The 71323-nt window shown below is 47.6% G+C and overlaps 1 protein-coding gene across 2 annotated transcripts; it reads right to left on the reverse strand.

Moving 5' to 3' along the window:
* Window positions 1-2706: 2706 nt before the first annotated feature.
* TBC1D21 (TBC1 domain family member 21) lies at window positions 2707-15571 on the reverse strand. 2 transcript variants are annotated; one of them, XM_003413817.4, is made up of 11 exons: window positions 15512-15571; window positions 9368-9475; window positions 9129-9232; window positions 8570-8664; window positions 7946-8056; window positions 7730-7830; window positions 6027-6123; window positions 5585-5685; window positions 4632-4748; window positions 3087-3170; window positions 2707-2739 (listed from the first exon to the last, which is right to left on the reverse strand). In XM_003413817.4, the coding sequence occupies exons 1-11, from the start codon at window positions 15569-15571 to the stop codon at window positions 2707-2709; spliced, it is 1011 nt and encodes a 336-aa protein (XP_003413865.1). The 2 variants fall into 2 exon arrangements, with proteins under 2 accessions (XP_003413865.1, XP_010592039.1); XM_010593737.3 differs by lacking the exon at window positions 9368-9475.
* Window positions 15572-71323: the final 55752 nt, after the last annotated feature.

Below are 71323 nucleotides of genomic sequence, written 5' to 3' on the forward strand. Positions count from 1 at the left end.
ACTAAGGACTCAATAAAGTGTGTTGAATTAACAAATTATTTAGGCCAACATAGTCCTTACGCTGAAAGGAACTTAGGCTCTAGGATTTCAATATTCTCACAGTTTTGTGTCTGGTTGGACCGTACTAGACTGATGGATAAACAAAGGTGAGGAGGAAGCCATTTTGGCTTCATGCTACGCACAGCACATGGTGGGAGGACTCTAATCTGCACTCTGCTGGGCTGGGAGCTGGGCAGATGAGCTGAGAGAAGTTTGGCTCTTCTACAGTCTTTACTTTCACCTCACCTGATATTTATCTGAACCTGCATCAATTTAGTGTAAAGATTTAATCTAGTTTACCTTTAAGACCTAACAGAGGATTTCAAACTTTCTCCTCAGTTCGCCAAATGTCCTTGGAGGTACCCTAGGGAATGATATGAGGTTCAAGGAGGAATCTGAGGGGGTTACAGAGGGGAGGGCTTTGGGCATTCCACCCAAATCTCAACCATGGAAACCCTGGGATTGTGTAACAATAGGATTCCACTAACTTTCAGAAACAAGTTTGAAAATCATTGGTCTAGAAGGTGAGTTTTTGGATTTTTTTAGTTTTGAAATAGATTTTTGGCATGGTGTATATGTCCCAACCAAAAATCACGGGTCAACTAACACCACCAGGCCAAAAGAACCATTAGAAAATTTGTATCTGATGTTTTTATTTACTCTTCTCTTCCCAAGGCCACTGTTAGCTCATGACAGTGTCTTTTAATCCGGTTCTTCTGTAAAATACAGACACAGTTTCATTCTTGGAGAGCTGTAGCCTACGCAGGAACCTTACTTAAATAACTGTCTTGGGAACATAAAGCTAAGCAGGACCCAGCTCTTCAGCAATCTCCACTCAGCAGAGATATGGCACCCACAGAGACTCAGAGCCAGCCATGGATGGAGATTGTCACCCAAGGATGTAGACCAGGCCCTAATTGGGGACATGGTGCCTTTTGGGTGATGGTCACTGAATGTGAAAGATGAGAGTAGAAAGGAGGGGTAGTTGGCGAAAGAGAGGGCAGATGGTTAGGCCTCATCCCCAAGGACCAGGATCCACAGCAAAACCAAAGGATCCCTCCTGAAAAACAAATGTAGCAACCTGGCAAAGCTATGTATGTGTGTGTGCACGCATATATAGTGGGTGTGTTGTGTTGCTGAGCTGCTGCGGGGGTGCCTGGTCAGCCCAGCCCCTTTGTAGTTTCAGCCCCTACTGGTCAATCTTTGTGTCTGCTCTCAGGACATCTCTCACAGCAACCAGCCAGGGCCTGGGGCAGGCTGCGCAGGGGCCTTGGGGCTGTGGCATAGCTAGCGGGGAGCAGGTGGGATGTGACTGCCCCCAGGGAAAGACTGAGCTGTCTGCACGAGGAAAGAGATTGTATTCTCTGGAGAGATTGGGCAAGGCTGAAAAAGAGAATTTAGCTTGAGGAGACATTTGCCCCCTGAGAAATGAAGGGGCAATTGTGAAGGAGGCTTTGAAACCAGGAGGGTATTGCTGCTGGTCGGAGGTTTGGGCTTTGTCCTTCCACAGACAGCTGGGGAAGCTCTGGAAAGACAACTTAATTGTGTGATTGGCATGTGGAGATGAGAGCAATGGAGGGGTAAAGCCCTGGGTCAGGCCCTTGTCTTGGGATCTGAGTCCCAGGCATTGACTACGGGGTTTTTATGCAAATAAAGTGTGCCTTCTATGTTTGCCAACCATGCCCTCCCCCGGTGAGGTATTTTTGTAAGTGCCACTATGCCAATTTTTTTTTTTTTTTTACATGTTGCGTGTAATCCTTATTAGATATGCTCAAATTTCTCTTCCACAGGAGCCTGGAAGGCTCTTAAAGTTGGCTATATCCTTAACCATTTGCTTCCCGAGGTGGAACCACTGCAGACTAGAAAACCCCTCGTGACACAAAAGTTACTGTTAGAGGTTGAATTGTGTCCCCACCCACCCCCCCAAAAAAGATAAATCTAAGTCCTTACGCCTGTACCTGTGAATGTGACCTTGTACCTGTGAATGTGACCTTTATGGAAATAAGGTCTTCCTTTGATGATGTTATCAGTGAAGTTACCGTGGTCACACCGGAGTAGGGTGGGTTCTAGACCTTCTGAATGGCGTCTTATCAAAGGGGAGAACAGACATGGACAGACACACACATGGGGGAAGACAGAGGCCGGTGAAGATGCACCTAAAAGCTGAGGATACCAAGAAACGCCCAGGGCTACCAGAAGCTGGAAGAGACAAGGAAGGATCTTTTCCTAGAGCGGACAGAGCACAGTCCAGCGATGCTAGAATTCAGCCTTCCAGCCTCCAGAACTATGAGACACCCTTCTGTTCCTAAAAGCTGCCTCTTCCTGGTACTTTGTTATGGCAGACCTGGGAAACTAAGACACTGCTGACCACACATTCCCTTCCCAGCCTGCACTCTATCTCTAGCCCTCCCCATCACTCTTCTCCTCCAGCAAGCCTCTCTTCTTCTTATACAATCCTGTCTTTGCCCACACATTCTCTCCCGAGGCTCCCCACAGTCCAAGGAGACATCTGACCACAAACTTCACTCCAAGAGACTGTTTCTACTGTGACTGTATTACCTACTCCATCACCCTAGCACCCCATTGGCCTTGATCCTGACCTCATGGCTGAAGAGCCACCTTCATGCTGTCCACTGGGGTGTCCTTCTGTTGTGGATGTTAGTGTCCTCAGAGAAAGAAATCCTTTAATGGCTGAGGAACCTGGAGAAGGAGAGAGTCCCTGCAGGTGTGAGGAGTATGGACAGTGGTTTGCTGTTCTCATTCCTCAGTGACATTCTCCTGAGGCCCTGGGTACCCAGCACTGTGCCCAGTTCCCCTGGAGGGCCACAAGGAACGGGGAGGAGGGCCCTGTCCTCAGAAAGCAGTCTGCTCAGGGAGATAGGTTACTTGCAGCATGGAGAAGACCATGTAGAGCAACATTTGGTGGGTTTGATGGCAGAGAGTGTGGCACAAATTGTGTCTCTGAAGCTGAAAATGCCTGGACTTAGCTGGGTTTGGGAGACCAGGGAAGGCTTCCTGGAGGAGGACAAATAACTGGGGCAACTTACATCATTTTGCATGAGCTCAGCATACACCATGCAGGCTGCAGAGATCAGCTCATCAGCATCAAGGTCAATGAGATTGTTGCAAGCCTGTCCGGGGAGAAAGGCGTGGGGATGGGGCGGGGAGAGGGTGGAGGTCTCCCTGTGCACTTGGTTACAAACAGCTGCTTGCAACATTAGGAGAAGAAGGCCACTGCTCACAGCATTGACTAGGAGCCACCTAATCTCCCACCGACCAGCCTGGCACAGTGCCTGAAAACTCACCATTAGAATTGTATATTTTGGGGGAGGGGATGGTAAATGTAGTTTTCATACTGGGCTCTAGGGAGTACTGGGGTTCCCCCAAGTGTCTCAGGGACTTTTGAGGGAGACTTGGGGGAAGACATCACTTTTGTGTTTTATAATTGGGGTATTACCTCAGATTTTTACAAAATTGAGGTGAAATTTACGTAACACAAAATTAATCATTTTAAAATGTACATACAGCTCAGTGGCATTTAGTACATTCAAATGTTATGTAACTTCAAAATATTTTCATCGTCCCCAAAGGAGATCCCTTACACATTAAGCAGTGACCCCCATGTCCCCTTCCCCCCAGCCCCTGGGCCCACAAATCTGCTTTCTGTCTCTTTGGATTGGCCTATTACAGAATCACTCAATATGTGACCTTTTGTATCTGGCTTTCACTCAGCATAATGTTTCTGAGGTTCAGCCACAATGTAGGGAGTATTAGCGCTTCACTCCTTTGTGTGGCTGACGAACACTCCATTGTGTAGATAAGCCACAGTTATTTACCCATTCACCAGTTATGGGCATCTGGGATGTTCCACTTTTTGGCTATTATAAAGAATACTGCTATAAATATTCATGTACGCGTTTTTGTTAGGATATTGTTTTTCAGTGTTTTTAGATCTATACCTAGGAGTGGAATTGCTGGATCATAAGACAATTCCATGATTAACTTTTTGAGAAAGTGTCAAACACTTTTTTGAACAAAGACTTCTTCAGCTGAATTTTTAAAATGTTGGAAAGCTCTGAGTCTTTTCCCCACAGGAAGATTCTAGGGCCAAGCGGTTTATGGTGAGGCAGCCGACTCTAACAGCTAAGAACGCTTCAAGGCCTCAGGTTCCTCATATACAGAGCTATGATGAGGATGATGATGATAATCAGGCCCCATCTGTCTCAGGCTTATCAGGAGGCTTAAAAGAGCTAGTCTATTAAAAGCTCTCAGCACAGTGCTGGGCATAGTAAACAAACAAAAAAAAACAAACCCATTGCTGTGGATTCCGACTCATAGCGACCCTACAGGGCAGAGTAGAACTGCCCCATAGAGTTTCCAAGGAATGCCTGGTGGACTTGAACTGCCGACCTTTTGGTTAGCAGCCATACCACTTAACCACTACACCACCAGGGTTTCCAGGGCATAGTGGGTGCTCAATAAATGTTAGCTCTCATCACTCTAGCAGTGATACCCAGCTCTCCCTGAGATGAGATGTGGGTGCTACAGGCTTCCAGGAGCCAGTGGGCCAGCCTTGGCCAGAGGGTGCTCACCAGGAGGATGTCATCCCCATTCATGCTCTCCTGCAGCACCTGCTCCCGCACCATCTGCAGCATGCTGTAGGCCACCAGCACCTGGAAGTTCCTGCAGGGCTTCCCCGTCAGCAGCACCTGTGGGCAGTACAGCTCAGCCTGGGCCTGTGGCCTGAGACTGCAGGGACCTTGGATGATGACGTTCCCACCAACCACGTGCCTTTCCTGGGCCTCACTCATTCAGTCAGGCAAGTGCCGACAGGCACCCCCTGGTTTCTAGGCATTCTGCTAGCTCCCGGGGGATTCAGAGACAATGGCTTCAGGGAGCTTCAGGAAGAGAGGGGGTGATATCGAGAGCAAGAGAAGGAGAGAGCAAGAGAGAGAGAGCAAAAGAGAGAGAGTAAAAAGAGAAAGAGACTGGAAAAGTGTTTATAGCATTTGAGTGGAGTTTTGTCACAGCAAATGGGAACTGAATCCAGAGGCATCACCAGAAGCCTGGAGGGGGTCATGCACTTGGATGTGGAGACCAGCAGGCCAGGCGGGAGGGGCTGATTCACAGGGACGCTGAATGCCAGGATGAGGAACTGGGCTGGATCCTGCAGACAGTGGTGGCCCCCAGGCAGGGCAGTGACGGGTGGTGAGGGTGCTCCTGGGGAGGTCATAGCTCCCGAGATGGTGATCAAAAGACTCAGGTGAGACCTGTCCTTTGAGGCCCTGCCCTATCCAGGAGAGCCGGCCAGCAAGGAGCCAGCACCAGGTGGAGGGGAAGCCTGGAGAAGGAGCATCTGGGACAGGCAGAGCTGACGTGCAGGTCCAGGCTTCCACTGCCCAGGCCGGGTGAGCCCTGCTGCTCTGACTGCCCTACAGAAGGGTGCAGGCCGCTGGCACAATCAAACTGCAAATTACTAAACCCCAACCAAAGCCAGAAATGAAGGGGTGGGGTCTGCCCCACGGCCCCCAACTGAGCCCCTCACCTCCCATAGCCTCCAGACGTCATCGAAGGACTTGAAGGCGCGTTGGAAGCAGAGGCAGAACCAGGGGAAGAGGGACTGCACGGCCCCCGCACCCTTCCCTTCTGTGGGGAGACAAGCTGGGTGTTGGCTGAGGCCGCAGTCAGCGGGAAGCACCAGAGGACACTTATGTACACATATGAGGCCAAACCGCAGAGCATGCGAAACACTTAGGAAACACAAAAACCCATGGCTATTTCTTTTCTAGCTTCCCTTGGAGACTGGGGTAGATTTTCACTTGTCCAGAGTCCAACTCCATATAGATGAATGCTCCTCCCAAGGATAGGAAAGAAGATAATGACCCCTTGCCACCACGATTTCCTACCCCTTCCTGCCATTGCCTGGGTCCTGGACCCCCTCCCATGCCTGCAGGAAGGTGTGGTGGCAGGAGGTAGGGTCCACTCACTTAGATGCTCAGCAAACAAGGGGTCCAGGAAGTTGATCAGGTTGTTGAGCATGTCGAGATTCTTGCCCACCCCGATGCTGATGACACAGCTGTGCTCCTGTAGGAAATGCGGGGGAGAGAAGGCAACCCAGCCTTCCTCGGCTCAAGCGTAGTCCCGGTTAGTCAGCTCCCCAATTCTGGAGGCTCTGGGTGTGTCTGGTTCCTAGTGTGGCCATGTCTCTGCGTGAGTCTGGGCACCTGTGTGTGTCTGTGTGTGGGTGTGTTCATGTGTGCACATGCCTGTGTCTGTCTGTGTGTGTGGTCTGTATATGTGTCTGTGTCTGTGTGCCGTCTGTATACGTCTATGTGTCTGTGGGTGCATATATGCATGCAGTCTATCTGCCTGTGATCTGTATGTGCAAGTGTGTCCATTTGTGTGTGTATGTGTGTGGTGCATCTCAAGTGTGGCTCAACCTAGTGAGCTCAGCTATTCCCCCCACACATGCACATACCATGGGTCAGAGCAAATCAAGACAAGGAAAGAGCAATGAGCACATTACTGCAGGGGTGGAGAGAGGGGCGAGGGAGGGTTCTGGGCAGCCTCTCACAGACCATGAGGAAAGACTTTCCAGGGAGGGTGTTGCAGGGAGCAGCACCTTCAAAACCCCACACCCTGGGCAGTGTGGGGTGAAATCTGGGGAAGACTGGGTCCCCTGGTACAGAGGAAGGGAGAAGTGCAAGGCAAGACCCAAGATGAAGGCCTTGAACATCTGGCCAAGGTTACTGGATTATATTCTGAAGGCTGGGGGAACCTGAGGAATTTGCAGGAGGAGAGCCGGGATTTGGGGAAGAATGCCAGGAAACGGCGCCGTCACTGGTCTGCCAGCTAAGCTGTGGAGCGATTAATTACTTTTCTGAGTGGCCTTTCTAGCCATAATCTTGGTAACTCCCACCTAGGTATTGTGCGATAGGGTAAGTGTGGCCCACCAAGGGGATTGGACAGTTTTGCCTTAAAAGAGAGCAAATTCCAGAGCAAGAGAAAGAGGCCACCACCACCACCAAAGAAGGAGAGACCCGGCAGCAGGAGAATGCATGGTCAGCTTCCCTGCCCAGACAGAGAGAAAGCTAAGTGCCTTTGGGGATAGGCCTCGGGCCAGGGAGTGGCGTGCCTGCGAACACGATTGGGAAGAGGCTGTCCTGAAGAAAGAACTGAATCCTGAGTGTTCGTGAGACTGAATTGTACCTGGTACTTCCCTAATAAACCTCATAATTGTGAGTATGGTCTCTGAGTTTTGTGTGCCCATTGCAGTGAATTACCGAACCCAGCCGACAAGCAGAGAGTGTTGTGTGAGGTACCGTTGGTGTCAGAATTAGTAAAGATAGCAGAGAGAGGAGGCATGTCTGACTTCTGCCTCCTTGGAATCAGCTTTGGGCTGTTGATCTTGGTTCTTCTTCCCCCTTGTGGGGTAGGAGGAGGTCGAACACTGCCCCCAAGCCATTTTTACACAAGCTCTTCAAAGTTTGATGAGTGCTGGGCCCAGGGCATCCCTCCCCCTGCTTCAACCCCAATACCTATCCCCTTAAACATTCCCCACTGGGTTTAGCATTGCCCTCCTGGCTCCTCCATGATAGAGCGCTGTTTCAGGGCTGGGGCTGCTGAGTCTGCTCAACCTCGAGGTGCTGTTTGGAGGATCAGGATCCCTGAGCTCAGGCCCAACCCTCACCGTTTTCTGCAGGAAGAACTGGAAAAGCCAGAAGGTCTCGTGGTCATGCTCCACCATCAGTTGGAAAAGCATCACCATCTCGTGGAAGCCCTGCTGGTACTCTGGGGTGGAGAGGGGGCAGGTGAGGAGGGGCCAGTGTGACGGTGGAGCCTAGGCTTGAGTAGGGCAAGGTCTAGGTCAAGTGAGGGCCAAGGGGGAGTTCAACTTCTGACTCACCTGCCTGGGTGTTGCAGACATAACTCAGGAGAAGGATCTTCTCCAACCTCTTCTTGTCGATGAGGACGTTGCCCAGGGGGTCTTTGTCGTAGAGTCTCTGGATGTCATACACTAGGTTGGGGGCAAGGGACAGGTAAGAGGCATCGGATCACCTCCAGCAGAGGGGCCTGAGATGAGGTTATTTCTCTCACCCCCAAAAGAACAGACCCTAGGACATCCTAGGAAGGGGCTGTGAAAGGTACATCAGCCCCCACTAGGCTCTATCCATAGCCACACTCTGAGTGATCTGGGTTTCTCCCCACCTCCAAATCTTTGGCCAGGATGTACCTCCTGCCAAAAATTCCCACCACTTCATCTCTTCCAATCAAATCGAGCGTAGTTCAAGGCCAAAGGAGGCGAAGAAGGCAAGGCAGCAGGAACAGCATGAGCCCAGGGAAACAGTGTTGGGTATCTGGGGGCAACTAGTGGAGACTGGTGGATGGATTTACCAAGATTCAGCTGGCAAAATTTGAGGCACATACACAGCAGGAACCTGGGAACTATCTGTCCCCAGAAATTGTTGAGAAGGGGCAGCATGGCTTCCAGCCCTACCCTCTGTCCCCCTCCCCACACCACTCTTCTCACCAATGTTATTTCGAGTCTCTATGAAGTTCTGGTGCAGGTTTTCTAGAAGGGGCTGGATCTTTTCGTACATCTCGCATAAAACCTTGTAGTTCTTCCTGTGAGAACAGCACTGAAGCTGAACAAGGTGGCCTTCCCCTTTCGGGCTCATGGGGAAGAGCTCCAGGCAGAGGCAGCTGCCAGGTTCAAGGGGAATACAGGGCAGTGCCCTTGCTCAGGCTCTGCCTCCACCTGTGGTGCTTTTCTGTCTTCTCTGCCTGTGCCACCCCTAGCCATTCTTTCATGCCCATCTGGAATGCAGCAATGTCCGCTGAGGATGTGGGCTCTGCATAGGCCCCCCTTCCTCTGAGGGCTGCTTGGAGGAGGTGCACTGTTTGATTGGGACCTTGGAGGCTGAGTGAGGTATGATAGCCAGATGACGGGAGGCCATTGTGGGTGGAGGGGAAAGAGTGAACCAAAGTTCTCTCAGAACAAGAAGTCCATTTGGGGAAAGAAGACTGAATCCACCAGGCTGGGGCGAATACCCTCTCCCATCCCTGAAAGAGGATCTGGAATGTTCTACCTCCTCGTGCTGTCCACTGTGAGCCGCTCATCCCTGGAACTCTGCCACGAGTAGTAGCCCGTGAGGAACTTCCACGCTTCCGTCCTCACCAAAGGGTGCAGGCCCTAGGTGCATAGGGGGTGGGAAGTCATGGGCCCTCTGATACCTGACCAAAGGGCCCTTCCCAGCGCCACACCTGCCCCCTTGCCTATCCACTCCCCCAGTTCCAGGCACGGTTAAGGGTAACTTGGGAGCCTTACTCTTTCCAGGATATTAACACAAATGAAGTCCCGTGACTTGGCCAAGTGCCCATTCTCGTCAAAGAAGCCATCCCATTCTGTCTTGTCGATGGGCGGCTTTCTCTTCACCTGCAAGGACAACCGTGGCAGCCTTCTGCTAGGAATCTTTGGCTTTTCTTTTAAGTGTGATTTTTAAAAGATAGGCTCTGAGTTTTGCTACTTGAATCACAGTTCACAGCCTCTGGCTCACTTCTGGAACTCTATCCTGAGGAAATTAGGGAAAATATATAGAAAAATGCTGTGTGCACAATAATTTTCATTGCACATTACTTACCAAGACGAAAAATGCAAGCGTTCTAAATGTTCTGCAATAGGGGAACAGTTAAGTAAACTCTGGTTTATACACTCAGTGGAATATTGTGAGGCATACAAAATGAAGCTTATGAGGAATGAATAATAATCTGGAAAAATACAAATGTTAACAAAAAACCCCACAAAACTGTACGATGTCTACCTTCTCTGTGTACTATACTCCATATTTGTATGTATGCTATACATTGTAAGAAGTATGCCATCTATCCTCATATGTACTGTATTAACTGCTATTAAAAAATGTTAGAAAAAAGACAAAAAAACACACCTCTCTAAAAAAAAACTAATCATCTTTGGGTGATAGGATTATAAGTAATTACTTTTACTTTTTCTTGTCTTTTAAAAATCTTCTGTAATAACACCTACTGCTTTGATAATGGGAAAATATTAAATAAACAATAAGTAAACACATTTGTGGACTCCATTTCGCTTTTACTGGAAGAGCAAAACAGTTCATCACAAGGAATCGTTTCTGGTTTAGATGAGCGTTGTGTGTGTGTGCATGTGTGTGTGTGTGTGTGTGTGTGTGTCAGAGTGGTGGGGAAGGGGTGGAGGGAGAGGTGAGTGTCCTACAAGCAAAGTAATTCAAAATGTTCACACAACTAAGAGAGTCTCTATTGGAATGGGGTGAGGGGAGATTCCTTTCTTGGTAGGGTATTCCCTCCTACTTGGATACAGGAATTTCTTGCAATGCCACATTGCAGACATGAAGATGTGTTGATGGAAAGAGCTTGGCAGGTGACCAGACATGTCCAATATGCATTCTTCCAACTTCCCATTCATTCCGTGTATGGCTCAAACTTTAATTTGCATGTGAGTCACCTGAGGATTTTGTTAAAATGCAGATTCCAATTCAGTAGGTTTGGGGGGTGAGGCCCAAGAGGATGCATTTCTAACAAGCTCCCAGGTGATTGCTGATGCTGCTGGTCCAATAGTAGCAAAGTGCTAGAAGACAAGACAGCTCTGTAAACTAAACATTTGAGATAATCTACACTAACTGCGTGTTCATCATATTTTGTCTCCTGGTTGTCTGAACCAATCAGAGCCAGGCTTCTGTCCCTCTTACTACATCATATTCGCCCAGTCTTTGTTCATTCAGAGACTGTAATGCTTTTCATGCAACGTGGCAGGAAGTAGAGGGGAATAGGCAACTTTGGGCTGTGTCCCCGGGATCCTTAATTCTAAGAGGAAATGCATTAACTTTAGGAACACATTTCCGTAGAAATTTTAGTCAATTTGTCAATTTCTATAACAAAAACAGCTATGACTTGGGTTGATATTGGGTAGATCATTTTGGAGAATATTAATATCTTCACACTATTAAATCTTCCAACCCATGAAAGCAGTGTATTTCTCCCTTTATTTCGGTCTTTTAAAAATTCTTGAAGCAATACTTGCAGTTTTCTGTGTACTGGTCATATATTTTATCCGATTTTTTCCAAGGTATTTCAGATTTTTGATGTTATCGTAGATGGTATTTTTTTTTAAATTTCAGTTTCCAATTGTTTCTTACTAGTACATAGAAATACAATGGATTTTTACATGTTGATATTGTACCCTGAAACATTGCTAAACTTATTTATTAGTTCTAGTAGCATTTTTTTGTAGATTTCATGGGATTTCCTACATTGACCAGAGATCAGTAAACTACACCCTATGAGCCAAATCTGGCCCCTCGCCTGGTTTTTTAAATAAAACTTTATTGGAACACAGCTGCACCCATTTATTTATGTATTGTCTATAGCTGCTTTCATGCTACAGTGGCAGAGTTGAGTAGTTGTGACAGAGACCACATGGCATACAAAGCTGAAAATATTTACTTATCTTGCTCTTTATAGAAAAATTGTCAACCCTGACATAGATGATCACGCTGTCTGTGAATGAAGAGAGTTTTATTTCTTCTATTCCAATGTGAATGCCTTTTATTTCTTTTTCTTGCCTAATTGACCTGGCTAGAACCTTCAGTATAATGTTTAATAGAGGAGTGAAAGCAGACATCCTTGCTTTGTTCATTCACTCACTCACCATTCACCATGGTGTTAGGTGTAGGTTTTTCATAGATGCCCTTTTTCAGATTAAGAATGTTTCCTTGTATTCCCAGTCTTCTGAGAGATTTTATCAGGAACGAATGTTGGATTTTGCCAAATGATGTTGTGCATCTATTGAAATGATCTTATGGTTTTTCTTTTTTAGTTTGTTAATATGATAAATTATATTGAATGGTTTTGAGTATTAAATCAGCCTTGCAGTCCCGGCATAAAACCCCACTTAGTGATGACATATCTTTTTATATATCATTGGATTCTACTTGATACATTTTTGCTTAGAATTTTTACATCTATGCTCATGAGAGATATTTGTCTGTAATTTTCTTTTCTTGTAATGTGTTTGATTTTGATATCAGGGTAATGCTGATCTCATAGAATGAGCAGGAGTATACTCCTTGCTTTTTAGTTTTCCAGAAGAGTTTGTGTAGAATTGGTATTATTTCTTCTTTAAATGTTTGGTAGAACTAACCAGTAAAACCATCTGGGCCTGGAGTTTTTAAAAATTTTTTGTGGGAAGGTTTTTAACCACATATTCGATGTCTTGATTAGATATAGGGATCGAGTCAGGAGGAATTATTTTATTTTTTACTTTAAGAATTAGAAATTTATAGGAACAGGATATTTTCCTTCTAACTCACTTTTAAAGATAAAAGCAAATAATACAGGAAACAGCAAGAAATACACAAAAATATAAAGCATAAAAATCCAAATAAATAATTATGAAATAACAAGTATTAAATTCTCTTATTAATTGTAAACACTTAAAAAGCACTGACGATGTGTCGGGCAGTACCCTAAGTGTGTTGCATATTTAAACTCATTAATCCTCACAACTACCTATGAGGTTGTCGCTGTTGTTGTGTGCTGTTGAGTCAAATGCAACACATAGCGACCCTATATGACAGAGCAGAGCTGCCCCTAAGGGTTTCCTGGGCTATAATCTAGGACCTGCAAATCGCCAGGCCTTTTCTCCCTTGGAGCTGCTGGCTGGGTTCAAACTGCTGATCTTTCCATTAGGAGTCATTAAGAGCGGAACGCTTAACCACTTTGCCACCAGGGGTCCTTATGTACGAGGCAGCATGGCTATGACACTGTTAAACAAATCACAGAACTGAGACCTTAGGAGGGTTAATTCGTATATTCAAGGATACATGACATCAGGTATTTATCAAAACCCACAGGACGATACAACACGAAGAGTGAACCCTGATGTAAACTATGAACTTTAGTTAATAATAGTATATTAATACAGGTTGATCAAGGGTAACAAACGTACCACACTAACGCAGGCTGTTAATAATACGGGGAACTTAGTGTGTATGTTGGGCACGGGGGGTGGAAAGACGGAGTGTATGGAAACTCTGGACTTCCTGCAAACCTAAAACTGCTCTAAAAATAACAAAGTCTATTAATTTAAAAAATAAAATAAATGGTGAACAAAGAAATGTTAAAAAGGTAAAAAATGAAAGGGTGGCAATATTAGAATCAAAATACTATGCACAGCACAGCATAATAGAAGATACAGCCTCAACACAATAAGGCAGAGATAATTAGAAACAGCACAGGAAGACATCTGCTGAGTGCTCAGAGAATTTACATTTCTAAACCTCTACCTGTCACAATTGGCCATCTGCCTACTTTGCCATGGCTGAACTGGTTTACAAAAGGTTTCTGCCTCCTCCTTCCATGAAATTCCGTTCCTCTTTTTATCCCCAACTCTTCCCTGTACCACTCCCTCCCCAAACCAAACTACAGGCCACCTTCAAGAATGTACAAGACACTTGCTAGACAGTCAAGGGCCAGCACAAGGAGCCTGTTGACCTGCAGAGAGCCAAAGGGAAAGTGTCCCCATGAGAAGCCGCCTCCTTCTCTTTTTTCAGTGTGTCCATACTCCCTGTCCATGCCAGAAATCAGAGAACCAGTATCTGGAGTCCTTCAAATTGATGGCCTCTCAAATCCATCTTTATCCTCCCATACTCCCCCATTCCTGGCTCCACCAACTCCTTATCCAACCCTCTGGGTGCAACGACCTCGTAATCCATGAGGGGAAAATATGTGGTCCGTGACATGCTGGATACTCTTCAGCTCTGCAACAGAGCTTCTTTTCTAGTCTCTTGGCAAGAATACTGCCAGGTAGAGCAGTTGCAGAAATCTCCTCCCACCTTCAGGGTGTACCTAAGCAGGTTAAAGGTCTCTACCAGCAAACCTGGGGAAACCTTGCCGCTGCTTCTGCTGGAGAAGGGGGCCAGAAGCGAGCCTTAGAAGATCAATCTCCCTAACAGCTTCCTACTGCCAGAGGCCGTGACTATGAGCATACATTTGCCCACCCCATTTCCCCCTCTGCATCGTTGGGTTAAGGATTTTATCCAGACTTTTTAGCAAAGTGGAAAAGGCACCAGAGCATAAGGAAAATTTTCTATGAGGGTTTTTGATGCCAAGTTGCTCTGAATACCCATAAGTTACAGAGCCTCCAATAAATCCTGGGAAGGGTCATTGGCTCTGCTTAAGGTTCTCAACCTCTTTTCCACTCCAGTCCACAGTGGCTCACTGTGTCCTTGATTCTCACCCAAAGGAGAGCGGGGTGGCCCTAGGAGGGCAGGCATATTAAAATTAGGAAGGGAGTGGTTATATGTGCAACTTGTAAGTTAACTGGGTAATTATTACCAACCCAGGTACCATCAATATAGCACAGTGATGAAGAGGCTGGTTCTCAAAGCTAGCTGCATATCAGAGTCACGTGCAGGGCTTGTTAAAACAGAGGTTACTGGGCCCAACCGCCAGGGTTTCTGGTTCAGAATGTCTGGGGAGACCCGAAGAATCTGCCTTTCTTTCAAATTTTCAGAGAATGCGTGTGCTACAGACCTGGCCACCACATTTAGAGAATCACTGGTTTACAAGATGGACTCTGTAGCTCACCTGCCTGCATTCAAATTCTAGCTCTGCCACTTCCTAGCTGTGTGACTTTTCGGAAATTACTGAGTCTCTGTGCCTCAATTTTCTCATCTGTAAAATGAAGATGATAGCAACTTCTATCACGTGGGGTTGAGACAAGAACAAATGACTGTAAATAAAGCATTTAGAACAGTCACTGTACATACGTGCTAGATGAGAGTTTGTTGTTATTCTTCTTCTCTAAGTTCAGAGAAATGAAGAAAGATATAAAGAAAATTAAAGTCAAGGCCTGGTGAAAATTTGCAACAAATCAATAATATGTAAAACTCCGGGAGAGAGGTGCCTGTTTTGCATTTCTGCTTTTTATGTATCACTCTCTTAATCACGATGACTAATGAGACTTGAGAGTGGCTAAGGTCATTATAATTAGTTATTCTAATTTTGAAAAAGATACTGTGTGGAAAATTTTTATGACTAAGGCTGACGTCCAAAGAATCTTAACTGGGCTTGAAACCACCCACTAATAAAAGCATTACTGCCACCTGGCGGCAGCATACCAAAATTGTTGGCAAAAACACCAAAGAAAATTTACCAGCCTCTTGCAAACCTAAAACCGAATAAAGTTAGAATGCCACATCTGGGGAGAACGTAATAACTGGCTTGGAGAGAAGGGTGAAAGGAGACCTAATGTTTCTCCGTCCTGCTGTTGATGCTGATGATGAGGCCAAGGTACCACCAGCCCTGCTCCACCTTCTAGGCCAGCTCGGGGGTCTAGCCCCTCCCACCTTGCCAGGAAAATGGCACCCTTGCAGACCAGTGGTTGGGGAGGGAGAGACCGATGAAGATCACGCACCAGGATGAAGGAGGCCGACCGCCTGGCTGAGAGGCTGTTTTCGGGAGAGAGGGTGGTCATGGCCCCTGCTTGCTGTCTTCAAAGCAGACTCTGAACAGAACTCACTCAGAGCCCTAAATAATGCTTAATCAGCAGGGGAAGGGGATCTTTCTTTTACAGGGATGAGTTGCATTCCCAGGAGGATCTGGGTCCCTCCTGACCTCCCACACCTGGACAGAGCCAGCCTGCTGTGTTGTCACAGGCCCCTGGAACCCTAGTCACAATGACCTTGGAACATCATCAACATGGGAACATGGGAGTACTCATGCACTCCCATCCATCACCCAGAAAAACTTCAGTATGTGCAATGGAGGTTGGGTCCAGAGCACACGGAGACCAGTGCGGGCCCCCCACCCAGGGACAAAGCGGGCTTCGAAGCCTTTCTACTTCTCTCGGGCTTTCCCTCCCCTTAGCCTGTTATCCCACCAGACCCGTACTGGAGAACGCCTTGAACCTGAGCTTTGGGTTCCTTGGGTACCACCTTCAGAGGTCTAGAGTCAGCATGTCTGGGCTGGGGGCCTGGGAAACTGTATTTTGAAGTGCTCCCACAGTGACTCAGATTCTAAGCATTCAAAGGGGAGCTTTCTGAAGGTAGCCAAGCCAAAAAAACTCATTGTCTTTGAGTCAATTCAGACTCATAGTGACTCTAAAGGACAGAGTAGAACTGCCCCTTGGGGTTTCCAAGGAACATCTAGTGGATTTGAACTGTCAACCTTTTGGTTAGCAGCTGTTGCTCTTAACCACTATGCCACCAGGGTTTCTGAGGGTAGAGATCAGTTTTATTTATCTTTGTATCCAGAGTACTCAAGATAGCGCCGAATGACTGAATGAATGTTTTAATTGAAGGAAAAAATGAATGAGCTGGTTCTCTCTTAGATTTCATCTCAGCACCCTCTCTGTATGTGTTACAGAGATTTTCGTACATGCCCCATCTCCCCTTCTACCTTGCGTAGCTTTAGGTCAGGGTCAATGTCTGATTCTTTTCTGTTCTCCCCTCCCAGTGCAAGCCCACTCCCTGGCACTTGGTAGGTGTTCAATATTTGTTGAATGGATGAAGTATTGGTTCCTCTGGGCTCCAGCATCACCAGTTCTCAACCTTAGCCATCGCTTGCGTTCCTACTCAGGTCCTGGCTGTTAGAGCCATGTGGTCCTAAGGTATCCTGAGTCATAGAAACCAAATTGGAATCAGGAGCTCAGAGCTGGAATTTGAACTCTGACCTCAAATGTGGATGTTCCCCCCTTCTGAGCCACAGATCCCTCAGCCATGAAATCAGAATACAGTTAACCTCTGGCTTTCGTGTCCTTATTAACACAATGAATCAGCTTCCATATGGACGTCTCCAGAGGACACAATTCATTGTCTCATTTATTGTTACGTTCTGCTAGCCTGTGGCCCTGCAGGAAGCCTTTTAAATCAAAATGCCTTATTATCTGCCTGCCTCCCACTACCCCTCCCCAACCTAGGAAAGCATTGAAGAGCTTCCTCCCCTTAATCTGTGGCCCCTAGGTCTTCGTGGAGCAACGGGTGGGATGGTTCTGAGCAGGCAGGGCATGGCAATAAGGACTGACCAGCCTCCCACATCCACGTGGCTTCATTGTGAAGTTTTCAAGAAGCTTCCAGAGCAAATGTCCAGAGTTGCAGACATGGTGTGGGCATTACTCACCATTTGGGATTATCTATGCCTCGTTTCCTCCACATTAACGACATAGACAACTGAGAATTAATTGCGATTTTTCCCTAAGAAGATGAGGTCGAAGCAGGGAGTTGGAAAATCTGAGTTCTAAATCCCACTCACCTTCTGAAATGAACATTGAGGACATCAGTCAGCTACTAAGCTTCCTTTCCTTTCTGCCTCCCTCTCTGCACGTTACAGATAATACATAAACCTTCCCCAAATTAGCCAATATCGTTTGGTCCTATTACAAAAGCCCCAGAGTAAACACACGGAGCCTTAATATTCAAACAGAGCTGCCGGGAACTGCAGGAAGTAAGATGGCTTTTGGGTCTGTGCCTTCCTCCTTTTTCCGATTCTTAAAAGGGATTTGCGTGTGTCAATCTCGCTTTTTCCTGGGCTGAATGGTATTCATTTCCCAGCGCTGCTGTAACAAAGTACCATAAACTGAGTGACCTAAAAGGACCAAAATTTATCGCCTCACAGTTCTGGAGGCTAGAAGTCTGAACTGAGGGTGTTGGCAGGCTCACGCTCTCTTGGAAGGCTCTAGGGAAGGGTCCTTCCTGTCTCTCTCAGCTTCTGGTAGCCCCAGGTGTTCCGTGTCTTCTGGATGAATCACTCCAGTTTGCCCCTGTCTTCAGAGGGCCATCTTCCCTCTGTGTCTCTCTGTCTTTGTCTCTTCTCTTTTATAAGGGACACCACTCATAGTGAATCAGGCAGGACCCACCCTCCTCCAGCATGACTTCATGTCATCTTAAGTGATAACATCTCCAAAGATGTCATTTCCAAACCAGGTCACACTCATAGGTACTGGGGATTAGGATTTCAACATATCTTTTGGGGGGTTCAGTTCAATCCATAGCATGGTCCTTACCATGTCCCTTTATTTTCTAGCTGCCCAAGTTCTTTAGATTCTTCTGTATTACTTATCTTTTATGCATTTCCTCCAGCTGATAGAAACCCAGTTTTCTGCTTTATATTTCTATACATTGGGAGTTTTCAGGGCACGAGACTCTCAGGTTTTAAAATGTTACTCTTAGTGTTGGAGTGTGGACAAGGGTTGGAGAAATCTAGAATTTGCATACAAAGAAGTCCCAGGAGGAGAAAACCACCTGAGCCCATCTTTTCTGTAACAAATCTGGCTGTTCATTAGATAACAGGTTTGCAGTGATGACGTGAAAAGGGCAAATTCAGAAGGCGTCTGGACAAGGTCCTCTAATCTTCAGTCAAGCGGTGTTTGTACAGTGAGAGAACCCAAGGGCTTTAGTGCCAAAAAACTCAAAGTTCAAATCCTGACCCTGCCACCCACCAATGACGTGATCTTGGTCCTTCCTCTTACCCTTTCTGAGCCTCAGTTTCCCCATCTGGGCAGTGGAGTATGATAATACCTAATGGAATTGAAGGGTAAATGAAGCACAGTAAGCAAAGGGTCCAGCACAGGGCCTGGAATATGGTAGGCACCCAACACGTGGCAATTATTGTCAACCTCAGCATCATCGTTATTATCATTCACTGCCAGGACTTGCCCGTGAGGCCTGTAGTAACATCAGGGCAAAAGTTCCAAGGTCCCATAATCTCAGGGAACTTCTAGCTCAATTGGCATAAAGTAGTTTATAAAAAATATGTTCTACATTCTACTTTAGTGAGTAGTTTCTGGGGTCTTAAAATCCTGTGATCGACCATCTAAGATTCTCCACTAGTCTCACTTGTTCAGGAGCAAGGAAGAGTGAAGAAAACTAAAGATACAAGGAAAGGTTAGTCCAAAGGACTAATGGACCACACCTACCATGGCCTCCACCAGACTGAGTGTAGTAAAACTAGATGGTGTCCATCTACCACCACTGACTGCTCTAATAGGGATCACAATAGAGGGTCCCAGACAGAGCTGGAGAAAAATGTAGAACAAAATTCTAACTCAAAAAGAAAGACCAGACTTGCTGACCTGACAGAGACTGGAGAAACCCTGAGAATATGGCCCCCAGATACCCTTTCAGCTCAGTAGCGAGGTCACTCCTGAGGTTCACCCTTCAGCCAAAGATTGAACAGTCCCATGGAACAAAACAAGACTAAAGGGGCGCACCAGCCCTGGGGCAGGGACTGGAAGGCAGGAGGGAACAGGAAAGCTGGTAATAGGGAACCAAGGGTTGAGAAGGGAGAGTATTGACATGTTGTGGTGGTGTTAACCGATGTCATAGAACAATGTGTGTACTAACTGTTTGATGAGAAACTAGTTTGTTCTGTAAACCTTCATCTAAAGTACAATTAAAAAAAAAAAGGTCCAAGTTTCCATGAGCCAGTTTCTGCTGCTCTGCATTGCTCCAGGAACCTAAGGGACCATGATGACTAAAAACAGGATGAGACCAGTATTAGAAACCTAGTTCACTGCAATTCCGTTCACACCATGCAACGTGACACAGCTCAATGAAATGCAATACAACCTCATTCCTGTTAGCAGGTACCAGCCCCTTCCGAGGACACCCATATGGTGATTGTCTAAGTCCTGGGCTCTCTAGTTACTGATATAAATCACATATATCTGATTTTATTTTGTTGCAAAGTGCCAAAGATCTTTTATGCTACCAAACCTGTTGCTGTGGGGTTAATTCTGACTCATGGTGACCCCGTGTGTTACAGAGTAGAACTGTGCTCCATAAGGTGTTCTTGACTGTAATCTTTACAGGAGCAGATTGCCAGGCCTTTCTTCTTTGGTGCCACTGGGTGGGTTTAAACCACCAACTTTTTGTTTAGCAGTTGAGCGTAAACTGTTTGTGCCACCCAGGGATCTTTCTTTTATGCTAAACCTGTTTTTTTCTCTTTACCCCTGGATGTGGGGAGCCATGATAAGTTTAGATTTTGGCAGCAGGTTTTCTGCCCTCGCCCCCACACAGCCTGGATTTCTGACAATGCTGGAGACAGCTGTACATCATGTGTCATGACCGCGAGGGGAGCAGAGGAATGGGGCCTGGGCAGGGAGAGCTTTCTTCGGGCCAATGAAGGAGCTAGAACTCCAGGGCAACGGCCAGCCTGGTCACCCTGGGGCCTCCTGAGCTAGAGGGAGTGCTGAGAATTACTGCACCTGGGGCCTTCCAAGATCTTGGGGCCCCCTCTTGCTGAGTCTCAGCACAAAGCTTTCACCTGCTGCACTCCCCCCAGTCAGGTGACAATGCCTATCACCTCACATCAGCTTTCAGGCGTGCCAGAAATAATCCCCAGGAGCAACTCTGAGGACAGGCTGCCATAGTCAGCCAAATAGAGGCACGCAGTCTTGGGCAGCTGAGGGCTGCGTCCTTGAGTGCTCCCTCCACCCAGCCCTCTCAGTCTTGCTTCCCGAGAGGCACCGCTCGTGGTTCTCCCTGCCACCTGCCCCTCAGCCCAATTCCTCAGGCCCCACCAAGCATCTAGCTCTGCCTCTGGCCAAGCCCAGGCTGGGTCCTTCGTGCCGTCTGTATCTCCTGTTCATTCAGCCCCCAGAAGCCTCCCCCACCTTGCCCCCGGACATCCTAACCAGAGCTGCCTTCTACTGGACACTTGCTATATACCTCAGGCAAAGTATTTTCTGTGTGTCAGGGCAGCAAAAGCTCAGAGAAGTGAAGCCACTTGCCTGGGGTCACCCAGCGAGTAAGTGGGGGAACCTTCCTAACCCTACCTAGCTCTGCCACTATCCAGGCCATCTCTGTGTGCCTTGTCCCGGGGGCAGCAGTGGGCATTGTCGTCCTGCTCCTCAGTGGCTCAGGGGACCGTGAGCCTATAGCCCAGTGGGGAGGGGGAAGTTTGCTATAACTCTTTCTCCAGATTTTAAAACAGTGATTCAGTCCAAGAACAGACTGTGTGGCGATGGTTGGAGGGTGGGAAAGTGTTGCAACCTAGATTATAAAGAGGATAGAAGAAGCGAAATGGAGAGGAAAAAGGACAAGAGATTCCGGCAAACCCCAGGGATTGCTAATGGAGAGAAATAAAGTAGCTAATTACATCTCTGAAGGCTATCTGTTCCAAAATGAATTTTTAATGAAAAAATAATGCATTTTCCCTGCAACTTAAATCAGAGTAAGAAGGGACTGAGCAGAGTTTCCCAGCGCAGCCAAGAGCAGCTGTGGATGTCTGGGGGGCCTCAGACCACCTCACCTGAGTTGCCTCCCACAGCAGCCTCAGCCCTAGGGTGCCCACAAAACATTCCTCCCGGGAAAGCCACAGGAAAGGCCATGGAATCTTCGCTCGCCTCCTGGGCTCCTGGATCACCAGGTGTGGACTTAGGTCAGCAAATCAAAGTTCCTCACACCATTGAAGTTTGGGGGAATTTTTTTCCAGTGGGTCCAGGAAGCCTTCATTGGTTGTGGACCCAACTATTTTCTTCTGCCCACCACCCCCTCCCCATTCTCTTCGTCCAGGAGTTAACGGATCTTAAATCCGGCGGTATAAAGCGAGCTTCTTCTGTGAAATGAAGGCTCACCTCTAACAAGCCAAACAGATTTGTTTGGTAAGTATGGGTTTGGGGAAAATGAGCTCTGTTGTCCGTCCTTGTGGTTGTTGTGGTTAGTTGCCGTCGAGTTGATTCTGACTCATAACGACCCCATATGTGCCGAGAACTGTGCTCCACAGGGTTTTCAAGGCTGTGACCTTTTGGAAGTAGACTACCAGGCCTGTTTTCCTAGATGCCTCTGGGGTGGGTTCAAAGTGCCCGCCTTTTGGCTAGTAGTTGAGCTTTTAACTTTTCCTGCCACTCAGGGACTGACTCCTCTGGGCTTTCTAAGATAATCCACAGATCAGAATTGGGAGAGAGAAGCATGTGTTTTAGAGTCAAACAGCCCTGGGTTCAAGTCCTAGTCTTATAACTTACTTGTGTGACCAGACAAGCCATTTAATTTCTTAGACTTAGCTTTTCTATCTTGAACATAGGGTAATAATACCTACTTTATAGCATTGCTGTGAGACTTACATTATGTCTGTAAAGTGCTTAGCACACAGTCCAAGTGCTCAATAAATGACAATTGTTTGTATTACAATTATTTGCTCCAGGACAACAGTGAAATCCCAGGAAATTTTCTCCTGGGTTTCTCCAGCCTCTGTCAGTACGTTGTGTCTGCTGTGGCCACCTGAGCCAGGCAGTAAGTGCCACGGGAAGTAGGGTCGGTTGGCTGGTATGGCCTCTGGCCTCTATCTCAGGGAACTGCTCTTGGGCCAGGAGGCAAGTGGAGGATCGATCTCACTTCCTTTGTGCCTGAAACTCTTTCACTCACCCACCTGGGAGGAAGGGATGGCAACTGTATGGGGTAAGCCGGCAGTCAGGGCAGAAGGGGCTCCCCTAACCCTAACCCTTTGACCTGGTGCGGTCAGAAACACACAACACCCAGATGCATAAAGCCCCAGGCCATTGTTCCCCCTGACCCCTAATCCTCCTCCAGCCCCTCCCCCCTGCCACATACCCCATCCCCTTATTCCCCAGCCAGGCTTCCAGGAGCAGAGAGACCCTGCAAATCTTCTCCTCTGCTTTCTGCAGTCCTTGAAGGAGCTGGGGACAGTACTGTTGTAGGATTTGTTCCTGACCCACTTGGGCTGAGCTTCAGACTCAGGATGCTGCTCCACCTGCAAAGCAGACTTTTCACTAATGGGATTGTGCAGAAAAACATTTGGCCAAGAAATCGGAGCCAATGAGGTCAAGGTTATGGGGACAATTCTCCTATAGCAGGACTAGAGAAAGACAGTTCTACCACCTGAACCCACATTGAGCCCTGACCCGAGTCACAGGCTGATTTTGACCACAGAATTTTAAGTTGAGCCTGTTTCAGCAACCCTACTTCATCGATAGAGAAATTAAGCTCCAGAGAGGGGCAGTAACTTGCCCAAGGTCACACAGCAAACCAAAGGCAGAGCTGTAACTAGAATCTAGTCTTCTGCTTCCTGGCCCAGTTATCTTAAAAAAAAAAAAACAAAAAAAAAACCCCACTACTGTCGAGTTGATTCTGACCCATATCGACCAGAGCGAAACTGCCCCGTAGGGTTTCCAAGGCTATAAATCTTTATGGGAGCAGACTGCCACATCTTTCTCCTGGGGTGCGGCTGGTGGGTTTGAACCTCTAACCATTTGATGAGTGGCCGAGAGCTTTAACCACTGTGCCACCAAAAGGTGCCATTTTAAGCCAGGCTTTGAAGAAAAGAGAGGAAGTGCCCAGGTAAGGGGGGCCCTGGTGAATGGTGGTGATGCTGTTGCAGAAGCCCTCCTTCTCCCCCTCCCTGCTGCGGCAGGGCCAGGTGAAGGCCAGAAAGCGGTGGGTCCTACTGGGCCCCTCAGTCTGGAGGAGGCCAGGGAGGCTAGGGAGAGCTAGGCTGGGTACCACCCCTCTGTTCCAGTCTTCTCCCAGAGAGTAGCAGCATCAGCGGCTGCAGATACACGTGACACCTCTGTGCAGAGAGGCTGAGATAAGAAGACGGATTGATCTTTCTGCTGCTTCAAAGAGAACAGAAGCCGTCCTTGTCATCGCTGCTGATCAAAGTCTCTGCAGAGGAGGTTTTAATGTGCCCTACCCTGCCCCCACTCTGGGCACTGGGGAGGTGGAAGGCCCACTCGTTGTCACGCTGAAGCCTTACTCCCAACCTCACTGCAAATTAGAGAGACCTCCCTTCCAGCCAGGGCCCCACAGCAGCTAGCAGGAGCCGTCGTTTCAGATTTCCTGCCAGCATTTCTCCAGCCTAGGGTCAGGGCTCAGTCTGTGAGAACTGACATTATCCCCATTTTACAGATGAGAAATTGAGGCATGGTAACTTATCTAGAGTCACAAGTTAGTTAGACCTTGGGAAACCCTCACTCTTATGGGCCTTCATGGCCTTTGTCCTCAGGAAGCCCCCTGTCTGAGGGTGGAGACAGGCTCCTCTCTCTGGACGGCCAGCTCATCAGAAAGACTGAAAATAGTCTGTGTGAAAAAGGAAGGATGGGCCCTGGCTCTGTAATGTCTCATTTCAGGCATCTTGAAAAATCCAAACTCCTTAATTCCACTTCATCTTTCCTGGTTGGACAGAATGTGAATTTGTCCCTCTCCTCCTCCACAAACCATACCCAACTCCATCTACCTACAGATAGCGCTCTGCCTTACACGGGAAAACCGTTACACACTTATCCATTAAATACAATGCAATGTCCCAATTCCTTATCCTGGCATTCAAGGCCCTGAAAAACCTTGATGAGAGGCTCTGTGGCCTAGAGGATAAGAACATGGGCTCCTGGACCAAATTTCCTGGGCTAGCATCCTAGCTCTCAACCTCCTAGCTCTTTGACCCATGCATTATTTTGAAGTGTGTTGTTTAATTTCCAAGGATTTGGGGAGATTTTCCAGATATCTTTCTGCTATTCATGTCTAGTTTAATCCATTATGGTCAGAAAACATGCTTGTTATGATTGCAATTACTTTAAATTTAGTAAGGTGTTTTTTATGACCCACAATATGGTCTATATTGGTGAATGATCCATGAAAAACTTGTAAAGAATGTGCATACTACTCTTGGTGGTATTCTGTTAATGTCAATTAGATCAGGTTGGTTGATAATGTTGCTCAGACCTTCCATATCCTCGCTGTTTTTCTCTCTACTTTTCTATCAGTTACTGACAGAAGGGTGTTAAGGTATAATTGTGCATCTGTCTAGTTCTCTTTTCAGTTTTATCAGTTTTTGGCTTCATGCATTTTGAAGCTCTATTTTTGGGTGCACACACATTTAAGATTGTTAAATCTTCTAAGTGTATTGATCCTTTTATCATTATGTAGCATTCCTTTTTATTCCTGGTGAGTTTCCTTCTTCTGGAGTCTACTTTGCCTGATATGGTCATCCCAGGTTTTTTTTTTTAATTAATGTTTCACAGTGTATTTTTCCTATCCTTTTACTTTTAACCTATCTATATCATTATATTTAAAGTGAGTTTTTTATAGACAGCATATAGATGGGTCTTGTTTTACTTATATATATATATATAACATATATATATACACACACACAACACGATATGACAATCTCAGTCATTTAATTGGTGTGTTTTGGCCATTTACATTTAATGTATTTATTGATATGGTTGGATTTAGGCCTAGCACTTATTGTTTTTGGTTCGTCCCCTCTTTTTTATTCCTCTGTTTTTCCTTTCCTTCCTACTTTTGAATTATTTGAATATTGTTTTAGTATTCCATTTTTATTTCTCAATGGACTTTTTGACTAAATCTTTTTGTACAATCTCTTTTTTTTAGTGGTTGTTCTGAAGATTATGATATACGTACCTAACTTTTAAGTCTTCTTAGAGTTAGTTTTGCCACTTCAAGTTAAACATAGAAACTTCACAATTATATAGGTCCTCACCCTCCTTTATATTGTAGTTGTTATATGAATTCCATCTATAAAACCCCATCAAACAATGTTACAATTTTGTTTTTAATAGTCATACATATTTTAAAGTACTTAAGAGGGGGAAGAAAATTTTGTCTTATATCTATCCAGATATTATCATATTTATTTGTTTTCTATTATTTCTTAAGTTCCTAGTTTCTTTCTGGTATAGCTTCCTTTCTCCTTAAGAACTTCCTTTAGCATTTCTTTTGGAGCAGATATGCTGGCAACAAATTCTCTTAATTTTCTTACATCTAAAAATACCCTTATTTTGTCTTAAAAAAAAAAAAAGATATTTTCCCTGGATACAGAATTCTGGATTGACAGTTCTTTTCTTGTTGTTCCACTATCTTCTGGATTCCCTTGTTTCTGATGAGAGATCTGTAGTTGTTGAATTTTTTCCCCCTATATGTGTTTATGTGTTGTTTTCTTCTGGTTGCTTTCAGAATTTTTTTTTTTTAATCTTTGGTTTTCACCAGTTTGATTAAGATGTATTTGCTCAGGTTTCCTTTGAATTTATCCTTTTTGGGGTCTATTGATCTTGAATCTAAAAATTTATGTCTTTTCACCAAATTTGGGAAGAATTTTTAGCCATGATTTCTTCAAATATATCTATATATCTCTCTTATATATTTGCACCAAGCTTTTTCTCCTCTCTGGGACTCCAGGGGCATGAAAGTTAGACTTTTTTTTTAAATATTTTCCCACAAGTCCCTGCGGCTCTGTTCATTTTTTAAACTTTTTTATTTTTATTGTTCAGATTAGATGATTTCTATTGGTCTGTTTTCAAGTTTACTGACTCTTTCCTCTGTCATCTCCATTTTGCTATTGAGCCCATAGAGTGAATTTTTTATTTCAGTTATTGTATTTTTCAGCTATATAATCTCCACTTTGTTCTTTTCTTTCCTACTCTTCATTTCTTTCCTGAGAACTTCAATCTTTTTGTTCATTTTAAGATCCTTCTCCCTTACTTCATGGACCCTAGATGTGATAGCTGTTTTAATGATTTTGTGTGATAATTCTAATATCGGAATCATCTTGGGGCCAGCATCTATTGTCTTTTCTTTTGAGAGTAGTTGGGATTTACCTGGTTCTTTGCATGTAGAGTAGTTTTGGGCATTTTAAATATTATGTAATCAACCGTATTAGATTCAGACCACAAGTCCTACCTACCTTCTGTGGGCTATGGTTCCAGTCTCAAATTACTTTTTTATGCTAGTCAGGTCTGCCCCACAAGTGTACCACTCAGGATCCTTTCTAGGATCTGATCAGAGGCCTACACCATGTTTCAGATCTCCAAATCTTTGTTATGCTGCCTTGAGTCAGTCCTATGCATGCATAGCCCAAGGGTGAGTCCAGGACTTCATACAGAGAGGAGTCATTTCTCTAGCTCTCCAAGAACCTCAACCACCCTCCTCCCCCAGGTCCCAGAGGCCCTTTTCCTCATTCTTGAGCTAAAAAGCTGGGGTTTTAGCCTCCCATACTGTTGCACATTTCCCCTGACTGAAAGCCCTGGAGGTGCATTGGTTAAAGCGCACAACTGCTAACCGAAAGATCAGCAGTTCGAAACTACCAGCGGTTCCACAGGAGAAAGATGTGGCAGTCTGCTTCCATAAAGATTCACAGCCTTGGAAGCCCCATGGGTTTGCTATGAGTTGGAATTGACTGAACAGCCATGGATGGGTCCACTGCCAGGGTAAAGTGTGAGATAAAAGAGAGAGAAAAAAAAAACAGGATTTTCCCTACACTCTTAGAACCAGTTCCTCTGGTCCAAGGGAAGGATGTTCTCTCGGAGTTTTAGGTACCTGTGCCATGGGGAGCCCCGGTGCCACAGCAGGTAAGTGCTCGGCTGCTAACCGAAAGGTCTGCAATTTGAATCCGCAAGTTGCTGTGTGGGAGAAAGATGTAGAAGTTTGCTTCCATAAAGATTACAGCCTTGGAAACCTTATGGGGGCTGCTTTACTCCGTTCTAAAGCGTTTCTATGAGTCAACTTGATGGCAATGGGTTTGGTTTGGGGTTTTGGGTGCCCTCAATGCTGCGGGAGTATAGCTTCATGACTGGGGCTTTCCTTGGGACAGAGCCAGGAGAATAAAAGTGAAAAAAAAAGTAGATGGCCCCTACATACTCTGTGCTTCAGGGATCCCTGCAAATGTTACCAGTCCCCTGCCCAGAAAGAGGTTTTTTCTTAGAGCTTTTTCTGTTTGTGCCAGCTTTGAGCTTTTTGAGACTTAGGATCTTTAGAGTCCAAATCAGGAGATATGGGAGGGAAAAAACCCAGGAAACTCATGGCCGTATAGGTCATTCTTTGAGGTTTGATTTCTGTCTTAGTCATCAAGTGCCACTATAATAGAAATACCACAAGTGGATGGCTCTAACAAAGAGAAACTTATTTCTCACAGTAACGTAGGCTGGAAGTCCAAATTCAGGGCATCAGCTCCAGAGGAAGTCTTTCTGTCTCTGGAGGAAGGTCTTTCTCATCAATCTTCCCTTGGATTAGGAGCTTCTCTGCACAGGAACCCCAGGTCCAAAGGAAGCACTCTGCTTGCTGCATTGTTTTCTTGGTGATATGAGGCCCTCCACTCTCTGCTCACTTCCCTTTCCTTTTATCTCTTATAGATAAAAGGTGGTGCAGGCCACACTCCAGGAAAACCCCCTTTACATTGGATCAGGGATGTGATCTTAGTAAGAGTGTTACAATCCCAACCTAATCCCTTTAACATAATCTAATCTTGCTTCATTAACCACAGGCAGAGATGAGGATTTATAACACGTAGGAAAATTACGATCACAAAATGGAGGGCAACCACACAACATTGGGAATCATGGCCTAACCAAGTTGACACTTATTTTTGGGGGACACAATTCAATGCATGACAATTTCCCTCCCTAAACTGCTTGCTATTATTTATTTTTCAGAGTATTTACACAATTGCTGTATGTGTTTTTATTTGCAACGAGTGAGAAAGAGGTGAAGTGTGCTTACTTTATCTTAGCTGTAACTACAAACCTGCAGACATGTAACCTGGAGTTGAAAAGTACGAGAGAATTTGACTAATTTTGCAAACAGCATTGCTACATTTAAGAGAATGTGAGAGTCACTACATCTACAAATTTAATTTACTAGATTTATAAGTTTTTCAAGTACATGATGAAAATGTTTTGCTTGTTCAATTAGGCATTTAGGTGACTTAGGAAGATCAAATGCATTAAATGTTTAAATGTAGTTGAAATTGTTCAGGCAAATTAAGTTGTAAAAGGCACTGATTGTTTAAAGGAGTTTAGTTTTTTCGACCTGAGTTAATCAAACTTTAACTGAAGAAAAAATGAAGGTTTTGCTCTTATTTTATTACAATTATGAATAGAACAATAAGATTAGTAAGTGGAACTAATCCTTAAGAAAAGCTATGTTTTTCAATGTGCGTCCTTACTAAGTTAAATATTAATTTTCAAAAGGGAACTATAAATAGTATTTTTGTGTGTACAACATTCCTCACACATATCAAAAAAGCCTCATTGATGGGGGCTCACCCCCTTCAGAGACAGCCGTTTCACTCTCGAACAACTCTCACTGTTGGGAAGAAGGTCTTTCTTTCCAGCTGAGATCAGTTTATAGTGTAGACTGTAGAGGGTACAAGCTTTTAGAGACAGACTGGCGAGTTAGTTTACCCCTCTGAGTCTCAGTTTCCTCATTTATAAAATGGAGATTAAAAAAAGAACCTACCTCACAGGGTTGTTTTGAGGACTAAATGCGATGGTGTATACGAAGTGCTTAGCATAGAAAGCAGTCGTAGCAGTGAAAGCAGAAGTGGTTGTTGCTGGGGTTGTTATTCTCCCAGCCAGTGGGAAAACCAAACTGAAGTGAGAGACCGCCTGAAAGACCCTCACTCCTGTCCTACCTGCAGGGCTGTTCCCTCCCTGGCCCAGATGTTCCCAATAATGCCAATGCCTTGGACCCACACTGTCTGGTGTTGCCAGCTGGTGGCTGAAAGATGCAGGGCCGTGGCCTCAGAGAGACCCAGGTTTGGACCCTGACTCTGCCACTTCCTCTTGGGTGGTTTGGAAAAGCTGCCCAGGCTCACTGAGCCTCCCTTCGTTCACCCACCCATGACACGGGGCTGAAGATACTCGGCTTGTAAAGTGGATTTGCATATAAAACGAGACATTGTGCAAAATGCCCCTCACGATGCCTCCACAAGGTAGGCTTGTATACCTAGTAGTTATCTTACGTCTAGTCTCTACACTGTAATTTTTATTTCAAAGTGGATTTTTTTTTTTTTTTTTAACTACCAGATAGTTCAGTGGTAGAATTTTTGTCTTCCATGCTGGGGACTCTGCTTTGATTCCTGGCCAAGGCACTTCCTGCTCAGCTACCACCCATCCGACAGTGGAGGACTGTGTGTTGCTATGATACTAAACATGTTTCAGTAGAGCTTCCAGACAAAGAAAGACTAGGAAGAAAGGCCTAGTGACCTACCTCTGAAGAATTGGCCAATGAAAACCATATGGGTCACATTGGTTTGATCTGTAACCTATCATTGGGCTGGTGGAGGATCAGGCAGCATTTCGTTCTGTGTGCACGGGGTTACCATGAGGTGGGGACCAACTCAACAGCAGCTAACAACAACAGCAACCATCAAGTCAACTTGTCTGCATTGACCTAGGTTATCTATTGGTTTGTTCACACTGACCCAGCTGAGGAGTAGGAGGCCCATGTTCTAGTCCTGGGCCTTGGCACTTTGGTCAAGCCCCTCTCCTGCCCAGAATCAGTGTGCTCATTGGGTGTGAAACCCCCATTCTGCCCTCACAGGACCCACGCCACTCAGATGCCTGGGAATGTGCAACCAGGGTTAGTTCTGAAGGGCATGCTGTGCCGACAGACACAAGAGAGGGATCCGTGGACAGAGCAGGGTTTTCTGGCCTTCTCGCCCTGACATGAACTTGGCTATTGTGGCCAGGCCCAGGGACAGAAGCAGACAGCCTCTCACAGGTTTGTGTTCTGAGTCATCCATTCAACAGCCCTGTGTTTCCTCCTTTGGAGCAAAGGCTGATGTGACAGAAGCAGAAGGGTCCTCAGTGCCATCTTCCACCCCTGCTCCAACTCCCCACCAGCCGCCGTAGGCCCCCCTACTGCTGGACTTCTAACATGGGTCTGTCCCTGAGTACCAGAATGGGTGAGCAAGAACTTACCCCAGAGTTTGGTTCTCCTGCCTCTGGAGCCATGAGACCTCAATCAGCCATGTCCATGTTCATTACAGCAGCAATGATGCCCTTCAAGGTCCAGCTTCAGCCTGTCCCTTCCCCCAGGAAGCCCTCCCTGGCTCTTCCAGCCCAACCACCCTCTCCCAGCCCAACCACCCTCTCCCTTCTCTGAGAATCGAAGCCCCACACACCATCGCTTGCTCACATCTGTCCTGCCCTGGCTTTTTGCTCTTCTCTGGATGGCTCTGCACCTTGTCAGAAGCCCAGGTAGGGAAATTCTGAAAGGAAGGTACAGGCTTTCCCCCTCTCTACCTCCCTGAGACCGCTGCCCTGGGATGGGCCCACAGGTGGTTCTGAGATTGTTGGCTGGCTGGGGGAACATGAGATGGGAGTTGGGGTGGGGGAGAGAGCCCAGGTACTGTCTGTGCGTCACAAAACCTAGGCTGCAGAGAGGCCAGCAAAGAAGGGACATGAGATCCCACAATGTACCTGACACCTCAAGCACATTGGGGACCTCTCTGCTCTCAATAATGAAAGCATTTTCTGTGTGTAAAGGGCCTATGATGTTGAAAGGTCTTTCCCATCCCTGCTCTCATTTGAGACAGAATGGGCATCATTACCTCTCATCTGCAGAGAGGGGACTAGGTATCTAAGAGAAGAGTTGGGTTTCCCAAGGTCACAGAGGTATCAAGGGCAAGCACTCAGACTAGAACCCCCGGCTTCTGACTTCCAGCCTCTCAATCTTTATCTCTGACTTTCACGGGGGGTGGGGTGGGAAGAGATGGTAGGAGAACAGAGCGGGGAGTGAGCGATGCTTCTTCGTACACCCACATCTGTCTTCAAGCTTTCTCTGCTGGCAGCGGGGGCCAGCAAGGAAGGAGACAGAGCAGGGGGAGCAGAGCTTGAGACTCTGCCTGGGGTGAGTCCCCATTGTCCATGATGGGTGGTGTCTGGAAGCCACAGGGGGGCAGGTGGATGTGAGTGCAGACCCAGCCTTCCTCCACCCTGCAGCCCCAGCCCCAGAGACCTGTTCTTTCCTATTCCATGCTCCCTCTTATTATCCCAAGGGGATGCACGATCTGAGATCTCTAGAGTTGTCCCAATTCCAAAACAGAGCTTGGAGGTGAGACTGAGGCAGGCAGTGATATTGGCTGGGGGATGAGATCTAGCTCAGCTGCCCCTGCTCCCCTTCCTGCACTGGAATCTAGGAAGCTTCCATCTCTAAATGTTGATCAGGCTGGATCTCTGGTTTCTGAAATCTTTCATCCTTGCTTCTGGTAGGCTGGAGTGAAAAGGTCCTCCCTTCTCTGGTTGATTTTGCACTGGCCCATTTTCTTCTCCTCCCTCCTTTCACCTGACTCCAGGGAGTTCTAGGAAGAAAATACAGCCAGTCAGCATTCCTTCCTTCTGGCCAAGCAGGAGCTGTCAGGAGAGGAATCTTGAGTGGGTAAGTGTGTGTGTGTGTGTATGCACATGCGTGCACACATGTGTAAAAAAGAATTTCTTAAAGATGGACCAGGCCTCCCCATTATACAGGCCAGGGACCCAGCCTCGCCCAGCAGAGATTTCAGAAGAGTTGCTTCCCAACACCAAGGCTTCACCAATCCCACTGGCAGGTGTGGGAAGCGAAGGAAGCTGGGAGTCAATAGAAGCCAAGCGAAACTCATTGGCCACCACTATCCAGAGGATTGACAGGGCTGTGGGAAGCTCTGGCACGGAACTCACAGCCAGCAGAGAGTGGTGGGGGAAACTGGGCCAGACCTGGCAGCTAGAAGACTGGACACGTGAGCGAATGTTATAGATTGACAGGGAGTGGGGAGATGGGTCAGCACAACCCCTCATTATGTGGATGGGGAAACTGAGGCTCAGAGAGGGGTAGGACACTGCTAAAGGTTGCAGAGCAAGGCAGGGACTGAAAATATTTCTTTGGACTGCAATTTGGTTTTTACAATGTATTGTTAAGTGGCTCCACAATCAATAGCTGGAAAGTTTATTCATTGCCCACTCATTGGACACTGCCGGGTGCCAGGCCCTGTGCTGGGGCTCTGTGAGATCCAGGACTACATGACACCTGGTCCCTGTGTGGCCAGGACCTACTTACTGTTCAGGAGATGCAACAGCCCTGTGGGTTGGTAACAATGCTGTAATAAAGCTACAGGCAGAGCACAGTGAGATATGGGGGTGAGAAGGAAAGAGAAAGGGGGCAATTCTACTTACTTACGCCTCATCTTGCCAAAAGATTCATGGTGGCTATGATTCCACAGAGATTTCCAGAGCATGTCCTGCCCTCGAAGAGTGAACAGGATTCAAAGAGGGTAAGATAGGGATGGGCATTCCAGGAGGAGGGAACAGGTCACATGTTCAAGAGCATGTGTGGACATGTATGAGGCCTCGCAAAGCCCAGGTGACCAGAATGGAAGGGTCAATGGGCAATGCTGAGGACAGGTATGTTGAGGCATGGCCCTGGAGGTTGGGATTCTGTTCAGACTTCATATATGCCAGCCCGATGTGGGCACTGTTGTAGATATGCTTGCCCTTCCAGAGGCTGGTCTTTTTGGCCTTCGTCACTATATCACCACAATAATGCTGCATAACAAACTCCCCCACACTCAGTGGTTTAAAATCCTAAGCATTTATTTAACTCAATATTCTGTGGGTCAGTGATTTGGGCTGGGCTCAGCTGGTATTTCTTCAGGTCTCAACGGGGCTCACGCACATCTCTGGAGGTTGGCTGGCTATTAGCTGATCTGGGCTGGTCTTGGCTGGGGTGCCTAAGACACCTTGGCTCTGCTCCACGTGTCTCTCACTCTGGTGGCAGAGGCACAATAGGGCAGGCCCTAGAGGAAAGTCCGTTTCAAGCCTCTGCTTGCATCACATTTGCTAGAGTTCTGCTGGTCAAAGCAAGTTGCATGCCTGGACCAAGAGTCAAGGGGTGGGGTTGGTCACCTCCACTCATGGTGGGAGGGCAATATGAAGATAATTGGTAAAGGGCATTGATACGGGGAGGGCAAAGCATTGGGGCCATCAAGGCAATCTACCACTGTCATTTTCCAGCCAGTCTGGGCACAAGTGTCCATTCCCACATCCCTGGACAGGGCCACAGAGCAAGGCTCCAGGACAGTGGTGGCCCACTCCCCAGGACCTAGCTCAAATCCTGCCTCCTCAATGGAACCCTCCTTGCTGACTGCAGCACTCAACTTAGCTCACATTGCTTGGTTCTGAGAGGGCTCAGGTGATTCCAGGGGTGTGTGTGTGTGTGTGAGATTGTGTGAGTGTGCATGTGTGAAGTATTTTTGAATGGGATATAATGTGTGAGAATGTGTTTCTGTGTATATATGTAACTATGTGTGTTTGTGTGAATATATAAGTGTATCTGTGCATAAGTACACACAGATACACTTACTATACATCGTATGTGTACTTGTATAAGTGTGCATGTGTGACGTGTTTGTGAATGGGCTGTATGAGTGTGAGAATGTGTTTGTGTGAGTGGAAGTGTGTATATATGTGACCATGCTTGTGTGAATGTAGGAGTTTAAGTGTATCTGTGTGTAAGTACATGTGTATTGCCACCTGAACTGGATAGTGGGGACTGGTGAAGGACTGCCTGTTTCTTCATTGTCACCACTGTGCTGGGCAGCAGAGCCCCAGAGGGGCAACAGTTGTGGCTTCTGCCTTCTAGGAGGCCTGGTTTTCTGTAGGAGACACACCTGCCAGTGGTGACCACCCAGCATGGCAAGTGCCAGGACTGGGCAGCACAGGGCACGGGGAGCCCAAGGGGGGCCCTGGGCCCAGCCCAGCAGCCAGGAAAGACTTTCTGAAGAAGATGGAATAGAGTCTGGAGGCCAAGAAGAAGACTAGGAGTCACCTGGTGACTTTAGGTGGGCGGGAGAATTCTGCTGTATGTAGAGGGAACAGCCAGGGTCAAGGCAAGGCGGGAGAGTGGGCAGGCGTGTTTGAGGGATGGCCGTGGCTGTGTGAGGCTGAACCCAGGGGGCACGCTGGGGAGAGCGGGGATGAGGATGGAGAGGTCACAGGCTGGGTCTCTGTGCCCTGGGCGTTGGGTGATGGATGAGGTGAGGTGATAGTGGTGAGGTAGGCCGGGCCTGCTTTGCAGGTTAGAAAGCTGGCGCTGCTGGAGGTGGATGGGGCTGACGGGAGATCAGAAGATCAACTGTGATAACAACCCAGGGGGCCGAGGAGGAGGGTCTGAACCTGGCAGAGCTGGCAAAACCAAAGAAGAGGGAGCAAATGTGAGAAATTAAGAAATCTGCACGACCCTGTGAACTGTAAGATGTGGCACCCAAGGCAGAGATGCCTTCGGCCCAGGGTTCGGGAGCTAGAGCTGAAGTGTGTTGGGTCCCCAGGAATCTAAAAGGTGACAAGGGTGGCACTGGGAGACTGCCCATGAGAAGCCAGAGAGACCTGGGGCAGGCCTGCTTGGGAGCCAGGGGCCTCCAGAGAATAGGGTTCGGGATTCCTGGCTAGGCTGCTGGCTGCACGGCTGGCTTCAGAGGCCCCGGCATAGCAGCCTGGCACAGTTGTCACTTCCCCGCCCATGTCCTCATCATCTGGCACGTTCTGACATGACAGCACTGCCGACAAAGAGCAGAGGGATCTTGAAAAAGCTGGAGAAGAAAGGAAGCATCAAAGCACCGTCCCAGACCCACGTTCTCTCACCAGCTCCAAAGCCGGCTTCAGACCCCCAACTCCTGCTAGGGCCTGAGGGGACCAACTGTTCACCGGAGTCGCACGTCTCTCCCCTAGGAGCTTCAAAGGTGACTTTGGCAGAGCCAACCTCCTAGTTCCTACCAAGGGGTGGGGAAGTTGGTCCAGCCTGCTGCCTGGGAGCCTTGAGTGCCTTCTCTTCTGAGCCTCTGGCTGACACAGATCGCTTTTCTCCCCCAAGGCGTCCTCTTGCCCCAGGGATCCCACTGACTGAGGACTAGTCACTAGCCGTGCCTACCCTGGCCTAGAGCAAGGGCCCTGCTCATCAAGGGTTTCATCCTCACCTGGCCCAAGTCTGGAGCCATGTGCCCTGGGCGCCGCCTGTCTTTCTTGTAGAGTTGGGTCTAGCTCTTGGGCAGCTGCTGAGGGCAGTGAGGTCCCTGGATCCCGCCTTAAGACTTTCCTGGGAAGAACTATGCTCTGTAGAAGTCTTTTCTTTTCCTCTTTGATTACCACATGGGAGTTTTGAAGCCTTTGCTGCCACAATCCCACACAGGAATGCCAACCCTTCTTTTGCTTCTTGAATTGGGAGGATGAGAGAAGTCCCCAGCCCCCAAGGGCACGACTGGGAGCCTGGGACCCTGGGGGTACAGAGAGTTCATGTGGTCTTGGGGTAGGGGGTGGTGGCAAGAATGTGACTCCTCTCCTCAGCTCTCAGAAGCAAGCCCTGGGCTTCCTGGGCAGGGTGGGCAGGGCCGGTCAAGGTGGAGAGAGGTGGGGACCTGGGTTTCTCCCCTAACAATTTGACTTTAGTAGCCTCTTTGGGCTTTAGTTGCTTCCTCTCCAGAACGAGGTCAGTAATACCAGCTGCCTGAGGCTGATCCATGAATTGGGTAAGATAATACATCTGAAAATGTCTAACAGTGCTTGGACCACAGTAGGTACTAATTTTTAAAAAGTCATTAATTCAACAATGGGTACGTAAATTACCATGCACCCTCCATCCCCCAATTCCCAGTACATGAGGAAGCTCCAGAAGGGTAGCCCTAGGTTGGAGGGTCACAGAGGGGAAGGACCCCTACTCCCTCTCCCCACAAGATCACAATTCAGGTTAAATGCAGCCAGCAGATGCAGAAGATGGGGGGAAGAGCTCAGAGCCAAGAGGACTGGACAGACTGCCAGGGCTGTGGGAACTGAAGACAGGAGATGGATGTGGTCTGGGCCTTCAGGGAAACAGGAAAGTGAACCGGCCTAGCAGGATGTCAATATTGGGAAAGGAAGAGGATGGGGACAAAACCTCACAAACCCAGTGTGGGGCCTGCCGTGGGTGCTTCAGGGCTGCCCTCTCCTCAGGAAGGAGGTGAAGAGGGAGAAGAGGCTTTGGTCTACGAATCCTCAGTCTCTTGGTTGGCAAGGAGTATGTCCTGCTGGCCTGACCAGGGAGACCAAGCAGCCCTGCACTTCAGGCACTGGGACAGCCTCCAGGGCCAATGCTACCTTGGGCCTCGTAGCCATCCTGGAGCATTTGCTGCCACAGGCCCTCTGGAGAACTGGAAAGAAGAGAGAAGAGTTCAACCCCAAGGGCATGACTGGGAACCTAGACCTCACGGGAGGGGATGAGGGCACAGAAGCTGGACCACAGAGTGGCTGGGATGTGAGTCCTCTCCTTGGCCTTCAGGAGAAAGCCCTGGGCTTCCTGGACAGGGTCAGCAAGGCTAGTACAGATGGAGAGGGTTGGGAGGAGTCAGAGAAAGGCAGGCCACACCTTGGGCTCCTCAAGGTCAGGGGACTCCACATAGCTTGCCCCCCCACCCCGCCCCACAGCATAGCCAGGGCCTGGCTAGTGGAGAGGTGAATAAGCATTTGTCAAATTGATTTGATAAGAGGATCTAGAGTAAGATGTAGTCACAGAGACAGGTGGGACAGAGAAACCGAGAGATGAAAAGAAATGCACACTTGGATTGGAAAAATCTAAAGAGATGATGGAAGTGGAGAAGGGAAAGAGGGAAGAAAAATACAGCAGCAGAGATGGAGAAGGAGTGAGAAGATAGTGCTTTCACCAAGTCCCAAAATAGCATCTGCTGGTGCCGGCAGCCTGCCCTGAGATGGCCCTGTAATTGGGGCTGAATTCAGCATTCTCTGAGCCCGGGTGTCGCGGAGGACGGCATGTGCCGGTCCAAGGTTGTCAGAAAAGGCCCAGCTGGAGCTGGAATGTGCTGGGTGGGTGGCTTCCTGCCCTGAACTCCCCACTCCCCCTCCAGCTCCTGCCCTGTGCACCAAGCCCATGGCAGGGTGGGGAGCCAGCTCTGGGGAGGTCAGGGCCTCTCCTGCTCCCTGGTGCAGAGGAGTGGAAGGCTTGGTGGAAAACAAGGCTGAGGAGTGGGAAGAAGGTGGAGGGGACCGGATGATCACTGCATTTGAAAAAGAGATGGTTGTCGGACACTTGGATACTTGTTGTTGTTATTATTTGCTGTTGAGTTGAGTCTGACTCACGGGGACCCCGTGTGTGCAGAGTAGAACTGTGTTCCATAGTGTGTTCAAGGCTGTGACCATTTGGAAGCAGATTACCAGGCCTCTGAGTGGGTTCGAACTGCCAACCTTTCAACTAACCGTGGTGCGATTAACAGTTTGCGTCACAAGGGACTCCTGCTTGGATACTTAGTGCTATTATTTTAGGGACGAGTTATACTTTCATTAAAACCTAACAGGCCTACTTGTCTGCTCACATCCTCTCTTCCAAACGACAGTAACCAGGTGTGTGGGCTAAGCAGCTGTAACGTAAGGTACCACCTCTTCTCTGACTCATTCACCTATTGCTTCGGAGGAAAGTCTGCTCTTAGTGGCTCAGACCTTATGGTGACACAGCCTCTGCTCTAGCCAGATATAAAAGGTGGCCTGGCCGGGCTCCATTTCCCTTTAGGTCAGAATGAAAACACCTGTTATTCTTCACACCGTAAGTAATTTTCATTAGATGCCAAGATTTTCCAACAGCGTGAAAATCAAGACAGAGAGAGTTGACTTGAAAAACCCCATCCCATCTCCGCACTCCATCACATGGAAAAAATTTTTTTTTAATACGTACATATTTATGCCAACATCTGTGCTTGTCATGCTCAATATCTAGGTTAATTTTAAGATACTGATTGACAATTAGTTGGAAAGGGAGTGAAAGGGGATGTGACCTTGGGCAAGAATGCTTTCTTCAGCTGAGGCAATTCCCAGAAGGGGCTGACAACTGAGAGATGTCAAAGCACCACTTTTTTATTTTAGCAGCTAGGGGAATAAGTTCTGAAGGGGGCATCTGGGCAGCACAGCGCAGCGTTCATGACAAGAGGTTTCTCAATGATACCAGTGGGGCTGGGGAAGGTCTTCCCTGGGCTTGGTGAGGCCAGCTCCTGGACGGACAGAGACTTCTAGAGACAATACAGACCACAGATTAGAGTTTCCTAGGGGAAAGGGTCTTACAGACTGTGGGAGAAAGGGAATAAAGCTGGGCTAAGGAGTTCTGGAAGGCAGCTTGGACCAATAAGCAACATCACGATAAATGGAGACAATACTGAAGTTGTCAAGGATTTCATTTTACTTGGATTCGCAATCAATGCCCATGGAAGCAGTAGTCAAGAAATCAAACAACATATTGCATTGGGCAAATCTGCTGCAAAAGACCTCTTTAAAGGGTTAAAAAGCAAAAATGCCACTTTTAGGGCTAATGTGCACCTGACCCAAGCTGTGGTATTTTCAATTGCCTCATATGCATGAGAAAGCTGGACAATGAATAAGGAAGACAAGAAGAACCAATGCTTTTGAATTATGGTGTTGGTAAAGAATTCTGAATATACAATGGAATGCAAGAAGATCGAACAAATCTGCCTTGGAGGAAGTACAGCCAGAGTGCTCCTTAGAAGCAATGATGGTGAGATTTCGTCTTACCTACTTTGGACATGTTATCAGGAGGGACCAGGCCCTGGGGAAGGACATCATGCTTGGTAAAGCAAAGGATCAGCAAAAAAGAGGAAGACCTTCAACAAGATAGATTGACACAGTGGACAATGGTTTCAAACACAACAATAATGGTGAGAATGGCACAGGATGGGGCCGTGTTTTGTTCTGTTGTACATAGGGGTCGCTATGAGTCAGAACTGACTTGTTGGCACCGAACAGCAGCAGCAGCAAGGAGTTCTGGAAGGCAGCTTGAGGCTTGAATATACCCTCCCTGCTCCCTACCCCAACAGAATGCTAGGCACAAAAAGCACCCAGGATAGGATTCTGAGAGGAGAATTGAAGCTGAGGACAGAGTCTCCTGACTGACGTGTCCTTTGGAAAGACCCTGAGTGCCTAGTCCTGTGTGGAGCTACAATGGGTGGGAGAAAAAGAGGGGAAAAATGAAAGGGACAAGTAAAGAATGTGTTGGTTTTGCCTCAAGGAATTCCCATTTTAGCTGGGGTGGCAGCCCCATATGTTGGGAGCGGGCAGGCAGTAGTACGTGGTGTGCTTCTGGGCTGCCTTGGGTGTCGCTGCCAGCTCGTGGAGTAAATTTACCCAGAGAAAGGAGCCAGCAAGGTTGGTTAGGAAAGTCAAGGAGAGATCTTCAGAATGGAAGTGACTTAAGAGGAGCCTTGAATAATGGGGAGAAGTCAGGCAAACAAGGACCTGTGCTCGTGAAGTGTCCTCTCACTGCCCTTCCCTGAGGCCTGGAGGTGAGTATCCTCCCCAAGTTGGTTCAGCTCCAGATTCAGAGGCAACTCAGAGAACCAGCAGCCCTCTCTCTTGCCTTTATAAGCTCTCTGCGTGTTTGCGATCCTAGCTCTATCCGTGGTGCTGAATCTCAGGGTCCTTGTCCAAGTCTCACCTTGGGAGGACCAAGTATTCAGGGTTTCAGTTTCTCTTTCTGCAAGAAAGTAGCAGATGAGCCTCTTCACAGAAGGTCGTGCATGTGGGCTGCTGCCAACCCCAGGCCCGAATTCACCTTACCTGGAAAGGGCTCACTGGACAGAGTAGGACAGGACAGGGAGGCCTTTTCAGCAGAGCACAGAGCTGCTATATCCTTGGCACTTCTGCACAGGGAACAATCTGGTTGACTTTAAAATGTGCTCTCAAGAGAGCTTCTGTGTGGTGATTGAACAATTCTGTATCTTGATTGTGGTGGTGTTTATACGGGTTTATAGGCGATAAGATATATAGAACAATACATATGCACAAACAAAGGAAATGAGTGCATGCAAAAATAGTGAAATCCAAGTAAGGTTTGTAGTCTATTTAATTGTATTGTGCTAATTCAATTGCCTAGTTTTGATAATGTACTATAGTTAATATGCTACCATTGGGGGAAGCTGGGTGATGGGTACTTAAGACCTCTCTGTACTAATTTTGCAACTTCTTGAAGTCTATAATTAATTTCAAATAAAAGTTTTTTTTTTTTTTTTAATGGTGCTCCCAGAAGCTTCCTCCTTTTCACCCATGTAGACCTTTTGCCTTTGCAGGAAACTTCCTCTCTACCCACGTCCACTTATGGGTCCCAGTAGCATTTATGCTATGAACACAGGCTCAAGGCTCTGTCCTATGCTGTTTCATGTGTCTGGCTTGCATCCCTAACCATATTGAGAGTTCCCTAAGAGTGGGGATCTTACTTTCTGGGTTTCCACTTCTTTCTCAGGTCCTGAGGACACTCAGTTGGTTCTCAATGTTTACTTGGTGACAGACTTATTAATATCTGCCTCCCACAGGGCTCGGGCTTTTTCCAGTTCATTAATTGCCATCCTTCCCCAGTTCCTGTTAAGTTGAGCTTTGTGGTAGCCTGTTTCTAACAACCAAGTGGGGAAATGAGAGAACATTGGACTTGGAGCCATAAGAGCCACTGCGTCATGAACCAAAAAACTTACCGAATATCTACATCATGAGAGTTGCTTTACACGCATCACATCTAATCCTCGTAAGAACCCTGCAAATAGGGAGCTGAACCCCCATTTTACAAATGAGGACAGGCACACAGAAGGAAGGGGTGGTAACAGAAGTAAAAACCAAGTTCTGTTTCCCAGCTTTGCCACGTTCAGTGTAAACTTGGGTCAGTTGCTTAACCTCTCTGATGTTCAATTTCCTCATCTGTAAAATGGGAAAAAAAATAATACCTCTCTCAAGGAGATTTTGTGAAAGGTAGATGACATAACCTTCATAGCATTTATTAGTTTGTGGCTTTCTCAGAGGTGGTATCAGGCCTGTCACATGGGTGTTGAAGCAATCTGTGAATGAAATAATGATTGAAAGAATGAATGAATGCTTAGAAAGTACCCCCACAGTTTCCGGCATAGGATAGGTGCTGTCTACATGTTAGCTTCTTCCTCTTCCTATTCTCCTGCTTCTTTTCCCCTGCACTCCACATCAGCCCTTTCTGGCATGAATTCCCATCTAAACAACACCAAAATGGTGTAGAAATTGCCAGCCAGTCTCTTTTGGTTCCAAAGGAAGAGAAATGTGTCACCTTCAGTTTGAGGAATTTGAGCATGGGAAGAAGGTGTGCCCAAGCTGGGGGCTCCTTCTGCCCCTGAACTCAACATCAGGCCTGCAGCTGGGTGGGCTAGGGAAAGTCTGTGGAAGCCATCAGCCTAAGTGGAGGCCACTCATGGTTCTCCATGGGCCCCTTTTCCAGTGGGCCTAGAGAGGGAGCTTCAAGGGCTGGATCTGCAGCCCCAGTGTTCTCCCATAAAGAACCTCATACAAAGGGGCCAGGGAGGCCTGTGGGACATTCCCTTTTGAGCATAGGACAATAGGGCTTTACAGTCCCTGTGTGCCTATCCCTAACACAGAATCTTGAGATCTAAGTTAGGCAGGGGTGTTAAAGGAACCTATACGTCATCAATGCAAGCTTCAAAAGGCTGATTCTTCTCCAAGTAGCAACTTGTCCAATGCCTGACCCCTCTCCCAAAGGGTGGGGGTACTCAGTACTTCTCTGACATGGTCATTCTCTGCTCACCCAGCTGGAAAAGGCAAGCAAACCATTCCAGCATTTCTGGGACACAGGAGTGTCTGAGTCAAGATGAAAGGGCAGTAAAGGTGATGGCTTCATAGCTGAAGTTTCTATGACCAGTTCTCTTCACTGTGATGCTTAAGTGCCCTTTACTAGGGGACAGAATTTTTTGTTTGCCTGGAGGGTTCAGGCTGATAGGTAAACCCCTTGGGGGAAGAATAAACCAGCCACATAATTCACACTAACATGTAAATGATTGGCTATTTAGCTTCTTCCCCGTCTAAACAATGCTGGCCTACTGGCCCCAAATTCAGAGCTGAAGGGTCATTCCACACAGTCCTTGCCTCCAGAGCTGTTTGACCAGATGAATGAACACCACATCCCTAATGCTTCCTCTCCTGTTGCGCCCAGGAGTCCACTTCAATTTAGGATTATTGAGTCTAATCCATGTTTCCCTCTTTTGACTTAATCCCCCTCATTCTAGCCCAGCAGGGATGGGATATTCAGCCATTTGTGAGGCTCCACTTCCTCTCGTATTCTAATTTTAAAGCTGAATAAGAATTTCAGACATTTTTAAGGCCCTTCCCCAAAAATCAGCCCCCATAGTTGAATACATATGAGTTAACATTCCCATTTTATGCATGCAGAAACTAAGGTTCTGCAGGTGATGACAAAAGTATTCACCTGACGTCATACAGGAGACAGTGGCAAGGCTGAGTCTAAATCCTAGGACTCCTGATATCTGCTCCTATACTCAGCTTAGGGTTCCTGCCCCCACAAACCTTGCTCCGTAGTCCACCATCAAACACAAACTGCAATGGCTTCCTTAGCCATCTTCCTTCCTCCAGTTCTTCCCACCTGGACACAAATACCTGTTTTGAGGAAGAAACAGGGCTTTCTTCTCAGGGAGCTCATACTAGGGTAGACAAACAAGAGTGTGACCCAGGGAGCAGGGAGATGCAACAAGGCAAGGCTGAGGGGTCAGAGCATGGAGACCAAGGAGGGCTGGGGACTAGGGAGAGAGCACTTGGGGAGGGCTTGAAGTCCGCTGTGGGATTAATCTCCCCATTGGTAGACATTGCTCCTTTAGCTGTACAACCTCTCACTCCGTAGAGTCCACAGACCACTTCTCAGGCACTCCAGACACTCAGAGGCCCTTGGCCATGCTTGATGTTCCCACCCCCAGAGGCCAAATACTCTTCCCAGGTCCACAAACTGGCCGCATCTTCTTGGGAGTGAGGTCTCCAGAGGGAGCCCAGACCTCACCCTCACCCTCACCCTCACCCTCACCCTCACCCTCACCTTCACCCTCACCCTCACCCTCACCCTCACCCTCACCCTCACCCTCACCCTCACCCTCACCCTCACCCTCACCCTCACCCTCACCCTCACCTCTTCCTCAGGATCTATACCCCATGCCTCACTATCCTCAACACTTCCCTGTCCTTGGCACTGGAATCACATCCTATCAGCAGCGGCATCCTCCTCCAAACCCCACCCCACCAAAAAACAAAAAAAAACAAACCCGTTGCCATAGAGTCAATTCTGACTCATAGCAACCCTATAGACAGAGTAGAACTGCCCTGTAGGGTTTCCAAGAAGCACCTGGTAGATTCCAACTGTAGACCTTTTGGTTAACAGCTGTAACTCTTAACCAGTACGCCACCAGGGTTTCCACCCAAAAATCCCTAATGGCCTCAATGAGACATTCTGAGTTGGACTATGGGAGCAGGGCTAGTCTGTGCCAGCCACACCCCAACTTTGCTCCTGAGGGGTCAGCATTTTTCCAAAATGTTTAGTGGAGGAAGCCTCATGCATGACCCAAATGAGGTGCAAACTACAGAGTCAGGCCTTAGTTATAGAAGTTGGGGATTAGAGTTGGAGACCTGGGTTTTCATTCTGGCTTGACCACAATTCTTGGGCCTCAGCATCTCCTTATGTATTCAGTGATGAACTAGGTGACTGCTATATTAATTTGAGACCAGCGATAACTCAGTAAGGAGCCCTGGTGGCACAATGCTTAAAGCGCTGAGCTGCTAGCTGAAAGGTTGGCAGTTCAAACCCACTAGCTGCTCTACGAGAGAAAAGACCTGGTGATCTTCTTGCATTAAGATTACAGCCTAGGAAGCCCTATGGGGCAATTCTACTCTGTCCTATAGGGTCACTATGAGTCGAAATTGACTTGACGACACACATCAACAACAATAACTTAGTGACTGATATATCAGTCCAAGATGAACATTCCAGGTTCATGGAGGCTCTGCTCCATGTGAACACTCAGGGATCTAGGTTCCGTCCATCTTCAGATCATATTTCAGGGCCTTTCTACTCAAAGTGTTGTCCTTGGACCAACAGTATCAGTATCACCTCGGAGCTTGTTAGAAACGCAAATTCTTGGTTTTTACTCCCAGAGTTACTGAATCAGAAACTTGGGGGTGGGTCTAGCAATCCTTTCAGGTGATTCTGATGCACACTAAAGATTGAGAACTACTGCTCTAGGGCATTGTACTTATCTGCATGGGTGCAGCTGGGTCACAGGTGTGTCTGAGTTTGGGCTTATGGCAAGGAAGGGAGCATGGAGGAGCACACCTCCGGGTTTTATGGGCTAGGCCTGGAAATGGTACACACCACTTCCACTCATAGTCCATTGGTGAGAATTTTGTTCCTTGGCTACACTTAATTGCAAGGGGGCCTGGGAAATGTAGTCCCCAGCTGAGCAGACACATAACTAGCTTCATTTGTATCATTATGGAATAAAAGAAGATGGACTTTGGCATATAACTAGCAGTCTCCACTATAATTACTAAGGTCTCTTCCATCTCATGGAAACAATGATTCCTTGCATCTGTTCCAGACCACAGGCCTTCTCTGATAAATTGAATGTATCCCAGAGTTATGTCCTCATCTATTACAACATGGCTCCTGCTTCAGTTATAATAGTTCCCTGGGCATCCTGATAGCAGTCATGATAACCAAGGTCATTCTCCAACTTGGAATAAGGGTGCCTCAAGGGGAGAGAGAAGCGATGGGTTTTATAATATCTTGGTCTGCCTAAGTTTGAGCAGACAGAGGTTGGGGTTGAAGGACCACATGATGGTTGGATTTACGTATCCACTTGGCTAGGTTATAGTACTCAGTGATTTAATCAAACACTAATCCAGGTGTGGAAACCCTGGTGGTGTAGTGGTTAAGTGCTAAAAGGTTGACAGTTTGAATCCACCTGGTGCTCCTTGGAAACTGTATGGGGCAGTTCTACTCTGTCCTATAGGGTCACCATGAGTCGGAATCGACTTGACGGCAAGGGGTTTGGTTTTCGTTTTTAATCTAAGTGTTGCTGTGAAGGTGTTATGTAAATGTGACTAACATCCACAATCAGTTGACTCTAAGTAAAGGAGATTACCCACGATAATGCGGTGGGCCTCATCTAATCCACTGAAGGCCTTAAGAGCAAAAACAAGTTTCCCAAAGAAGAAATTCTGTCTCAAGAACTCAGTATGAACTCCTGTCTGAATTTCTATCCGATTGACCTGCCCTATGGGTTTTGGAGTTGCCAGCCCCCACAATGATATAATTATATATAATTATGTATATACACACACACACGTACATATTATATATATATATACATATGTTCGTATATACTCATATACCCATATATACATGTACATTCATACATACCCGTACATGTTGTGTGTGTATCTCCTATTGGTTCTGTTTTTCTGGAAAACACTGATACAGACCATGTTTAGAATGTTAGACATATTCACTCCCCCTTGCCCCTTGAAATTCATATGAAACACTACAGGTTTTCAAGATGGGGAACACACTGGTTACTGCCCCCCTTCATCAATATCATCAGCTCCAACATTTATTGAGTACATGCCACATTCCAATCCTTGAGATGTAATCTTAATAAAGAAGTGACACCAATTGCTAAAGGTTCTGGAAATGCTCAAAGCTTTAGGTGGGAAAAATGAGGAAGCAGCTGTCCATCCTACCCACCTCATTCCCATCACATGGTCCCAGGAGCTTCTCAGAGCAGGGTGAGAAGCTTCCCTCTTCAGACTGGGTGTGTCCTACAGACAGAGGTCTGGATTCCCCATGGTTCCAGAAGTCCCAGGAGTGGGGTGAGCCTTCTTGCTGTCTCTCCTCAGTTACACTGAGCGCCTCCATTCAGATACTCTGATGGCATCACAGATACTCCCACATTCACTCTTGGATGGCCTGTTCTTTCTCACTTCTCCAGCAAATGTTGGCTGAACTTCCTGGAGAAACACCATCCAGAGCTGGGCCTGGGGACAGGCCGTGACCTCTGCAGAGGCACTGTGAAGAATGTGACTGCATTTCTTGTGGGTCCATCAGGGAAGATGTTGCCCGTTGTGTAACTCAATGCACTTTAAGTAATGGCTCCCATGATGAATTCCTTAGAATTTGATGCCAGGAACATGTTTCTCTCTCCTGAAAATACTGGCCTTTTGTTCTGGCAGGGAGAACACTACAGCCTTTGGTTCCACTTTGGTCTGAGCTGCCAGGAACCTCTGAGCTAGATTTAATGATTAATTGCAACAACCTCAATATTTTTGGTGTAGGATGTAGTCCTTGCTTCATTTCCCATTCACCAGGGTTCCTCAAAGGGAGGACTTTTGATGCCTGGAACAGAATCAACCTGTTCAAATGCAGCTCCCTAGTCCTACCTCAGACCGACTGGATTGGAACCCTGAGGCAGGGGGTGGTGTGAGTGAGGTGGGAGGGGTGCGAGTGAGGGTGGGGTGGGTGCGAGTGAGGGTGGGGGCTGAGTCTTACGCATCTCAAGTTAATTCTTAACCAAATGAAAGTCTGAGACCTACTGCTGGGGGTCACACTGACCCTTTATGTCAAACCTTCCCTAGTGAGTGTATACTGTCCTGTAAACTGCCTCAAAATGTGTTTGGATATAGGAGCGTTTTGAATTATAAATAAATCCTGCAATGGAATACTACACAAATGTGAAAAAAATAAAGAAATAAAAAGATCGTTCATTAAGAGAAAAAAGGAGCAGGATACCATATATAGGATACTGCCTTGTGTAAAAATAGGAGAATGTGAGTACACCTTGGTCTTTACTTATAATGACATAAAGAAGTTATGGAGGGCTCCATGAGGAATTCATAGCAGTTCGTGTGAGGGGTGGTGGGAACTGGATGGATCGTTGATGGGAGTGAAGGGAAAGCCTTCACTATGTATCTTGTATATTTTTCATTTTTGAGCAATGTGAATATATTGTTGTTGTTGGGTTCTGCAGAATCGATTCCAGCTCCTAGCGACCCCTTGTAACAGAGTAGAGCTGCCGCATAGGATTTTCTTGGATGTAATCTTCACGGAAGCAGATTGCCAGGTCTTTTTCCCAAGAACAGCTGGGTGGGTTTGGATGCCAACCTCTTGGTTAGCAGCTGAGAGCTTAACTGTTGCACCACCAGGGCTCCTTGTGAATATATTATAGATTCAAAAATTAAAAACATATGTATGTGGTTAAAAGATATTTTACTTTGTCACAACTGTGTTACCTGTTTTATGAAGGCAGGTGTTTGGAGCCACCCAGAGTATGCTCCACGTCATTCCTGACTTTGTACAACTCCATTCCAGGACAACCTCTTCTGAAAGGGCCCTGGAGCTCAAGGCTTTGGACAAGACCAGCTCCAACCGCAGAAGAGTGGAAAGTGAACTGAGGAAATTAGAGTGACATGCTTCCCTAAGCATGTCCTGAGAACATTCAGTGTTCAATGCCCAGGTCAGGAATGTTTCTCCACAAATGATGCCCACCCAAGGTCCTTCTCTTGCTGAGATGGGCTCCAAGGTCTTTAAACATTGAGAAGACCAGTCAGAGTTGGGGACTGAGGCTTCAGATTCAGAACTTGTTTGGGTCTGGGTGAACACTGGGACTGTTTTTGGTCTGGCAAGGCAAGGTTTGAAGTAAGCAATTTATGGGAAAACAGAATGACAAAGTTTAAGGTAAACAACAAAAAAAATAAAACCAAACCCAGTGCCATTGAGTCGATCCCGACTCATAGCGACCCTACAGGACAGAGTAGAACTGCCCCATAGAGTTTCCAAGAAGAGCCTGGCAGATTCAAACTGCTGACCCTTTGGTTAGCAGCCGCAGCACTTAACCACTATGCCTAAGGTAGGCGTAAGTAATCCAGAGAGATAGAGACTAAGAGAGCAGAGGAAAGGGTAGAGAAAGAAAACACAGTAGTGAAAACCCAGCCCTCTCCCTCAAAGAAAACAATTCCCTTTGGGATCTCTACAAAGTGAAAGATGACTGAGAGTGTTATCTCCACAGCCCCACCCTTAGTATTTGGCTCTGACTTCTCTTTGGAGCACTGGGATGGCCTTTAGGACATTTTTGCCAGGCTAGGACATGCAGTTACTCAGTTTTCAAGTGGGAAGAAGTGTTAAGCATTTATCTAACTCAGTCCCTACATTTTACGGAGAAGGTGAAATCCCAGCTTGAGGAAAGTGACTTCTCCAAGACTACACGGCTGGGACCTGGAATTGCCTTCGTTGTCTTAGATCTACCAAGGATAAGGGACTGGGGGCCCTTCTGGAACATTCATGTCCCTAGGTGGTCCAGCAGGCAAATCAAGAAAGGGGCCTTACCTCCTCCTCCTCTTCACTTATAGTTTGGGGATCCTTTCTCCCAGATCAGAGGTAGGGGCTGCCCCAAGCTGAGAGGTGCACATGGGGTTGGAGGAGATAGTGGAGACAACACCCCCAAAAGAGGACTGTAGGTGGACAGACACATGTCTTAGATCATTAGGAATGGTGAGTCAGGGAGATAGAGATGTTTCAGGAAAACTGTCCTCCAAAGGGAAACAGAGTGGCATAAATTATGACTTAACACCCTCGATAAATTCTGATCTGATATTTCAGTGTTCTAGCTGCAGGCATAAATGCTGGGGTGTGACGGATGGATAGATGGTGTGCTTGAAATGATGGAGAACTCCTCCCGTGTCTCTCCTATCTCTGGTGATGACGCTGGCCCTTTTTTTTAATGCTCAGTATCTATTACAAGGACATGTCCTATAATGAAAGATGGTCCAGGGATGGCAGGACCAACCTGTCTCCATTATATCTTCCCCAGCAATGGAGGACTGCAGGATCGGCCTTGGAGCCAGATGAGTTCGTGATGCCGCTCCTGGTGGAGAGGGTGCACGGGGTACAAGCCTCCATTCCTCTCACACCATTTTGCCACCGATTGGCCTTGGGGTGGCTACAGTGACTTTGGTCCCTCCCCATCAGCACAGCAGAGGGATGTCATTTATTCCAATCTGGTTTCATTTTCTGTGGTAGGGAGGCTTGTGGAGGGACTTGGGGAACATGCTCTACAGACCCAAGAGTGGGGGCTACAGAGGCCCCTGTCCTTGCCCATTCGGATCAAGGACTGACCTCCTGAAGATGGATTTGCCCACTTGGGGAAGGGAATCATCTCAGGTACAGGCTTTCAGTCAGAGAACTGGTTGATCCAACAGTGGTGTTGGATCTCCTGCGATCTCTCAGGGATCTGTTGTCCCTCGCCTTAACCTTAGTTCTGTCCTGAAGTTCAGCAAAACTCTTTCTGAATACTCCTTTTCATCTCCACACGTTTACCTATGCATTGAGTTCACCCAGAATGCAGTCCCCTTCTCTAATCTTTCCAAATCACTCCTTCTCCTCCTACCAGCTTCAAGGCTGCACTGATGACTCCAGCCTGCGCAGACCTCCTCCTTCCCCCAACTCCTACGCACTTATCATTTGAACCACATATCACCTTGAGTTAATACCTAAGTATTTCACTTGTATCTGATTACTTCATATGTTTCAATCCCCAACAAAACTGTAAACTTCTTAAATTCTTGCCTGAAACTCCACAGTGGACCCCTGCACAGAGTAAATGCCCCATAAATGTAAACTCAGGGACAGTCTTGAACTGGGGCATGAGTCTCTTCTTTCCACCCAACCTGGGAGCTCCACAGACTTAGAGAAGCCATCTTCCCTGACTGCCCTGCTGTCCAGCACAGAATACTGGCACACGATGGAGAAAGAATGGGGCTAACTCAGCTGGCCAGTTTACTCCATCATAGCAAGCACTAAGCTGGCTCTGTCAGTAGTGATTGGCACAGCAAGCCTACCCCAATGTTGGTGCTGAGTGCCCTGATTCTCCCATGAATACAGGTTCCTACAGGTTCCAGCCACCCCACCTAACACAAGGGCTAGAGAGGTTTTCCCCTAGGGCCACCTGAATTTTATCAAAGCCTCTGGAGAGCCCAGGGCCAGATGCTGTGGCTGATTTTCCTGTAGGCTAAGGAGTGGCTTGGCTGTGGTCTGGGTGAGGGACAGCAGTGCCAAAGAAAAAAAGGTGTGACTCAGCTACCTCCTCACTGGTCAGGTCCAGCACTGAGACACCCACCTGCATGGTGCCTGGCTGACTGCCACTCTCTCAGCTCTGGCCAGCAGGAAGCCCTCCAGGTCTGTACCCCTTCTGTCTCTCTTCTTTTCAAGTGCCATTCACCACCACCTGTGCAGCTTTCTCATTTGGTAATGGAGTCATTTCTTACTGTCACCTATGTTGGAAAGGCCAGGTTGTCCAGACCCCTGTGTCCAAGGCTGTCCAGGAGGAATACATGTGTCCTTGGGAAAAGGAGATGATGTCACACTTATGCCAACGTTTAGCCACCCTCATCCCCAGGAAGTTCATCTGTATCTGACCTAAATCTCTTTTAGAGCAGCCAAAGCCCAGTTTGCTCACCATCCTCCACAGAGCTTGGCTTCCATCCTCAAGCTCATTCCCTCACCTCCTCCTGGCAACCTGCATAGCCAGGATGGGGTCGTCCTGTGGCCTTGCTTTAAATCTCAGCGCCTGGAGAATGGCTTTTATCATCCCCGCTGGTGAGTTCCATCTGTCTTAGTTACATTTTCTATTTTGTCGCTTACTGTCACTTCATATTTCCTTCAGTGGCTGAGCATGCCCACAAGGACCTGGGGGTCCCTGCCCTTCCAGGCCACTCAGTGGTTCACGGCTGTATCATTCAAGACTGGCAAATTGCTGGCACCTACCCCAGGGCTGGCTACAGAGCAGGTAGAAAAAATGGCCGCTCCCACCCTCCACCTCAGCTAAACTGCCTTGGCTGCAGCCTAAGGCTCTGATCCGAGACGTTCCCACTGCCAGCTCCTCCAGTCGCCTGCCTGCTGCCCGCCTGCCACCTGCCCATGGGTCTCAGGGTGACCCAGGGCTTGTCTCCAAAGCAGGGCAGAAAGCTGTGAGCCCACTGAGATGCCCGGTGCTGGGCACTCTCTCAATTGGCCTCTCGTCTGGCTCTGTCTCATTCTGAACTTGCTGTGAGAACATAGGCAGCTCATTGTACCCTCTGTGCCTGCCTGACCTCTTCCACTACAGGTGACAAAAGGATCTAAATCGCAAGTCTGGAGGAAGAGTTAAGAGAGAGCCTAGAAAGAAAATGGCCTTGAAGGTTAAGTGTAGTATAAACAAAGAAGGTAACTGTGAAATTCTTTCATTTTGGTTTATTATCCAGGGAGATAATGAAATTAAATTCATACATAGGGTCAGTTAGCTTAACACTCTTTTCTCATGAAAAGCTGAGCCCAAACTCAGTCCTAGACTGAGTCCTGCTGCTGGTCCTAGATTGAGCTATGTCCTCGTCACAGACTAAGCTATGACCCTGGCCCCAGATTAGCCCTAACTCTGCTTACAGATTGGTCCTTGTCCCAGTCTAACTTCTGATCCTGGCTTTAGATTATTCTCTCACCCTGAGCAGTCCTGACCCAGGTCATAGACTAAACCCTGACCCTATTCTCTAAACAAACCTTGGCCCTGTTCAGTTTGAGCCTATCCCTACATCTTCTTCACAAAGATGGTGCATAGAGAACAACTGGTTGGGCGCAGCCCAACCCCAGTGCTTGGCATGCAGGTTAATGTGGCTGTCTTGCTTCCCAGGCTGCAGACACAATAGAGGTACCCCTTGTTTGAAGGGTGGTTTTTGCCTTCTTGGAGTAGCAGGGCAGAGGAGAGGAGAGAGGGACAAGCCAGAGCCAGGCAGCACTGCACGAGCTTGAGGCTATTTCTTGAATGGGTCCATCGCCATCTTTGTCCTCTGAGCCTTATGGACATAGCTGAGAAATTCTCAAAGGCACAGACCCCTCCCTTAGAGCAACGCCTAGCTCTTCCCTTCACACCTCATAGGCCATCTTCTTGCCTCCATCCTGCTCCAGCTTGAAGGCCAGTTCCCCTGACTAACTGTGAGCACGACATCTTCTCTCCCCCTGCCTCTTTGTGGCCTTGGCCAGCTCAGGTCAAGGCCAGGGGCAGGGCTGGGCAGCTCACTGGCTGATGCAGCTCTGGGGAGAAGAGAAAAAAGTGGCCTCCACTGAAAACCCTTTCTATTTCTCTCCATCTCCAGCTCTACCTCCTCCAAGAAATCCTTCCAAACACCTCTAGCTCTCTGAGCTCTTGCTGGCCTCCCTCAGAGTAGTCTCAATGGCCCTCATTTGGTACCGACCACCCACAGCCCTGAATATTGCTTGGTCTCTCAATGGAGGATTTATTGAAGACTTGCTGCTCTCCTGATGGCCGGGCTACATTGATACTACAGAAACATCAACACCACACGTGCTGGAAGGGATACCTCCAAGACATTGTTTTACACTTAATGGCACCACTTCAGGACACAGGCTCAGCTGCTGAAATAGTGACTTAAACAAGGCAGAAGTTCATTTCTTGCCTATGCAGGCTGTTCCCTGACATCTATCATGCCTCTCTCTTTCCGGGTGGCAGGAAGGAGATGACAGTGAATGCTGTCAGGTGATTCTCAGCATGTACTCCCCATCCCACTATGCCTTCTCCTTTATCACACAGCCCAGAAGCCTCACTGCAGGTAGTCCCGACTTACGACATACCTGAGGTGCTATGAACCGTGCTTACGACAGTCCTTTTTTTTCTTCTGTACATCTTACCATTAGTAATGTGTTGTAGCACGTAATTTGCTGATGTCATTCTCAGATGTTCACTCGCAGATGTTCAGTTATAATTTACCATTCAAAACACTGCTGGATTTATAAAGACACTGATAATAAAAGACAATAATAATGAAAACTAAAAAAAAAAAAAGAGGTATTCAACTTACAAAAGAACTGACCAATGATGTAGTTGTTGGAACAGAACCCCTTTGTAAGTCGGGGAATACCTGTACTGAGTTTTTCTCAGACTCTTTTGCCATGAGGATTCTGGACGTGATTAGTTCCAGCCACAGCTACGCTCATGTGTAATTTGGAAGGCAGAAAGAAGGTTGAGGCCATTCTCCCTCTGGCAGTGGAGGCAGCTGATCTGGTCTACGGGAGTTTTGGACAGTGGCTGGATTCTGCAATCCACTGTCTGGCCACTGTCCATCTAGGGGCAGCTGCAACATTGGCAGCAGTTTCCTGAAGCTTCCTGACTTCTGGTGTATAGCATCCCACAACCTCCATGTTATCAGCTTTGTCAATGATTTTGAAAGTACTTAATTCCCACCATTAAGTCCTTTTCTGCTAGAAACACCTAGAGTAGTTTCTGTCTTCTGTACTGCACGATGACTGATTCTCATGTTAATTCTACCCACACCCTATTGGCCAGACCCTGGAGGCTGAGAAATGTAGAATTTCTTGAGTGGCCATGTACCCAGCTAAAATGTGGGGGTTTTGCTACCGAAGGAAGAGGGAGAAAATTGGCTCTGAGGAGCACTAGCAATCTGTCTTGGGTGCTATGACAAATGCTAAAAACATTAGAACAGGTCTTGTAAGTGCAGTGTTGTCTTTAGTTAAAGCGCTCCAAGACTTCTTAACTACAATGGATTCCACAACCCCATCCATTAATCCAAGTCTGCCAACATAAACAGTGTCTCCTCCACTGATGTTCTGACCAAGGTATGGAGAGAGATGTGGAGATGAAGTGAAAGGGGGGCTTGGGGTAGAGGCTCTGGGCTACCTTGTCAGCTGAGCCTCCTGCTGGGACTGGACTTCTGCCCCACATTCAAGTTGTTTTGGAGCCAGCCATCCAACAAGGCCCTAGGCTATGTACTGGGAATGATGTGATGAGTAACTCAGCTATGCTTACAGCTCTCAAGAACACAGTTCTTCCTAAGGATACCAAGCTTTTGACACTCCATTTCCGCCCCTCAATGGAACATTTGCTCCTCTCTATCCGGGAAAAAGTCCTTTTCACCTCTAACACCTTGAACCCTAGTGCCTTGACCTGCAGGAAGTCTTCCCCGACCTCCCAAGCAGAGTTAAGAAGCCCCCTCCCTAGGCTCCCACCACTTCAGTGCCTTGCTCCAACACAGCACTGGCCACACTGGGCTGTACAGTCTGTTCATGGCTCTTCCTTCTCCATAGGATGGGGTGAGGGTGGTGGTGGTGGTGGGGTCTCTGATAGCAGTGACCCTATCTGATTAATCTCTGGATTCCCAGAGCCCAACACAACTCATCTCCACCAATCCTCCAGCCACACTTAACCACCTGCCCTTTGCAAATTTGCAGTGCTTTCTCATGGCCCTGGAACTTCAGGAATGGTGCTTCCTCTGCCTGGAACACCTTCTTCACCTAACTCATATCAGCCAAGACCCACCCAGGCACCACCTCTTCCAAGAAGCCTTTCCCAGCCCCACAAAGGTGGACCAAGACCATTTTATAAGCCTCCTCTGCACCTGCCCTACTCAAAGTGTGATCAGGGACCAGCAGCAGCAGCAGCATTACCTGGGAGGTTGTCGGAAATACAGAATCTTGGGCCCCTTTCCAAACCTACTGAATCAGAATGCACATGCTAACAAGATCCCTAGGTAATTCACGTGCACAGTCAAGTCTGAGAAGCACGGTTACCGCACCGCTGATTACGTGGACTGGGATCATCTGTCTATGGTTTTTATCTCCTACCGGGCTGTAAGCTTGTTCTGAAAGCAAGAAATATTTCTTATTCTTTTTATCCCCCGCTTCCTTCCCCAGTAGGGTTGCTAGATTTAGCAAATAAAAATACAGGACACCCAGTTAAATTTGAATTTCAGATGAATAATGAATAATGTTTTGGTATACATCCTGTGGACTATTTGGGACATCATTATACTACAAAACGATTTGCTGTTCATCTGGCATTCCTGCCAACCCTATCCCAGCCCCTGCGTGGTACATGACCTGCACGCAACAGGTACTCAAGTCTGCTGAATGAAGGCTAAAGGAACACGTGAATGTGAGCCTCATCCATAAACCAGAGAAGCTTTCCCGTCTCGCCTACCTCCCAGGGTTGTTGCTAAGATAAAACTAGGCAAAGGGAAAGTGCCGGAGAAACACTGAAGCTGGGTACCAATATGGTCTGTTATTACCGTCATCATCATCATCGCCATCAACCAAATGACCCCAAATACTGCTAAGCTAGGCTTGTCGGGCGTTTGTATATGCCAGTAATTCTTTTATATTGCTCACATCAATCTGGATTTGGCACATTAGGGCAGATGACATTATATTGTAATCACGTTATTACTATTATTATCAGCACTACTGATCTGGTTACAGCATGCTCCTTTACAGATCACTGTGGTTATTCTGCCTGCAGAGAATTGTATGTTCTTGTCTGTGACTTCATTGTACTAATGATACCCAGAAATCTTCTCCAGGGCTCTGAATGCCAGGTGCCTGGAAGCTCTGCTCCCCCTTGGTAGCCCCAGCCATTAACGACTACAAACCAAGAGAGTGAATGCTGGAGTCGAACCCTTAGGGGAAGTATAGATACAAGGTTAATTTCTGAGCCACAATGCAAAACAATGGTTTTTACAGCGTGGTCTTTGGACCAGCAGCATTGGTATCACCTGAGGGCTTGTTAGAAATGCAGATTCTTGGGCTTTACACCAGGCTTCCTGAGTCAGACACTCTGCGGGTCGGACCCAGTAATCTGTATTAACAAGCCTCCCAGGTGATTTGATGCAACCTAAAGTTTGAGAGGAGTCCCTGGTTAGAGCAAATGGTGAATGCGCTCAGCAGCTAACAGAAAGTTTGAAGGTTCAAGCCCACCCAGAGACACCTCAGAAGAAGCACCTGGCGATCCGCTTCTGAAAAAGCAGCCCTTGAAAACCCTATGGAGCACAGTTCTACTCTGACACACCTGGAGTCACCATGAGTTGGAGTCAACTCGACACAGCTGAGAATCGCAGATCTGGTGCATGTAGGAGGACTGAGTTCCCAGGTCCCTTCCAACCCCTAGACTGTAATTTTATTGTGTTCATCAAAATTTAGGAAGACAGGGGCCAAGGGAGTGCAGGAGAAAGCATGACCACTGGGGAGAGGATCACATTGGCCGACTTGGTGTCAGTATCCATGGCCAGTTTCCTTTTGTACCCAAGGCTCCCCAGGGAAAAAGTAAATTTCCACAGGTGGATGTGGGGGGCAGGGAGAGTGGAGCACTCCAACCAGAGGGGACATCATGTGCAAAGGCCCTGAGGCTCTGAAGCAAGTGGCACATTTGGAAAGGAGTGGGTTTCTGAGTTGACTAGAGTCTTTGATACGAGTAAAAAGGTTTAGAGGCAGAGCTTGGCAGCCCTTGGATGCCAAAGGGTCTCGTTCAAATTTTATCTGGCTGGCAGGGGAAGGGGGCATGATCAGAGCTGTGCTTGTGTAGGATCGATGGAGAGGGTGAGACAAGAAGCTGGGAGCACACCAAGGAGGCTTCTGGCCAGGCTGGCTTCCCCAGTCACATGGGCTGTGCCCAGGGGTTGCTTGGCATGTAACCTTGTGGCCTCGGCTCGAACAGTTTCAGGAATAAAGTGCATGTCCTTCTCTGCAAAGATAATGTTTTTCACTCACAGCATTAGAAAAATAACAAATCTTCCCTGGCCGGCTGGACTTTGCAGCTCTAGCCAGCTGGGGAATTGGGTTCTGTGACACCCATGACAGCTCCTGGCACCTCCGGGCAGGCCTTGGGCCCAGAGCTTCCTGGCAGAGCCTTTGATCTGCAGCAGCTGTTGCCATGGACACTTCTGAGGGTTGAATTTTTTTTTGGGGGGGGAACAGGGAGTGGGAAGAGGGACTCACAGAGGAAATATGGTAGGCAGGCTCTTGCCCTGCCCCCTCCCTGCTTCTCCCAGCCCCTCTGATCTGTGGGGAGGAGGCCACCCTTGGATATGGTCTTAACGTGCTCAGCTGCTAACCAAAAGGTTGGAGGTTTGAGTTCACCCAGAGGCACCTTGGAAGGAAGGCCTGGCCATCTACTTCTAAAAAATCAGCCTTTGAAATGCCTGTGGAGCACAGTTCTACTCTAACACACATGGGGTCACCATGAGTCAGAGTTGACTTGAAGACAAGTGGTTAAGGTCTGGAGAAGGAGGAAGTGAGGGGAAAGAAAGGGAAAGAAAGAATAAATACTTATACCATCCCTGTTCACTCTCCCTCATCGTGGTCACCCTGCCCCAGCACTGCCTCAGGGGACCCTCTGCCTCTTTTGACACTGGGTGTCTCTGGAGCAATGAGGGGCAAAGAAAGCATCACACTTCCCGGCCCCTGTAGCCTGGCAGCTTGGGGAGAACAGCCAGGATACAGGCTTTGGCCATGGAGGTGGCAGGGAGGTCCTCTCCTGTGGCTGCATAGACAGGGGGAATCACCGAGAGGGGTGCAGGCAAGGGAGCGAGAGCATGGCAGACCCCATTTGAGAGCAGAAGATACCTATTCTGGAGTACCTTGGAGATGCCCCATGGAGACTCTGAAAATCACTGCACGTGTATATGTGGGAAGGGGGAGAAGGGGTCTTTACATGGGGCTGGCCCTCCAACAGCAAGTGGAGCAAGGGCCGATGAATTGATGGCAATTGCTGTGACTGTGCCTCTGGCATGCCCCTATGCTGGGGAGACATGAGTTGCATGGACAGACTCCCTGGCACAAGGTAGTTGTTGTTAGGTGCTGTAGAGTCATTTTTCAACTCATAGCAACCCCATGCTACAGAGTAGAACTGCCCCATAGGGTTTTCTCGGCTATAATCTTTATGAAAGCAGATTACCAGGCCTTTTTCCCATGGAGCATCTAGGTAGGTTCGAACCAACAACCTTTCTGTTAGTAGCTGAGCGCTTAACCTGTTTGTGCCACCAGAGCTCCTTCTGACCTAAGGTCAACACTTGATAAATGAGCACTGAATGGTTACTGTGAGTCAGTGTCTTTTGTGGGTCTATGGACACTCTCAGCTATTAGGACAGAGACATCAATGCCTGCAGGTTGCGGGATGGATGCCTTCTGCTTTTCATGGATATCAGCTGTCACCCTCTGAGGGGGGGTCCCCTAGGGAAGAGTTAGTAAAATGTTAGAGCTGGGGCTCTTCAAGGCAGTATCACCAGCGCATCCACACAGAGATGGAGAAATGGAGGCCCACTCATGGAGCAGTGCTCACCCTTAGTCGCAAAAGGAGTCAGGGGCAGGGTCACTGAAGCTGGGTCATCTGGCTTTCCCACTAGCGCACCTTCCACTATCACATGCTGTGGGTCTTCAGTAGCACTCCACAGGGGCCGGAGGAGAGTGTGCCTAAAGGGTGTGCCTGAGATCTGCAGGACCAGGGCCCCAAGGCTTCAGACCTCCCTGCTCCTCAATCTTCTGGCAGAGGACCACCTACCTCTCACCACTTGGGGAGCTCAGGCTCCTGCGTTACATCACCCAGGCTTTTTGGGCATTGCTAGGGAGACTAGTGGTTACTTCTTGGTCAGTGTAATGGTTAACAGCAGAATCTGGGACCAGACTGCCTGGGTTCACATTCCAGTTCTGCCATTTCTGGCTTGTTGCCCTGGGACAAGTCTCTTCATCTCTCTAAGCCTCAGTTTTCTCCTCTCAAAATAGGGATAGGGTTGCTATGAGGATTAAATGAGTTCCTTTTTGCAAAAGAATTCTGGCACAAAGTAAGAGTTAGATATATTGAGTATTTTGCAGTTTGGTTTCCCTAGAAGCTGAGCCCAAGACAGGGAGTCCGGTGCATGCATGGAACTTACTGAGGGAGTCCTTGCAGGAGAAAGGGAGGGAGGGAAGGAAGAGAGAGGATGGAATGGGCTTAAGTCAGGATGTGGTCTCAGCTGGGGTCTGGCTGCACCACTTTGGAACATCAATTGCACCGCAGAGGACAGGTCACCTTGAGGCAAAGGCAGGCAGCGGGGGTGAAGGGCAGCCTTTGCCTATATCCACTCAGTGCTTTTCCATGGGACACCCCATGTGGGGAGAGTATAACCTTCCAGAAGAGGTGAATCCCATTAGCCAAAGGCAGTTCTCCAGAGCAGAGGGCAGCTGAAAGCTGTTAGCAAGTGGAGCAGACACTTGCTGCAGCTGGGTGATGGGTGCACAGGTCCAGCAAAGTGTGAGCATTCCAGTTGCTGTTGAGTCTTGGCGACCCCGTATGTGTCAGTGTAGAACTGCACTCCACAGAGTTTTCATGGCTGCGACTTTCCAGAAGCGGATCTCCAGACCTTTCTTCCCAGGTACCTCTGGGTGGGTTCAAACTGCCAACCTTTGGGTTAATAGCCCAGTGCTTAATCATTTATACCACCCACAGACTTCAGCGTGAACACTAACCAAACCAGGCCTGTTGCCATCGAGTCTATTCCAACTCGTGGCAACTCCATGTGTTACAGAGTAGAACAGCTCCATAGGGATTTCCTGGCTGTAATCCTTACAAATGCAGATTGCCAGGCCTTTCTTCCACAGTGCCAACAGTGGGTTCAAACTGCCAACCTTTAGGGTAGTAGTTGAGAGCAAACCATTTGCGACAACCAGGGACCTCTCAAATTATCCTTTGCTTTGCAGAAGGGAGGGCATTGTCCTTGATCCTGGCACTTCCCTTCTACTTCCAGCAGACTGGACTTCCTCCCCTACTGCACCCCTGGCCAAAAATCAAAGTTCTTACCAAGAGCTAGAGAAATCAAAGGACACCCCAAACCCCTGCACCGCTTTTTCAGCTCTCGCCAGCCCTGTCCTAGATGGGGACTCTCCCAAGGACCCTCTAGCTGCATGGACCCAGGAGGCACTAACATATATATAAATATAAACGTATAAAAGGTCCTCAGGCAGAGGCCTCGCCTTTTGGTGGTAGCTTGACCCCAGCCCCTCGCTCTCTATCCCCTCCCCACAGGAGCCTATGAATTCACCATGCAGGAATTTCTATCACACCATGAGCACCTCGGAGGAAAATCGGCAAAATTAATTGGAAATTAAAGTCACCAAATGAGCACAGAATTAAGAAGCCATTAACTCCAAATGACTGCTGGAAAGGAGCGGAAGTTAATTACAAAGGCTGCCTGGTTATTTTGTGTATTTTCTGCATCGCAGTTATTGTCTTAGATCCTGATGTCTGAGTCGGATTAGCATTCGGTGGCTGTCAGCGTTGATTTAGGTGCAATGTGCAGCCCTCCCCAGGTGCCGCTGGGCCAACTCAGGCATCGAGGAGGCCTCCCCCTGCCCAGGACTGGGCCTCCCCACAAACTCCCTGCCTGATCTGCAGCAGCATCTTCCCACAGCTGCCCCCCTGCCTCAGTACCCTCCAAGGGAAGCCTTTGCCAGTGGCACCCCAGGGAGCGCTTGCGCACACATTATCATTGTATAATGGGCACCGCCATCGACCTCATTAGGCTCTGCTGGGGATCAGGATTAAATGGGATAAAAGGGAAGAAGCACATGGCTTATTAGCCAAGGGGGCTGTGGGAGAGAGTGTGGGGAGAGCAGCTGGCTGCCTGCCAAGACGCACCCCCTAGATGTACCACCCCAACTCTGGTGCCAGCTTCCTTCTCTCCCTGGGAGCCATCTACAACAATAGAATGGAAGCTCCGTGAAGGCAGGGGATGTTGTCTATTTTGTTCACAGTTTATCCCCAGTACTTAGATCCGTGTCTAGCACAACGAATATTTGTTGAATGAATGAGTGAATTGGAAATTCCAAGAATCCTTCACTTGATCATGAACTGAGGGAAAGGAACGGATTCAATAGCCTTCCAACTACCGGGAGCCAGGTTGTCTCAACTGACGAGCCTGAGGCCGTCATAGTCTTTTACTGGCACTATGGCAAAGCCTCTTAGCAGGTCCCTCTCTATCCTGTCTTGAATCCCCATCTCCCTCCTTTATTCTCTATATTATGTCCCAGAGTAACTTTTCTAAAATTTTTATCTTGTCATGTTCCTCCCCTGCTCGATACACTTCCACGACTCCTTGCTACCTACAGAGTAGAAGATCAATGTGTAACATGTTCTCAGCCTGGCATTTGAGACCCTCTGAGAACTACAGTCCCCAGAGTGCCTCTTCCAGAATGTGTCTCCTCCAGGAAGCCCTTCCTGACAACCTGGGCCCACTGTGGGTCTGAGTTTTCTCTTTTTTGATTTTCTTTGCCATAACTTTATCAGGTGATCACGCATTGTCCAATGTTTTGACTCTTTGTATAGTGTTTATTCCTCCCCCCATTGATTATGATCTCCTTGAGGGAAAGGATTAGTATTTTCTTGCGGCTCCCACAAAAACTCCAGGCAAGGGCTGAGTACATAGGGGTATCATTATGAAAGCCAAGTAATTCATTGGCTTTCCCTCCTTGCACTCTTCGATCATGTTTTCTTATCATAGCTCTCAGCGTATCTCTGCTTGGTAATTCTCACACTATCTTGTAAGCATTGATTTTTTTCATCTGGTCTAATGCCCTGGGCTGTGAGATCTTTGAGAACAGGGGGCAAATGCCCCTTCTCTCTGTATCCCCAGTGACTGGCGCAGGATTTTGCACCATCAGTAAATGAGAGATGACAAAACGATGCCCCCTTGCTCTCTTTTCTTACTCTATACTCTGACAGCAACTTTCGTAGCATTAGTTCTTTCACTTACTCATTTATTTGTTCAGCAACTGTTTATTAAACATTGACTATGTGTCAGGTACTAGGTTAGGTGCTGGAGAGAGAGAGAGATGAAAAGACAAACAGCTCAGCCATCTTCATTTCTTTACCACATGGTGAGTCCTAAGGTTGGGGATGTGCCTGAATCACGTCCATGGTCCCACTGCTTAGCATCGTGCTTAACATATAAAGGGTTCAATATGCATCTGCTCGATTAATTAACAATGCATTTAATTGGCTTCATGCCCATTTTAAGCCTGTGGTCTCCTGTTAATCCTATGCGATTTTAGAAGAACTGGCACTGCCGTAAGCCTGGAGTTGGAGGAGCCACACCAAGTCCAAAAATCATTTCCAGAAAATGTCTCTGCCCTTGAGGACCTCACAGAATAAAAGAGAAGACAGAGATAAACAGTCAATGCCTTTAACTCTGTGGGTGTTACAGATTAAATTGTGTCCCCTAGAAAAAAAATGTGGAAGTCCTAACCCCTGTACCTATAAACAGAACCTTATTTGGAAATAGGGGTTTTCTTTTGTTGTGTTAATGAAGATACACCAGAGTAGGGTGGATCCTAAAGCTAATCACTCTGAGTGGTGTCTTATAAAAAAAGCAGAAGAGACATACAGACAAGGGAAAGATGGATGCCATGTGACTTCCCACCTACAAGCCAAGGAACACCAAGGATTGCCACAGATACGAAACTAGGAAAGGGGCACACAGGAGGAATCAACAAGGCAGAGGCCCTGATTGGGACTTTTAGCTTCCAAAACCGTGAGAAAATAAATTAATGTTCTATAAAGCCACCCACTTGTGGTGTTTGTTTGTTATGGCAGCACTGGGTAACTGACACAGTGGGCTAAATGCAGGATCAGGACAGTGGGACATTGGCGGAGGGATAGTGATAGCACAGTTGAGAAGATATTTTCTTCTGTCCTGGAGGTGGAGAGGGGGCTTCCCAAAGGAAGGCATTCTTGATCTGGGCAGAGAATCAGGAGAAGTGTGCCATGCAGACAAAGTGAAAAAGGTATAGGGAATGGAGTGCAAAGACACAATGAAGACCTGGGACATTCGGGGAACTGCTAGAGGAAGCTCAGCACCGCCAGAGCTTACGAGAGAAAGAGGAGGGTGAGAGGTAAGGCTGGAGCAGCAGGCAAGAGGGATATTATGTTCTGTCCTAGGAAGCACAGGCTTTCTTGTGCCCGCTAGGAGAGACTTGGACATTGTTATAGCCTCTCGAGGAGATAGTAGAGAAGGAGAACATGAAAATCAATGAGGAAGAATTAATACAAAAGCAGCAGGTGGGGTGAGATGTTTTTTCATTGTCCTTATGTGACCAGCATCCACCCACCTTCGGTCTGGTAAGGCATTCTCCTTCCTGAAACACTCCTTAGCTGCTCTCAATCTATCTATCCAGTGAGGTTGCCTACACAACACCCACACTACCACCTAGCCCAGGCCTGGCCAATCACAATAGTCCACTCCTTTGGCCACTGTGATTGGCTCAGAGATGATCATGTGATCCCACCCAAGCCACTGAGACTCAGCTCTGGGCTCTTCTGTTAAAACTAAGGGATCTTCTCTCTCTCTCCTGAAGATGTTGAGAGCATAAGATAAAACATCACATTATCTGAGTTCTGGGCTCAGTAAGATCTATTTCTGGATTTTCAGCAGATTTTCTTTTTTTTTTTTTAATTAAGCTAATTTGCAACTCAAAGAGTTCCAACACACTGAGAATGGTTATAAAGAAGTTTGAGTCTCCTAGGAGTGAGCACTGGTTTAACTGGTTAGCTGCTGATGTTGTCTACACTGGTGGCTTGGCTCAAAGAAGTGGAACAGAAGGATGTGTGCTGAAGATGAGAGGGTTTGGGAAACAAAGATAGAACTGAATTAGTATTCCCTTAGAGCAGTTTGAATTTAAAGAGGTGAGATGGCCCTAAAGTCAAGACAGGAACGAAAACTGCTTCTCCCAGAACTGAGGAAGCTGGGGAGAGACCCCATCCTGGGTTGGGGGAAAAGATAAGATAAAGGGAATTATCAAAAATATGGGACTGTGCTCTGAACTAAAATCTTTACCCAAAAGGGAATAAATTAGAGAAGGATTACCTTTTTTTTTTTCTTCTGTAAAGAGTCAGTTTGTAAATATTTTAGGCTTTCTGGACCATACAGTCTCTGCTGCAACTGCTCAACTCTGCTGTTGTAGGGCAAAAGCACCCACAGACAATAAATAAATAAATGTGGCTGTGTTTAAATAAAACTTTACTTACAAAAACAGACAGTGGGTTGAATTTGGCTGCGGGTCATAGTTTGCTAACCCCTAAACTAGAGAATGTAGATATGACTGCTTAGTTCTGTAGACTTGTGCTAAGCCAATGGAGCCACATGAGAGCATGTGTCTGGAGCCCGTGAATCATTTTTTAATTCATCTCTACCTTGCTGTGAGTCAGAATCAACTCAGCAGAGACTGGTTTGGCTTTTGTTTTCCCCTAACATAGACGAATTCCTTGGTGCAAGGGTGATACTAGGGTGGACTGTAGTTACCATAATCTTTCCAGATCTTGGCTTAAGAACTCAGCCTGGAAGCTGAGAAGGGAAGGAGTGAAGGAGAACAGATGGTGGAAAACAGAGACCAAGACCAAGGACAACATCTCTCCCCAAGGAAGGCAAGGTTAGTTTAAGAAGCATCTTTTTTCCATAATAGAGAAAGCCTGTGATCAGCGTAGGGAAGGAGATCTTTCCAAGCATTTCCTTCCACAAGGTAGAGGAGAAACAATGTGAGTATCCTGAGAAGTGTCTTGAGTCCTTGGACACTTGACTCCACAGGCAGGCCCATGGGACCCTGTAGCAGCGAGAATGAACCTTTTTCCTAGGTCTAAAACTAAACCACAACTATATGCGGGCGTGTCTAGGTGTGTGACTGAAAGTAGTGCCCAGAAGCGATCTTGGACAAGTCACTTTGGCTCTTTGTGTCTCCTCTTCCCCACCTGTCAAATGGAGAGAATAATCACTTCCCTGCCTTGCTCACAGGGTCATTATGATTATCGAACGAGACATTGGACTGAAAAGTGCTGTGAGAAGCAGAAAGTACAGGTGGGACTAACTCTGAGTCCAAATGTCCAGCTCAGCCCCTGACCTGCCGTGATTCTCATCCCTTTCTTTCTCACTGTTAAAAAAAAAATTGCCTTTTCTTCCCAAGCAATGCAGAGAAAGAGTCAAGAATGGTTTCAACCTCACCACCTGTAGCAGGCATTGTTGATTACCCACCCAATATTCCTCCCACCCACCAATCACTTCTCACATTTAACAGAACCCAGATTGTGTCCAGGGGCACCATCCTCTACAAAGCAGTGAGTTTCACTGAGGCAATCGTAGAGGTCTCATTTTCTTTGCCAATTGTTGGCTTAGAAAAGGATATTTGAACAATTCTGGCCAGTGAGATAGATATAAGAGAAAGGCTGCTGCGGCAGGGGTGTGGATAACAACGCCATACTGATAAAAATAAAATAAAAAAGGAGCATACAGGAAGAGTTGACCTCTCTCACAATAATGGAGTGAAGCCAAGAAAAGCCGAGCCTGAGCTGCTCCTGGAGCCTCTGGAGCGCACCCCACCTTTGGACTTCTTGTTTTGTGGGGTACTATAACCTCTTATCGTTTAGCCAGTCAAGCCAGAGCTTTCTCTTACCTCAAGCCAAAGGCGTCCTCGCAGATAATCACCTGCTTCATGAGGAAAACATCAGGGAGCACTGGGTACTCAGTGGCATCCACCTCCTCCTGGAGCCTCTCCCTCTGCACGTAATTCCCCTCCACCTTCTTTTCATGGCTTCACCTGGAAACAAAACTGGCAAGCTGTATGTTCTACAGGCCTGAGCTCGTCTTTGTTAATCCATGGAGGCAGAGTACTGAAACTGTGGGGGAGAGGGCTGGCTGTAAGATGTGTGGTCCCTGTCTCCCCATCCCCAGAGCTAAAGAAGCTTCCCCTCCATTCATATTCCTCTCCCACAATGAGCAAGGATAGAGCATGCGGTGGGGGCGGGGGGACATTTATGCTGATTTGGACCAAGAACAGAAGAAAGAACCGTAGAGTTCATGGGGCATGTGCTTAAGAAGAGCTGGGAGATAGGGCTCATACCTCTGGGAGCAGAGAGCCAGGGCATGGGCCCTTAGACTTCGTCTCAGAGCTTGGATCTGGATGGACTTTCCAGAAGGTGGAGAGCTCAACCCATTCCCAGAGTAAGGAAGCCGCAGTTTATGACTCAAACCGCTCTTGGCTCCACCAGGTACTACCTCTCCTTGAACGCAGGACATTCAGAGCCAACAGATGCCTAAAAGCAAAGGAAAAGTGGCTGAGTTAGAGGCAGGAGTGTGACATAAGAGGGGTCATGGGAAGGCCCAGGACCTCTTCATGGGGTGGACTACATCAGATGATCAGGAGCCTTGACTGAGTCAGCACAAGCATAAGGTGTGGCTGCACTTGTTCAGATGGGAAAAAGCAGGAACCCCAGGGTCAGAGGCAGATAGGCAAGAAGGAGGCTCAGATGAGAACATCTGAGGCAAGGCATGAGGTCACAGGCCATGGCTGGACTGGGGACTTGGAGAAGGAAGCAATAGGGCTTCCTGCTTCCAAGAGGGCTGAGTTCTGTTGACCCCAAGCCCATCCATGTGCTTTCCTTCACAGCTCCAGCCCAATACAATCCATTCTCTTAGATGTTCTTCCTGACAGCAGACTGAATTGTATGGGAAAAGGTTGCAGGCTCCACCCAGGAGTCTGCTTGAAGAGGAGTAATGGCTTATTCTTCTAGCCACCAAAGAATAGAAGACTTTAAGTCATCCCTCATTCCAATCATTCTTGCTCTTCCTCTCCATAGACCATCATTGCCTAGGTCCAGCCCACTACCATCTCTTACTCTGAGACCATAACTGCCCCTCCCACTTCCAAAGTCTTCTTCTTTGATCTGTTGCCTTCACTCCGTTGTCTAGAATAATCTTCCTAAAATACAAATCTAATCACTGTATTCCCCTGTTTAGAACGTTCAATGGCTCCCTATTACCCTCAAGATGAAGTCTAATCCAGTGTCCTTAACATGGGTTAAAGCCAAACCCAACCCATTGCTGCTGAGTCAATTCTGACTCATAGTGACCCTATAGGACAGAATAGAACTGCCCCATAGGGTTTCCAAGGCTGTAAATCTTTACAGAAGCAGATTGCCACATCTTTCTCCCACGGAGCAGCTGGTGGGTCGGAATCACAGATCTTTCGGTTAGCAGCAGAGCACTTAACCACTGAGCAACCAGGGTTTCTTTAGCATGGGTTAGGAGGCCCTTTATTATCCTGCTCTGCTTACTTCTCAAGTTTCATCTTTCACCAGTACCCTTCTGGAACTCAGTACACCAGCCACAGTGAACTTCATCAGGTCCTTAAATATGCCATGTTCTCTCTCATCTCTGAGCATTTCTGCAGGCTATTTCCTCTTCCCAATAGTCTTACGCACTGAACATCTTCCTTGTCTTCCCTGCCACCTTCATTCTTGCCTGGCTATCTCTTTCCCATCCTTCAGCACTTACTGATGCCATCTTCTCTGGGAAACCTTCTATAACGCCCTGCTGAGGTTCACTCCTCTGGGATTTCTATAGCTCCCTACACTAACTCTCAACAAAGCTTGTCACAGTAGCTAGTAAGTGACTTTTTACCTCTCTGTCTCCCTCACCTGTATATGACCTTCTTGAGTACTAGGTTGAGCCATATGACATTTCCAATATTTGACCATTTTGACCTACAAAATGAGTAATTTCATATGATTAAACTTAATCCAAGGACCGTGATTATTTTATTTGGTATTGAATCCCAGTGTCTAGCACTAAGTCTAAAACACAATGAGTGCTTGGTAAATATAGATCAATGTTTCTGAATGTAACTCCAATTTAGTTTTTTTACGCCTGGCAGCCAACATCCACAAAAACCTCCTTAGTAATCAAACTAGGGAGGGACAAGAAAGGGGTCACCTAGGATCATCTGATCCAGCTTCCTGCTTCCTCTTGGCACTGCCTGTGCATACGAGAAGCATTACCATATTTTTGCCTGGGCTAAGTTAGCTTTGTCTAGGGCTGCTGGTAGCCTGTGTTGTGGTCCAACCAGGCCTAGAGCATGTTTTGAGGATAGAGGAGGCCATTATCCCAAGCCTGGTTTGGCAACATCGTCATGGCCACGGATAATTGTCCAATGTAAACATTCTTGTGTTTCTTTGGTCAAAGTGTTGAGCACACCTGGTATGCCCTGGCAAAGACAGACCAGGCCTTACAGCTGTGAAAACCTTACATTGCAAAACCCCATTTAAAGTTCTGGAAACCTGCAGAAAACATCAGAAAGATCAGACTCAATACTCTGACTTGATAGTCACATTGTGCTGGCCCAAGGACCACATGGGTTCTTGAATCAGGGATGTAGAGTCTCCTCTCCCTGGCTAAGAGCACACAGCTTCTAGTAAAGTCTGAGTTGAGGCATCGATATGTCTTCTTTGCCGGTTAGGAAAGCAAAAAGAGATTACATTGTTTTACTAATGAAATTAAGTGATACTCCCTTTCTGCTCTCATTGACTGTCTTTTACTTTCCTGGACCCTCCCGCCTATGATATAACCAAGAACCCCAGGGTTTTATGTCCAGTGCGTGGGTCAGTCCTGGTGCTATTGCTTCACAGTGAGAAACCAGACAGCCTTCCGGGCCTGTCAAGACATCCCATGATCCTCAACTGAACTTCCCAAACTCTTGCAGGGCTATGGGCAGCTTGGCAGGCTAGTGGAGTCCCAGTCAGAGGCAGTGATGGTCCAGCAGCAACTTCTCTAGGTACAGAGGGGGCAGAGAGCTTCCACTGATCTTTGGTCAAGCTTCATCTCTGTGGGCCTGGGGTCCCAATGCAGTTTCTCAGCTCAGACGCATGCCCGCCCCCTACACACACATTACACACATCTACACTCTCCTTTAAGGTCAAGGACCACCCATTTCTAACTAGAATGAATGGCAGACTATACACTGCTTTGTTCTCAAGTCCCCCAACCACAAAAGGTGTCCAGTGGGGGCTCCTGGGAATTCCCAGGGCTTTCCATCTCATAAGCCCCTTCTCCTCCTGGGTTTACACCTTCAGTGCCTATCTCTGCCCCATCACAAAGGCCCTTATGAGAAACCCAACCTCCCTTCAAGTTCCCTCAAGGAATCCACTCCTATATGAGTGTGAATGAGATATATATACTAAAGACTTTATAGGGCAGTTAAGAGGAGTCTACATTCCAAACCTCTTAGAAGCAATTCAAATGTCCTTCTTGGACATTTCTCGAGAGGTTCTTCTTGGCCACCCAAACTCCAACAAGTTCTGTCTTTTGTCTCCTCACTCCAACCCCAGGCTCCATGGTTCCTGTCTTCTCCTCCATGACCTAACCACCCCACCCCAAATTCCTCTTCTTTTTAGAAGAACAATTTAGCCACTCTGGCTCCTCCTTCCACACCTTCAAAATACACTCAGTGGGTGCCCAGGGGTGCAGGGTGTTATCCTCGCTGGCCCTAGAGAGCAGCTTTAGGTGCTGAAATCCCTGTCTTCCACCTGAATTCTCCTGGTCTTGACCACGGTGTCCTTACGCCCACACCTGCCACTCTGTCTTGGCCCATCCTGGCAGCTGACAGCGACGAAAACCTCTTTGGTGATCAAACCAGGACAGTACACGGAAGGGTTCATCTACGGACATCTGACCCAACCTCCTGGTTCCACGACTTCTGTCCCTTTGACCCTTTTACTTCCTAGCTCTTTCCAGCTACAATTCTGCCTCTCATCCCAACAATGCCTCCTCCAGCAGACTCGGGTCAAGTCCCCCTGAACCAGGTCCAGTCCCTAAGACCCCTCATCTATATGCAGCCCCTACCTCTGACAGGCCGTATGTCTACCTCTTTCTTGCTCCTAGTTTTGCTGAGGGGGACCCAGAGGGCAGGGGGTCTGAGGACCAAGATGAGTGGTTTGCTCCTGAAGCACCAGGCAGCCATGCTCACTGTTTGACCCCTAGAAAGACAGGGTAGAAATGGATTTAGAGAAAATACTTCGGCAATGGTGTTAAGGAAGAAACAGGAGCCATTTGCAGAGTTTTGGAGCCATTGAAGGCCATGGGCATCTGAACAATGGTGGTAACTAAGAGCATGGACAGAAGGGCACGGCTATAAGGACTGCTTTGGAGAAAAGTGCAGCAGGCACAGAGCTAACTGGGTGTGGAGAGTCGGAGTTAAGGGAGAGAGTGGGAAAAAGCTTTAAAAAGGGAAGGAGAGAGACACCAAGAGATTGACAGCAGATTTATAGGGATTTCAACGGTTCGGGAGGAAGATAAGAAAAGAGAAGACGGCAGATACCAAGAGAGATAGAGGCAAAGGAGAGAAAGCCAGAGGCAGAGAAACAAAGAGAAATCAAGATGGAGACCACATGGGCCTGGCCCCTGGGACAGGAGCCTCGTTTCTGGAGCAGCTGAGGCAGACCAGCTGCTTCCACCCGCCACTCTGAGGCCCCGGAGCCCCAGGCTGGTGCAGCCTTGGGAGGAGATTGCATTCTGGGGGTTGTCAGGGGAGGAGCCCAAGCCCTGGGCTGCTTTACTAAGCCAGGAGACAGAGAATGCAGAGGTGGGCTCTGAGCCCAGACCCTGCCTAGGAACCTGTCTCTCTACCCCACCCCTGCACCTGCCTCTGAGCCCCCTTTCAGGCAGCACCTTCATGGACTCACCCACCCCTATAAAGGAGCTGAGCCCAGCATCAGAGTCCTCACTGGGGAGAAGAGAGACTGCAGGCCCAGGAAGAGAGCGGGCTGGCAGCCCTGGAGGGTAGCCCAGGAGAAAGAAGCAGGGAGTGCGTTTACAGGGAGCTGGGAGCTGTGTCCATGTCCCCACCCAGCTCCACAAGGTCAACATGATCCTTTTCCTTCCCTAAAGACTAAGCCCTGTTCTTGGCCTGTCTCTTATGCTCTGCACAGACAGCTGGGCTTTCCTCCTGTGCCACCTTGGGCTGAGGGTCCTTCCTCCTCC

This window comes from Loxodonta africana, chromosome 13 (assembly GCF_030014295.1).
Source record: "Loxodonta africana isolate mLoxAfr1 chromosome 13, mLoxAfr1.hap2, whole genome shotgun sequence".
Lineage (NCBI taxonomy): Eukaryota > Metazoa > Chordata > Mammalia > Proboscidea > Elephantidae > Loxodonta > Loxodonta africana.

Coding starts and splice junctions, on each gene's coding strand:
- TBC1D21 (XM_003413817.4), bottom strand. CDS start 15,571: ATGACCACCCTCTCTCCCGAAAACAGCCTCTCAGCCAGGCGGTCGGCC. Junction 8,665..9,128: donor ACAGTGGACAGCACGAGGAG/GTAGAACATTCC, acceptor CTGTTCTCACAG/GAAGAACTACAAGGTTTTAT. Junction 7,831..7,945: donor TGTCTGCAACACCCAGGCAG/GTGAGTCAGAAG, acceptor TCTCCACCCCAG/AGTACCAGCAGGGCTTCCAC.